The following is a 72,089-nucleotide window of genomic DNA, read 5'->3' as shown; positions in this document are numbered from 1 at the left end:
ATTATGATGGCAAAATATTTGAATATACCTCTAAAAGAAGATCATTCTACTCAAGAAAGCACTTCAAAAAGAGAATAAATTTCAACATACAACAATGGGGTTATATTCAATGGAAATAAAAAGTAATTGGCAAAATAATACAATAGTAAAATTAATATGTATGTATATTTGATGTTTCTCTATAAGGCTAGTATTTTCCACTGAGATATGATATTTCCCATAGCTTATAAGACACCTGGTAGTCTCATTGTTTAGTTAAATTTTGAAGTTATTTAACTGTATGCAACTAATAAACAAACATGTATTGGATATAATTCAAGGCACCTATGGATTTTTTCATCAAATTACTATTCTGTGACTCTCATAAGCTCCTGTTTACTGTAATTTCCATAATCACCCTCAAATAAGATGCTTTCTAATTCCACAGGAAAAATAAAGTATTTTATAGGATGACATTTATTGTATGTACCAAGGAATAAAATAATTTGACATTCCTTTCAGTGTTAACAGGTATAATTCAATGTTAAATCTATGAGTCAGGGATTTATAGGGCATAACTGTTTTCACTCTGTATTTTGTTAGTATTTCAACTATTTCATTTTCATTGTCAGGGAATTCTTCATTGCGCTCAATTTAAAACACTGCAGTGTGTGAACACTTATATGACAATTCCATATGCTATAATTTCACATGAACTTAAAACAGAACCACTTTCTTTTCTAGATTAAAATATGCTTCAAACAACTCCAAGACTTACTTGTCCATTCTGGAAATTTCTTGTCCAACGGTAACTTGACATTACTCTGGTGAATCCATAAGGATGAGCCAACATAAATCCAACAGCCATTTTATACATTCTGAAATATTCAATATAATATTAAAGCAGAAGTATATAGTGCATTACTGTCATTAAAAGTTACACAGCAAGAAAAAAATGATCTCCTACCTAGCATCCCAGAATGTCAGGATGGATGATCCCCCAGCACCATGTCCTCGCTGATTGTCATGATTGTCCACAAACACAAGGGCTCTGTCATTAGGCACGAATCCCCAACCTTCTCCCCAGTTCCTGCATTTGAAAAACAGCATATGATTCTTTCACAATGCTTAGCATAACATTGCATATAGCATCCTCGATTATTTAAATAAATGATAATTTCATAAGAAGACTTTCATAAGAGATGCATATATACATATATATATACATATATATATATAATTTTCTATGATAACATACATGAGAATTTTATCCACATTTAGCTCTTAGTATATATACATTTCTTCCGAAAATTTTCTCTTTAGCTCTTTTTTACTGTATTGTGGTATTATGGACTTGAAAATTAACACATCCATTTTATATAATATAGAATGAATGAATTTGTAACTGTGCTTTTAAATTATACACTTTTGAAATTTTCAAATAATTCTTTAATTTAGCGTAAGGAAATTCCATACTGTGACCACATTATGTCGATCATTTCTGAGTGTAACTATTCTTGGGATACTAATCTATCTAGAGTAGGCCATGAGCAAATACTCTTATTCTATTGGGCTTATCAGAAACAAACAAAAATCACTAAGTGATACTTTGGATTACCACTGCTATGAGGTAATTGATGTACCAAATGAAAAACGCAATTAATTAAGGGTTAGTGCAATAAGCCTAACTAATAATCAGCAAATTAATAGTTATATAAGTTTGGACATTTGAAGATATATTTTATTAATACCAAATGACTACAGATGTATGATAGAATAGGTGATGAAATGGTCTATATTTACTTTAAATAGGCCATCTTCTCGCCATCCCACTTGCGGATAACTGTGCCAAGTTTTGCACCATACTTGAATTCTGTCACGCGGCCATTTCCAAAGTACTCGCTTGCTGTAATTGCCTCACCACCCAGGTCAATGACCTGTGAGAGACATTGGGACAAGGGTCATTTTAAGTGTATTTTTAAATCATATTACTGAAAGATAATATGTAGAATTATTTAAAATAGTTCTGTTGTTTGAAATGTTACTAATGGCTTTCTGTATACCTACATTCTGATTTTATTCATAAACCATTATCATGAAGGAAGCCATTTGAAGGAAACCATATTATAATGCCAATTACAAAAGGCTCATTTTTATCCTCCAGTATGACTGCTAGAAAGGAACATTCGCTGGTTCACAATAAGGTAACTCTTGCTATTTTGTCTGCATTAGAAGCTCTTATAAACTTATGAACTCTTCTAAAGAAATGAGAAATACAAATGTGTCATCCTCAGTACACTTCCAGTGACATTACTGCTGAAGAAAAGGCTTCAACCATTTACCTTAAATACCAACAACACTAATAACATAAGACAAAACTCAAAATCAGAAAAATTGTCTTGAGACAATAAGCATTATGATATCTCTGTCTTGGAAATGTTATCTTTGAATATAAAAGATTGATTAATGAAGTTAGCACTGCCATGAAACACTATTGCTGATGCTAAGAAAGGCTTGCTGACAGGAGACTGGCAAAGCTATCCTCTAAGAGGCTCTGCCAGCACCTGACTCATACAGATGCAGACATTCACAGCCTCCAGTGCTCCCAGCACCTAAACCATCAAGGAAAGAGTATGCATGGATGGTTCGATGGCTCCAGCTACATGTGTAGCAGAGGACTGCCTTATTTGGCATCAGTGGGAGGGTAGATCTTTGGTTCTGTAAAGGCTTGATGTTCCAGTATAGGGGGATGGTAGAGGGGTGATGCTGGAGTGGGTGGGCAGGCAGGGGAGCACCCTCTTAAAGGCAAAGGAGAGGGAGGTGGGATGGGAGGTTTTTGGAGGGAAGACTGGGAAGGGGGACAACATTAGAAATGTAAGTAAATAAAATAACCAATTTTAAAAAAGAATTAAATGTAGTATTTCTGATTAACAACATTTATATTTTTAAGGACAGAATGATAAGTCTACATATGACTAAGTTATTAACCAATGTAATTAATTATATGCTTAGAGAAATCTAATATCTGATTTACATAATATATATCATTTACAAAATGAGATTTAAAGAAAATCCCTTGAGGCTTTGAATTGTATGTAAAGAACTATGCAAAACAGAGGAAAGCTGGATACAGGAAGTCTTCCTGAGGGAAGAACACAATTGGTTGTCTAGTATCAATAAGTCAACCTTTAAAACGTACATGTGCAGAACAATATCTGAACTGAATTGATTACATATGAAGCAGTATGAACTGTATCAGTGTTACATTTCTGAGTACACATACACACACACACACATATATACACATATATATTTGTACATACATACACATATACATTTAATAACATTAAGTAAAAAAACAGAGGCCATGAACTTGAAGGAAAGTATGAAGGCTAAATACACAGATGTATTTGGAGGTAGAAAAGAGAGGGAAGAAATATTGTAATTAAACTGTAATATCAAATTTTTTTAAAAAAAACTATATATTGTTCTACCTCTTGGAAAATGAAAGGTCTGCTTCCTTGGGAGAACCATTGTGTATTTAGATTATGTAGTTTGTCCAAAACTGCCTTTATGTCTCCAGGCCACATGTGCTTAGCAGCATCAAGTCTGAACCCTGCTACACCAATGTCAATGAGACGGTTCATGTAGTCAGCCACCATGGTACGGACATAATCTTTATCAAGTGCAAGATCCAGAAGGCCAGACAGACGGCAATTTCTGACCTGTTGGGGAAAAAAGGGATTGATTTATAAAAAGCCATTTCTGCCTGAGAATTCATTTCCTCATTCAGTCCTTTACACATTTATCAATAGCAAAATTTTACATGAATTTTAATTGGGTCATGGAATGTGTTGATGTTCTAATGTGGACCAAACTCTAAAATCCTCTGTTGTAAATATCAAGAATATCAGAAATTAAAATTAGTCTATTCTCATTCCTAATCCTCCTTTCTCTCTCTCTCTCTCTCTCTCTCTCTCTCTCTCTCTCTCTCTCTCTCTTGTTCTCTCTACACCTCCTTTTCCATTTCTCTTTTACTCTTTCCTCATTTCTCTTTATTTTACATAGGTCAAAAAATCAAAGAAATTGCTCATATTTAGTACACTACTACAAAATTGAGACTGTAACTCAGTTGTTGAAGATTGATTCTATATATGATTTGTATTTCTAATATTTTTCATTTATCATATTTATAAAACTGATTAAAACAGCTTTTAATTTTTTCAGACAAATTTTCGAGAGAGCACTCCTGCCTTTATCATTGACTTTTGTATATCCTTACAAAATAATATAAAAAATACAGGACATTTTTTCTTTTCTATTTTTTTAGCAAGCTGTATTAGTAACATTTTTCCATGTCCAATGGCATTTCATAAATTTCTGTGCATATATAGAAATAAGTATTATTATTTCCACCACTGTTTCTCCCATTACCTGATTAGCATCATTGTAGTTATAAATTTCTCCATCGCATTTATTATCATTAAAATCCCAAGCAGAGTATGGAACTCCTGAGAATTCCCTGTTATTAGGATTGAAATAACTTCCACAGGTACTGCTTGTTCCTGCAGCATTGCCTACACCACACATGTGATTAATGACAGCATCCACATAAATACGGACCTAACAAAGAAAAATGAATACTTCAGTAGGACTCAAGAATCTGAAGTTACATTACAATCTCACAGCAAAACTCCAAAACATTTCATCTGTTGCTTTGTAGATTCACTTTAGAAAAGTGAGTCAAGTGTTAAAGGAAACTATGGTAAAATAAGATCAACTATAGTCACATTGTCTGAAAAAGAATATGGGACTTTTAAGCAAACAGAAACAGACACTGCCAGAAAGATAAAATTTTGTTCAGCTTTTGAAGAAATAGGATATGTTATAAATTTGAGAGATGAATATGTTTGACATTTTATAGGGTTACAAGGAGGAAATACTTTACTTAATCTATATACTACATGGTCTTTAGCCATGTTTTATTTTTAATAGTTATTAATTTTAAAAGTCAACATTTTACTTCATGAGTACTATTCTTTCAACCTCAAATGGTATGTATTCAAGGATTTCAACAACCAGAAGCCCCAGAGCTCCCAAGGACTAAACCACCAACCAAAGACTACACATGGAGGGACCCATGGCTCCAGCTGCATATGTAACGCAAAATAGCCTTTCTGGGCATCAAGGGAGGAGAGGCCCTTTGTCCTGTGGAGGATTGATGTCCTAATGTAGGGGAATTCATGGGCAGGGACACAGGAGTGGGTAAGTGAATGGGAGAGCACTCTCATAGAAGCAGGGGGAGGGAGGATGGGATAGGGGGTTGCCAGGAAGGAGGAAACTGGGAAAGGAGATAGCTTTTGAAATGTAAATAAAGAAAATATCCAATAGAAAAAAGTTGATAGTTGGGCCTTGGTGGCACACTTCTTTAATCCCAGCACTTGAGAGACAGAGGCAGGCGGATTTCTGAGTTCAAGGCCAACCTGGTCTACAGAGTGAGATCCAGGACAGCCAGGGCTACACAGAGAAACCCTCTCTCAGAAAAAATAACAAAAAACAAAAAACAAAAAAACAAAACAAAAAATAAAACAGAAAGAAAAAAGAAAAAGAAAAAAGTTGACAATTTGACAATAAGAATTAACAGTAAAGTAGAAAGTAAAATTTTAGAAATTTAAAACTTGCTTAAACAAAAAGAAAGACACAAAAGAGAAATACTTTCATGTATGATAATTTTAAAGTAAACGTGTCTTCACTTACACCAACATTGTTGCACCTCGTCACCATGTCTCTGAATTCATCTTCATTTCCAGACCTTGTGCAAATTTTGTAGCTGATTGGTTGGTATCTTTCCCACCAAGGCCTTGATGGGTTGTAAATTATAATATTTTCATTGGGTGGAGACACCTACAAATAAAATAGTTATCATTAGTACCAGATTATGGCTTATGTTACAGACATAAATATTGTAGAAAGCTATCAATAATCTGATGTTACTTCTCAGCCTATAAGCATTCACTTCTGTTGATTAACTATCACCAGATATGGAAGGACATTGCAGAGGTCCCTTGATATTCTACAGTGAGTATAAAGGTGCAATGACTACCAAACTTTTTCATTTCTCAGCAAAGTTATGTGTGAAATGAAGTTGTGCTCTAAAGTCACTAGTCCTGATTAGAATATTATGTGAGCACAGTAAGTTCTGCATTTAATTTGTGAAGTAATCTTACCTGCACTCCCCCAAATCCCTTAGGAGCTAAGTATCGCTCACATTCCTTGGCAATATCAACCCAGCGCCACTCGAACAGGTGGACAATAGAGGTCCTCCCATTTGTAGTTTGCGGGTCATATTGAGCCCAGCAGAACCCAATGAGGGAAAGCAGCAGGACGAACTTCATTTTGCTTTGAAGTTGTCAGGGTTCTTTCTAGAGCCTATTTATATTTCTGCAAAAAGGATGTTTTCCAAAGTAAATGTTCATGAGCAAATATTAAAATACAGTCTATCATCGAATGAGATTAGCAGCAGTGATGTGCACAGCTGAAGATTCTTTAGAAACTCCCATGGAGAATAAGCTTAATTCTTTTAATTATCAATTATTAATTGACTGATGTTAGATCTTACTTTTTATGACCTCCACCAGCCAGTACAAGGAGAATTACAACTGAAATCAAATATATCTAGGACTTTTCATTTTTAAATCTCTGTACTGCACCATTCCAAATAACAACGGGATAATCAATTCATTTCTTTTTGTTTCTCCCACTTAAGTTTTTTTTTTTATTATTTCAGTATTTTCACGGAATTTTAAGATGCTGCAAAGTATTGTGGCATGCACCTACTATTTTATTAAAAAGAGTGAAAAAAATTAAAACATTGTGCAAGTTGCCAATTTATAAAAAGTACTCTAAATAAATAGAATTGTTTAAGGGGATAGCATTAAATTTAAATGCCTCTAGAATTGTGATATATGCATTTCCTTTTCACCAATCCTTAGACTGAAAGCTTAGTGCTCAAAGCAGTAGAGTTCATTGTATATTAATTTTTTCTCCTTAGTATTGTATCTTTTATTTGTGATATAATACTTCATAAAAAGTAAAAATTCATTGCCTTTCAAATCTATGGAAAGTCCTATGAAAGAAAATTATAGTATAGATAAAGAAGCAACATCCTCCTTTCTTTCAGTAAGTGATGACTTAGTGTTCTATTTTACCAAGGACTGACTATTAGGGATATAATGACAAAAAAAAAAAAAAATCCACAGTTGAAGTTAATGGAAAGAAACTTTCTCATGAATATAATTGAAGTATTAACAGGGTTAATAATACAATTTACAGGAATATAAAAATAAGTGAAATTTACAAATGATAGATAGTGAGTTGAGTTCTCCATAGGTGTCTTTCCAACTCATTGTTTAGTGAATACTACACTAAGGAATTGACCTTGCCACTGATTTGAATGATGAAAGGCAAAAGATGCTTTGAAGATCAGAAAAACCAAACCATGGCATAGTAAAGCCTATAGATGAACCAACCTTAGAATATTGGAGAGACATTAATAACAAAAAAATGTCAACAGAAATAGTGCATCTATAAAAAAAAAAGGAATATGAAATCAGGTGAGGTCATTGTGTAAGGCCAAGTTTCAGAACAGAAATCTGCCAAGAATCTATGAGGAATAGACTATAATACAATTACAATTATGTGTTATGTGATCAAAAATAGCTGGGATAAAGAAATACTAGGAGATACAGTTGTGAATTTTTAGCATAGCAATGATAAATGAGGAACTGTATAGAAAATATGTAGTCTTAATTTGTCAGTTGTCTGAACATAACAGACACCACCTTTAGCATTTGCTATGCACAGGCCAATGGACACTGACTGTCTTATCAAGCTTTCAGTGCCTGATCTTGACAGTTTACTGGGTACAAAAATGAAGTTCTAAAAGGTTCGCAATGGTCTTAACCAATTTTGATCTTTGTACACCACAATTAAGACCTGCTAGCCATGATGTATCTGTGTTTTTCTCTATGGCAAGCAATGTGACCTTGACATTGTAAACTTTAAAATGAGATGATTTTCTAGGTCACTGGCTATAATCTACTACCAATATAATTTGCTAAATGGAGATGTTAATGTCTTATAAATACACATATTTATACTCATAGACTGGAGAAATTCTCATTTTAGAGAAGCCTCATAAAGAAGTAGGTGACAATCAAGTCATCAAAATGCTAAGAATAAGGGAATAAGTGTTCATCCCTGAGTAGGATATCTATACATCTCACGCCAATGTCCTTTGGGACATAGTAGAAGAGCAATAATGATAATATGACAGCTAGCAGATGAGGAGAAGCAATATATAATGCTGCCTTCTATATGCCTTTGTAAACATAAAGAAACATCAGCTGAGACTCACATAGAAGCAGGTAAGGACACTAGAAATTAAAAGCTTGACTACTCGGAAATAATGGAGACAAGTATGAAAAGCAGGAAATTGAAGGGGAAGTATGGTACCCCTGGGGTATCAAATTTCTACAGGATTTAGCACATCCTTTCCAACTGAAAAAAGACAAGGCAGTCTTCAGCTACCTCTGTAGTCAGGGTCATGGACCAGTCCATGTATGTTCTTTGGCTGGTGTCTTAGCCTCTGGGAGCTCTGGTTAACTGATACTGTTGTTTTTCCCATAGTATTGTAATCCCCTTTAGCTCCTTCTAGCCTTCCCTTAATTCTTCCATAGGGATCCCAGACCTCAGCCCAAAGGTTGGCTGTAGTATGTGCATCTGTATGTGCATCATCAGCTACTGGTAGAGTCTCTCAGAGGACAGCCATGCTAGGATCCTGTCTCCAAGCACAACATGGTGTCAATAATAGTGTCAGGGTTTGGTGCTTGCTCATGGGATGGATCACAAGTTTGACCAGTCTCTGGGTAGCCTTTGAAAAAGCGGTCTTTTAAATAACTCACTATAATAGTCCATACCTTATGTACCAATAAAGGCAATGAGATTCTAGGCTATAAAGAGCCTATTGGCTGAATGATTTTAATTGCTCCCATACATGTTAACATGTTACATTTTTCCTATTTATTTTTAAACAAATTTATTCTTTTTTACTACTTTTAATTTCTTTACAGTCCAGTCATATTTTTACATTCATCATTAAATGATGAGTTCTTTAATTTTCTCAACTTCACTTTTCAATATCTTAAAGCTTTAGATAGCAATATTATGTAGAAGTTAGTCAAGTTAATAAGTGCTCTTACTTTAACACAAGTTTTCTCTAAATTAACATTAAATTCTGCACAATTGCTTCAAATCAATAAATGTTCACTTGCCAGCAAGTCATACCAAAAAAAAAAAAAAAAATGATACGAACTTAAGTTTTGCATAGTCTCATGAGAAGGTTAGAAACAAATAACAAAGATAAAGTTTTTCAAGTCTGCCAACAGGATCTCTGACAATATTGACACATTTTGAGCCAAGAGTCTATAGTGTTTCCAATGTAAATAGAAAATTCTGTGCTCCAAGGCATGCTATCATAATCTGTAAACAACTCCCAAAAAAGAAACAAAATAAAGGAAGTATGAAACCTTTAATGACTTAATGATACCATCTTGATACCACTTTATATCAGTACAAAAAGGAAGAAGAAGATATGTCTGAAACAAACAAACAAAATGTATTCTATGTTCTTAAACTAGAAGAAAAGTAGATCTTTATTTCCTTACATTATTACTAACCTGGTTTATTTATTTATTTTACATTTATTTAATTTCATTTCAAATGTTGTCCCCGTTCCAGGTTTCCCCTCAAAAACCCTCAACCCCCTTGCTTCTAAGATGGTGCTCTCCCACCCACATACACACTAACTCCTGCCTCACCTCACCCCCCTAACATCTCCCTTTGCTAGGGCAAAAAGTCTCTACAGGCTTCTTCCCTTTTTATTACTTAAAAAACTAATATATAAGCTCATAGGAAGAGATTAAGTGGGAAGAGGAGAGGAGGTGAATAGAACAGAGAAAAGTCTTTTCTTAATGTTCATTGTCAACAAGAAAATCTGAAATGAGACATTATGGACATAGCTGTGAGGGATTTTCTTAATTAGAGTAATTAAAATAAGAAAATCCACCCTAAATATAAGAAAGTCCAAGAAAAGTGTTTTGGGTTTGGCTGCTTGTTTGTTTTTTTGCTTTTCATTGTTTTTCTTTTTATTGTTTCTTGTCTTGCTATTGAGTTCTTTAACTTGTTGCAACTGGAAGTGCAGCTACAGCTGTTAATGTTGGTCAGTGCTGATTTCAAAAGTTAATTCAAAGGACATGATCCAAACACTTGGGAGTCAGAGGCACACATATCTCTATGTGTTCAAGTGCATCCAGAGCTACATAGTGAGAGACTGTCCCAAACAAACAAACCTAGATTCCTGAGCCTTCCAATAAGGAATGAAGACCAAAGACTCTCTAAAATCCCTCAATACATTTACTGTCCAATTGGAAGTAATGGCATTGTAAGACTCTGGACCAAGCAGCAAACACTTTCCAGATTTTCACAGTGAAGACAGGCACTGAGGCACTATTGAAGCTGCCTCAGATAAGTCAATCAAATAAATCTCCCTTTAGTAGCTATTGTCTATTAATTGTATTCTTGTAGCAAACCCTGACCAAATAGAAAGAGTGGGAAATAAGGAGAAAGGAACAAAGGGGAGGGGTGAGAAGGAAAAGGAAGACAAGGGAAGAGAAAGAGAAGTGAGAGAAGAAAGGAATGCAGAGGCAAGGAAAAGTGATAAAGATGTGATGGAGGCTGCCTACAGAATAGAGAGAGAGCTAATTAAATTCAAGGGAACAGTTCTAGAAAAAAATAAAGAACACTCTGTGACTTAAAGGTTTGATAAGTGGGATATCTCTTATCATATCTAGTGCTTATAGAAGAATTCTGGGTAAAGAAAACAGGACTATTACAGGATATCCTAAGTATGAAGTATCAAATTTAATTTAAATGAAAAATTAAAAAAATATTTAAAGTAGATATGAAGACTTAGGGATATAGCTCAGTAAAAAATGGAATTGTCAGCACAGTGTCTCTCTGTCTCTCTGTCTCTCTGTCTCTCTGTCTCTCTGTCTCTCTCTCTCTCTCTCTCTCTCTCACACACACACACACACACACACATACCTCCTAAACCCAGCATTTGTGGACAGATTATCAGGTCCTAGGAGATACTTTGTTTACCAGTATTTCCAAAATTGGTTTGGTGAAAGGCCCTAATGTGGACAAATTTTATAATGATCAATCAGAACATCAATTTTCTTCTCTGCTCTCCACGCATATACACAAGTGTGTCCACTGGGAACAGATGGATACATACATACAACACTCTCATCACATACCAAAAGCAAAGAAGGGATGAAGAAAGAATCAAATGGTGTTCATGTTTAAAAATAAAACAGTAATACATTTTAAATTCACAAAGCTTTTAGCTGGCAAACAGAAGTAGAGATTGAACAGAATAAACTCCACCTCCACCCTCCCCCAGGGCATTTTTGTGTACATACCAGGGGAAGTTGCTTTATTTTAGGATATGCAAGCTTGGATTTTGAGTGCTGAAGATGCACCAAAGCAAGTTTTGTGTTAATCTATGAGGTGAGAAAATCCCAGAAGTTATACCAATGGGGATAGAAGAATAAGAAAGAGACAGTAAAATGATGATTTAAGTATTGAGAAACCATTCATTAAAAGAGAACCAGTTAAGAGTAAGAAGAAAGAAGTATATTTAAATACAAGAGACTAACTGGAAGTCACAAAGTATTCAACTCAGAAGAGAAAAGGATAGCTAGATGGGGATAAGATTGGTGTTTTAGCTATAAAGTGTTGTATTCCTTAGCTGCCTGCAGCTATTACGAAGTGGGTTGCTGGAACAGAAGCTGAGGGATGGATAGGGAAGGGGCGAAAAGAAGAAGGGCCAAGACAACGTTTCACTGATCAAGGCCGGAAACTTTAATGGCGCCAGACCTTTTAACAGTTTGGGCAAACCCTTCCCCCCAGACTCTGGGCTGAGTTCCTGTGGAAGTTGTCTAGCTTCTCTTGGAAGTCCTTGTCTTGACTGCTCCAGCACCTGGGTGGATCACCTGCTTAATTCAGGAATTCCTAGACCTGGAGGAACAATGAACTTAACCTTCACTGAGCTTCTCCACCTTAGGATAAAAATTCCTGCTTTAACCTACTTCCCTATTATGTCCTAAAGGCAGATTCCTGCCCAAAGCCAGGGATTGTCCATGACCAATGTCAAACGCAAACCATGTGCATGACTGCCCCAATATGGCTCTGTACAATAAAGCACTTAGAGAATTCTAAACTCATCACTAGAACTTCACTATTGATTGAAGTATGCAAATGCTTAACATCATAGACTAACCTTTTTAACATTAAGCCAAGCTATACTTTCAAACTCTGTATTTCCTAAGCAAGATCTGGGAAATTTCTTGAAGAGTGACTTTTTTATGATAGAAAATAATTCCTGTGAAGTAACTTAAAAATTCTTTTATTTTTGAAATTATACTGTAATTGAATAATTTTGCTCTTCTTCCCTTCTTCCAAACCTACCCATATCCCCTCACTTGCTCCCTTTTCAAACTTGCAATCTCTTTTTGTTTACTAACTGCTAGATTTTTCAGTAAACATAGGTATATACAAATTAATTCCAAAGTACAACTTTCTCAGTCTATATAGTGTTAATTCTGTGTAGATTTTCAGAGCTGATTGTGTGATATTGTATGACCAGTTGATATGCTTCTCCCTAGGGGAAAAATGTTTCACCTTCCCTCAAAATGTTTTCTTGCCTATAGCTTTTTGTGTAGGCTTGAGGCCCTGTGGACTCTTCCCATTCTACTGTCTTGTGTATTGTTGGTATTCTTGTTCATCTCATGATCAGGAAGTCATGTTGCTGAGATTTTATGGATATGGCTTCTAAAATTACAAGAGACATAACTTCTTAGAAAACTCTTTGATCATCTTTGATCTTTCTATGCCCTTTTCTGCAATGTTCCATGATTCTTTTGTTTTATTAATCATTCCATTTGTTTACATATCAAATGATATCCCACTTTCTGCTTATTCCTCCACAAAGCCCCCATCCCACATCCACCCTCTCCTCCGCCTTTGCCTCCATGAGAGTGCTCATCCACCTTCTCCTATCCCACTGCTCCAGCATCAACCCTCCACAGGACCAAGGGCCTTCCCTCCCATTGCTGTCAGACAAGGCCATTCTCTGCTACATATGTATCTGGAGTCATGGATCTCTCCACCTAAGCTCCGTGGTTGGTGATCTAATCTCTGGGAGCACTGGGTGGTTTGGCCAGATGATGTTGTTCTTCCTATGGGGTTACAATCCCTTCGCCCACCCCCAACCCCACCCTTGATATTTCAGTCCTTACAACAGCTCCCCCACAGGGTCATCGGAGCTCAGTCTGATGGTTGGTTCCAAGCATCTACATCTGCATAGGTCTTTTGCTGGCCGGACCTCCCATGAATCAGCCACACTTTGTTTTTATCAGCAAGTGCAACTTGAGTGCTACAGACCAAAACTTAGCCACAGGATAAACAGGATTCTTTGGTACAGGAAGACACAGGTTCAGTGAAATGACACACAGATACTGAGGTGGGTTTTGGATCTGAGAATATTTTTTATTTTGAGGCATGAGCTTTTAAGCATGAGAGGTTGACATTTACATATCAAAAGATGTATCCAGTAAAGCCAGACAAAGGAACAATTAGCATAACCATGAGACACAAGAAAGTATAAAAACAACTAGGTAAACCGTTTTCGTGTGTAACAAATTTAGAAGCTGGAACACAGACAACAACAGTTTTCTTGATATAAACTTTTAAAGATACTTTCAAGGACATTTTGTCAAACTCCCTGAGTCTAAATGAGTCTTCATGAGTATTAAGTATGAACTGTATCCTGAATCACACCTGGATAAGCTAAGAATGTTGTTTTGGTCTAAGACTCCCTAGGTGGGGTCTGCAAAACAAAAGCAGTTCCTCACAAGCTTCCATTGAGGCAAATCACATCTAGATAAGTTAAGAATGTTGTTTGTTCGATATAATTTATTTACATTTCAAATGATTTCCCTTTTCTAGCCCCCCCACTCCCCGAAAGTCCCGTAAGCCCCCTTCTCTTCCCCTGTCCTCCCACCCACCCCTTCCCACTTCCCCGTTCTGGTTTTGCCGAATACTGTTTCACTGAGTCTTTCCAGAACCAGGGGCCACTCCTCCTTTCTTCTTGTACCTCATTTGATGTGTGGATCATGTTTTGGGTATTCCAGTTTTCTAGGTTAATATCCACTTATTAGTGAGTGCATACCATGATTCACCTTTTGAGTCTGGGTTACCTCACTTAGTATGATGTTCTCTAGCTCCATCCATTTGCCTAAGAATTTCATGAATTCATTGTTTCTAATGGCTGAATAGTACTCCATTGTGTAGATATACCACATTTTTTGCATCCACTCTTCTGTTGAGGGATAATTGTTCTTTCCAGCATCTGGCAATTATAAATAGGGCTGCTATGAACATAGTAGAACATGTATCCTTATTACAAGGTGGGGAGTCTTCTGGGTATATGCCCAGGAGTGGTATAGCAGGATCTTCTGGAAGTGAGGTGCCCAGTTTTCGGAGAAACCGCCAGACTGATTTCCAGAGTGGTTGTACCAATTTGCAACCCCACCAGCAGTGGAGGAGTGTTCCTCTTTCTCCACACCCTCTCCAACACCTGCTGTCTCCTGAATTTTTAATCTTAGCCATTCTGACTGGTGTAAGATGAAATCTCAGGGTTGTTTTGATTTGCATTTCCCTAATGACTAATGAAGTTGAGCATTTTTTTAAGATGCTTCTCCACCATCCGAAGTTCTTCAGGTGAGAATTCTTTGTTTAACTCTGTACCCCATTTTTTAATATGGTTGTTCAGTTTTCTGGAGTCTAACTTCTTGAGTTCTTTATATATATTGGATATTAGCCCTCTATCAGATGTAGGATTGGTGAAGATCTTTTCCCAATTTGTTGGTTGCCGATTTGTCCTCTTGATGGTGTCCTTTGCCTTACAGAAACTTTGTAATTTTATGAGGTCCCATTTGTCAATTCTTGCTCTTAGGGCATACGCTATTGCCTTCGACCATATATTTTTTAAAATTAACAGTCTGGTAAATGATAAAGGACCTAAACCTCACCTATTCCGTGTTCCCACACCCTTAACTCATTTGTTCCTATAGCCTGCATGCTCAAGTTGATGTTATGAGCCTGTCTGCCTAAACAAACTTATTTTCTGCCACTATGATTTAATTCATTGCTGCCAGCTTTCGTGTTCTGATCCTAGCATCTTTACTAGCCAAAATAATATACTTTCCTCTACCTATGCAACCTGTCAAAGCTATTTAAGATTCCCATTTCTATCCTCTCTTGACTATTGCTCTCCTATCTTGCGCTCAATCTTGTCAGAAGTTTGTTATTAAATTTAAGATAGACAGAATTCCCAAAGGCATGACAGCTTTTCCCAGAAGGTCTCAGAAGAAAGATATGGACACTGCCACAGGATGCTGCCTAAAAGAGTACAGTGGACAAAACCAGATACCTTGAGTCAAATGACTTAGCTAAACAAAGGTAAGCCACTTCTCATGTCATGGGTATTCATTCCACAGAGAAAAAGTCATGCATCTTCTGTGCTTGAAAGCCTGATTGACAGCCAAAGCCACCATGGAGACCAGAGACCACAAAGAATTGTTGGCTACTGGAATCTGTAATTCTTTAATAATATAACTGCTAAGTTATTGTTCATTCCTCAGGCTTCTGACTACATTGACAGATAGATAGTTATCTCCTTACCTAAACTCTGTTTCCATTAAATGCTTCATATTTCCTCTTCTTGTTCTGTTACTGTCCTAACATCCGCATTCCTATCTCTAATAATTCCTATCCACATGCCTAACTCTAATAATAAATATTCCACTGTACGATCCAACCTTCAATCCTGTTCATTCTGATCTACAAAAGGCTCATCTTAAAGACTATTTATGTGGTTAACTCATGTTGTTATCTCTTTAATAAACTTGTTAGCTACAGAAAACCTGCCCAGATCTACTGATTATGGACCAAATAGGTTCCGCCCAGATAAGTACATCTTCCCAAGTTCCCACTTTACTACCTTTCCAAAAGGTGGAATTCCTCTGGGTTTCAATTTCTGGGTTTCAATTGCACATCTTTAGAAAAATTTTCCTTCCTCCCAAATGTACTTAGTCTTATTCCCTACCTATTCTAATGTGTTCCAACATCTTGTTAAGTCCAGGCCCTTGACATATCCAGGACAGCTCCAGAGAAGCAACCTTCAGATGCTCCAATCTCCTCTCAGCTTCTCTAGACACAGACAACTTCTACTGGACCTGTTCTCCTGACCTATCCTCAAATGGCTCTACAAACCCTGGACAGCAAGGAAGCAGCCAGTCCTCCTGAGACTAGACAATCACCCCCCCATACCCCTTTCTCTAGGTTCCCCAGAGACACGTCACCCCAATGTCAGCATGAAACAGTCAGATCTCAATGGCAACCCTATTCCTGCTTTGCTGTCACCTTTCTAGTTTCCTTTTTTAATTAAGCAAATATTGGTGAATGTTGGTATTCTGTAAAAGATCTACCCCACACCTACCTGGCAATAGCCAGGTATGCCCCACCCCATAGATCTGGCCCACTATAAAAGGGGCTACTTGCCCCTCCTCTCTCTCTCTCTCTTTGCTCTCTTCCATCCTACTCTCACCTCTCTGCCCCTTGGGCTCTCCTCCCCTCCCCCCTCTTTCCAGTGGTCATGGTCAGCCTCCACTACTCTCTCTCTCTCTCCTCTCTCTCTGCCTTTCTCTACTTCCACTATACCACTAACTTCCAACCTCTACCCTGAATAAACTCTATTCTATACCATGCCTGTGTGTCTGTGGTCCCTCAGGGCAAAGAGGTGCCTGGACAAGGGCCTGCATAGACACTCCCTTCCCCCACACTGCCATGCCACATTTCTCTAAACCCCCAATCCTCTTTTTTTAAGCCCCTTCAGGTAGTCTCAACAGTGTCTATTTCCCCCTTCTCTGCACATTTCTGCTAAAGTCATCCCCATCAGGTCCTGGAACCTTCTCTTTTCCCTGGTGTCTGGGACCCTCCAGTGACTATCCTGTTCCTCATCTGCCCCTGTTACATATTTTTCTTTGATTTCCTGACCCTCTGTACCTCTCTCCCATACACTCCAGTACCTAATACTGCCCCGTTCTTTCCTCCCCCTTTTCTCTCCCTTCCAGGTCTCCCTCTCCCTCCTTCAGTTATCCTGTTCCCCCTCAAGGCAGGACTGAAACATATGCACCCTGGCCTTCCTTCCTCCTAAGCTCTATATGGTCTGTGGGTTGAATCATGGCCATTGTGAGTTTCCACTTAATAGTAAGTGTAAACATGTACTTTTTTGTGACTGGGTTACCTCAATCAGGATATTTTCTAGTTCCATCCATTTGCCTGCAAAACTCAGAGAGTCCTTGTTCTTGATAGCTGAGTATTATTCCATTGTGTAAATGAACCATATCGTCTGTATTCATTCTTCTGTCCTGAGAAATCTGGGTTGTTGTTTTTTTTTTTTTCCAGCTTCTGGCTTTCATAAATAAGGCCACTATGAACATAGTGGGACACGTGCCTCTGTGGCATTCTGGGGCATCTTTTGGGTATATTCCAAAGAGTGGTATAGCTGGATCTTCAGATAGATCCATTTCCAATTTTCTGAGGAATCTACAGATTGATTTCCAGAGTGGTTGTATCAGTTTGCATTCCCACCAGCAATGGAGGAGAGTTCCTCTTTCTCGCACATCCTCTCCCAACATGTGTTGTCACCTGTAGTTTTTATCTTAGCCATCCTAATTGGTGTAAGGTGGAATCTCAGGGTTGTTTTGTCTTGCATTTCTCTGATTGATAAGTGTAGGCCTACAGAACAGCCCGTGTACCTGTAGAGGAAGGCTACCTGGCTAGAGGTGATGGAGTCCTTGATCCAGTCTTGATCCTGTGAGGCAGAGGCCCAAGTACCTGTAGGGGAAGCTCAGCCTGCTTGGGGAGTCCTTGGTCCTTTATGTTGGCTGTGAGGTCTGTTCCATTGTTCCAATACAGCAAGTTTAGATAAGAAGAGACAGCCCATAATTTTCAAGCTTCATTATAAAAGAGTAAAGTGAGAGGGGGAAAGTAAAGAAATTAAAGCCTGCTATGACCACATGGAAAGAGGGAGAAGTGAATAGAGAAAGAGAAAGGAAGAGCAAGAGAGAAGAAACAGGGTAAAAGAGAAGGGCAAAAGAGAGGAGAGAGGAAAGAGGGGGTTCATGCAGCCCCTTTTAAGGTGGGTTGGCCTGCCTGGTTGTTGCCAAGTAACTGTGGGGCAGGGGAAATCTGGCTGTAGCCAGGTGACAACTGTGGGAGTGGAGACCAGCCAGAACACTAGAGGCCTGGGGGGTCTAGTTTATACTTAACTGATCACCACAGGGATATGTCCAACAACCAAGGACTTTGAACATTTTTTGGTTGCTTCTCAGCCATTTGATATTCCTCAGTTGTGAAATCTCAGTTTAGTTCTACACGCCATCTTTTGATTGTGTTGTTTGGTTTCTTGGTGATTATTTTTTTGAGTTCTTTATATATTTTGGATATTAGCCCTCTATCAGATGTGGGGTTAGTGAAGATTGTTTCACAATCTGTAGGTTGTTGATTTGTCTTACAGAAGCTTTCCAGTTTCATGAGGTCTCATTTAACAATTCTTGATCTTAGAGCATGAGCCATTGGAGTTCTGTTTAGGAAATTTCCCCCTGTGCCAATGAGTTCAAGGCTCTTTCCTACTTTCTCTTCTATTAGATTCAGTGTATCTTGTTTTTTGTTGAGGTCCTTGTTCCACTTGATTTGAGCTTTGTGCAAGGTGACAAATATGGGTCTATTTTCATTTTTCTACATATAGACAGCCAGTTAGACCAGCACTATTTATTGAAGATGCTTTTTTTCCCATTGTATATGTTTGGCTTCTTTGTCAAATATCAAATGTCCATAAGTATGTGGTTTTATTTCTGGGTCTTCAGTTCTATTCCATTGATCAATGTGTCTGTCTCTGTACCAATACCATGCGGTTTTTATCACTATAACTCTGTAATAAAGCTTGAGGTCAGGGATGCTAATTCCCCCTGAAGTTCTTTTATTGTTAAGAATTGTTTTCACTTTCCAGATGAATTTGAGAATTGGTCTTTCAGTTTCTTTGAAAACTTGTGTTGGAATTTTGATGGGGATTGCATTGAATCTATAGATTGCCTTTGGTTGGATGACCAGATTTACTACGTTAATTCTGCCAATCCATGAGCATGGAAGATCTTCCCATTTTCTGAGATCTTCTTTGATTTCTTTCTTGACATACTTGAAGTTATTGCCATATAGGTTATTCATTTGTTTGGTTAGAGTTACTCCAAGATATTTTGTATTATTTGTGGCTATTGTGAAGGGAGTTGTTTACCTAATTTCTTTCTCAGACTGTTTATCATTTGTATAAAGGAAGGCTAGTGATTTATTTGAGTTAATTTTATATCTGGCTACTTTAGTGAAGTTGTTTATCAGCTAGACCAGTTCTCTGGTAGAATTTTTGGGGTCAATCACGTATACTATCATATCATCTGCAAACAGTGATATATTTATTTATTTTTTGCCAATTTGGATCCCATTGATCTCTTTTTGCTTTCTTATTGTTCTAGCTAGCACTTCTGCATACTATATTGACTAGGTATGGGGAGAATAGATATCCTTGTCCCTGATTTTGGTGGGATTGCTTCAAGTATATCTCCATTTAATTTGATATTGGCTGTTATTTTGCAGTAAATTGCTTTTACTATATTTAGGCATGGGTCTTGAATTCCTGACCTCTCCAATACTTTTAACATGAAGGGGTGTTGTATTTTTTCATATTCTTTTTCTACATAAAAGGAGATGATCATGTGATTTTTTTCTTTGAGTTTGTTTATATAATGGATTATGTTCCCCTAACAAAACTAACTAAATGTCAGAGAAGTAGTATCCAAATTAATAAAATCAGAAATGAAAAGGGAGACATAACAGAAACAGAGGAAATTTAAAAAAATCATCAGATCCTACTATAAAAGTCTATATTCAACAAAACTGGAAACACTGAAAAGATACCACATACCAAAGTTAAATCAAGAGCTGGTAAGTTATCTAAGCAGGCCCATATCACATAAGAAAATAGAAGAAGTCATTAAAAACCTCCCAACCAAAAAGGCCCAGGTGGATTTAGTGCAGAATCCTACCAGACCTTCAAAGAAGACCTGATACAATTTTTCTCAAATTATTCCATAAAATAGAAAGAGAAGGAACACTATATAACTCATTCTATGAACTCACCATTACTCTGATACCTAAACATAACAAGGACCCAACCAAAAAAAGATAATTTTAGACTAATTTTGCTTATGAATATTGATGCAAGAATACTCAATAAAATTCTTGAAAACCAAATCCAAGAACACAGCAAACACATCATTCACCAGGATAAAGTAGGCTTCATCCCATGGATGCAAGATTGGTTTAATATCTGAAAATCCATTAACATAATCCACTATATAAACAAACTCAGCTTGCTTTTAGAACCCAAGACTACCAGCCCAGGGATCACACCACCCAAAAGGGGCCCTCCCCATTTGATCACTAATTGAGAAAATGCCTTCCAGCATTTCCTCGACTGATGCTCCTTTCTCTGTGATAACTCCAGCTTGTGTCGAGTTGACACTGAAAACCAACCAGTACAGCATCATAGCTAAGTAAACTGTTGTTTCCTTCCTTCAGAAGCTGGTATATCTCCTCTGGTCTGTGAATGATATTCCTAAAGGAAGGCCATTCAATTAAATACTTCTCAGGGGCCTCCAGATCCTGTTTCTAAGAGCATGGTGTCAGTGTCTTCAGCAATAAGCATATAACTGTGTGGCAGGAAGGAGCAATAGAAGTATCCTCTATATCTAAGAGTCTCATGAGTAATCCTAATCAACAACTCAAGAAAAGGATTCTCATGCCTGGTGTGGGACATTTTCTAGCTGTATTTGAATCTTAGAGGGAACATTATTACATAAACCAATACTATAATAATTTATAAATAAAAGCCATGTATTTGAAAGAAAGCAAAAAGAAATACATGGGAAGTTTTAGAATGAGGAAATGGAACAAAGAAAAAAGGACCAGAAAATACTGCTTCCAGAGCAATTTTTAACATTCATAGGTATTTTGCCTCTGTCATTATGATGTGTCATTATCATGAACACAAACAAAAATTTGTTTCCCAGAAAAAAATATTTTCACCAAGTCATGTAGAATATTATTAAAACATAGTATAACCTTCACTCATTATTTGGGGTATTATTGTGTTTAGTACACAGGATAAGTGAATATATAAAAAACAAGTAATAATATCCTTAGTGCCAGATATTGGCATATATGTCTTTTCCATTTTATTTTTATTCTGGCACTGAAAATCAATCTAAGAGTTGCTAACCTCACTGTCTCACAGCATAAACCTCAAGGGAGGAGAAATAATTATATCTCACAAGGAAAATCTCCAAAAATATCCTTTATTCCTTGACATCATGAATAAAATAAAAAAGAATGAACTGAAATAGATTTCTATTTATTTCCTAGAATAGCTTTCCAAAATTTTAGGAGCTATCCCAATTTTAATATGAATAATACCTTGTCCATTTTCTTCCATTGCTCTACAAGTAAGAAAATTTCTTCTTCGTAAAGGTGTATAGCTGTATAGGTGTATAGGTGTATAGGTGTGTAGGTGTGTAGGTGTATAGGTGTATAGGTGTATAGGTGTGTAGGTATAGTCCATGGCAGAAGAGGTGGACTAAGCAGCTGTACTATGGCCTTTCTTTTGTGGTGATGTATGTATGTGATATGTGTATGGTGTGTGCATGTACATTTGGGTATGCAAATATGGGCACATGTGTGCCACACTGTGAGTATGGCAATCAGAGAACAGCCTTGGATATTGTCCCTCCATTCTACCTTGTTTGAAATAGGGTTCATTTGTAGTTGTTACATCAAGTTAACTAACCCCCAAGCTTCCAGGGTTTCTTCTCTCTCTGCCTCTCTTCTCTATATAGGGGTGCTGGAATTACAAGTACTTGTGCTATACATTCAGGTTTTACATATTTTCCATGGATGAGAACTCAGGTTCTCATGCTTCTATAGAAAGTGTTTTTATCACCTGAGCCATCTCACCAGCCCCGTCTACCATGATTTTCAAATTATAATAAACACATTCTGAAACTATGAAACAAAAAACAAATAAACAAAAAAAACAATGAATTCATGAAATTATTAGGCAAATGGATGGAACTGGAAAGTGTCATCCTAGGGAATACCAGGACAGGGAAACAGGAAGGAGGTGATTGGGGAACAGGGGGAGAGAAGAGGGCTTATGGGATTTTCAGGGAGGGGGGATCCAGGAAAGGGGAGATCGTTTGAAATGTAAATAAAGAATATATCGAATTAAAAAAAAGTGTCATCCTGAGCTAGGTAAACAATTTTTTTTTTTTTTTAAAAAAGGTGTATAGGTACAATTATAGATGTAATTGTACCCATAGACTAACCCAGGTTTTCACTCTTTCACATTTATATTTCTCCATTGTGACACACTGTTTTGTCAACAAAATCAGAGAAAAGAAAGAACTTTCAAGAACAGCCTATGCTCAGATCACATTGAGATAACACAACATGAACAACAAGACACTATGTCTCCTTGAAAATCTACAAATATCAAAGGAAATGATCCCAGACAATATGACTTAATTGAAACTACAAACAAATAATCTGAAAGAAAATGATATCTATGTTCAAATAAATAAATAAATTATTGAACAAATTCCAAAAGATTACAGAGCAATAAGTTTAATAAGTTATGTGTATCACTGAAGAATAGCAAAACAAAATTCAATATGAAAATAGAAATACTGAAGAATATACAAATTGAAATGATACTGCAAAGAAAAGTTTTAATAAGTTAAATATACAACTCATTGAATTTTTCCAATAATAGAAAAAATATTAACATGAGAGAAAATCCTACAGACAAGGTATATAGAAGAGCATATTCAGCTATGAACAAAAATGAACTTAACAAACTAATGAACGTATCATGTAAGACCTCTGGCACAACTTGAAAAGACCAACCTTATAAACTAATGATGAAGGAAGACAAGAATGTTGTACAAAAACCAACAAAACAAGAACAACAAAAATAAGAAAATGTTTTTAATATGATCATAGGAAAATCTCCCAAAATCTAGGAGGACTATCCAACTTAAGAGACATATGATATATAAAATAGGTAAGATCGGAGAATTTCCCTACATTGCCTTAAAATTAAAATACTAAGTAAACAGTGTAAATGAGTATTAAAAGTGGCCAGAGAGAAAAATCCAGTTATAAACAAGGCAAACCACTTATAATAAACAACCTCTAAACAGAAACTGACTCTTTGATCATAGTGATTCTGACGTGTGTAAAATGGAATCTCAGAGTCATTTTGATTTGCATTTTCCTGATGACTCAGGACTTTGAACATGTCTTTAAATATTTCTTGGCTTTTAAAGAGTCTTCTACTGAGAATTCTCTATTCTGCTCTGAACCCATTTTTTATTGAGTTATTTGGTTTGTTGGTGTATGATTTCTTTTTTTTTGAGTTTTTAATATATTTTGGATATTAGTCCTCTGTAATATGTAGGGTTGGAGAAGATCTGTTTCCATTCTGTAGGCTTTTTTTTTTTTGACATATTGATGCTATCTTTAGCCTAGCAAAAGCTTTTGAGTTTCATGAGGTCCCGTTTACTAATTGTTAATCTTAATGGCTGAGCTATTGGTGTTCTGTTTAGGAATTTGTCTCCTAAACAGTTTAATATGTTCAATTGTCAATATGTTCAAGGCTGTTCCCCACTTTCTCATCTATTAGATTTAGTATTTCTGATTATATGTTATGGTCTTTAGCCCATTTGGACTTGAGTTTTGCTCAGCATGACAGATATGGATCTATTCGCATTCTTCTACTCACAGATATCAAGTTAGTGCCAATTATTGAAAATGCTTTCAGTTTTCCATTATATGGTTTTGAACTTTTGGAAAAACTGAAGTGGCCATAGGTGTTTGGGTTTATTTCTTGGTTTGATTCTATTTCATTGATAAACTGTCTGATGTTAAGCCAATATTATGCAGTTTTTATTACTATTGATCTGTAGAACACCTTAAAGTCAGGGATGGTCCTATCTCCGGAAGTTCTTTTTATTATACAGGATTGTTTTAGCTGTTTTGGTTTTTTTGCTTTTCCTTATGAAGTTTAGAATTGCTCTTTCATGGTCTGCAAATAATTGTATTGGAATTTTGTTCAGAATTTTATTGAATCTATAGATTACTTTTGGGAAGATGACCATTTTTCTTATGTTAATTCTACCAATCCATGAGCATAGGAGATCTTTCCATCTCCTGAGGTCTTCTTCAGTGTCTTTCCTCAGGGACTTGAATTTCTTGTCATACAGGTTTTTCACTAGCTTTATTAGAATTACAGCAAGATGTTTTATATTATTTGTGACTATTGAAAACTGTGTGGTTTCCTTAATTTTTTTCTAAGTCCATTTCATTATAAAGGAGGGATATTGAAATTTTTAAGTTAATTTTGTATCCATCCAAATTGCTGGAGGTGTTTAAAAGTTCTCTTGTAGAATTTTGGAGACTGCTCATATATTCTTTCATATTATCTGCAAATAGTGGGACTTTTACTTCTTCCCTTCAAATTTGTATTCCCTTGACCTGCTTTAGTTGTATTATTATTCTACCTAGAACTTCATGTAGTATGTTCAATAGATAGAGAGAGACTGACAATTCTTGTCTTCTCCCTGATTTTAGTGGAATTGCTATGACTCTCTCTCCATTTAATTCACTGTTGGCTGTTGGCTTGCAGTATTTGCTTTTATTACATTAGGTATGACACTTGTATCCCTCATCTCTACATAAATTTTAACAATGAAGGATTTTTTATTTTGTCAAAGGCTTTTTTAGCATCTAATTGGCTGATCATGTGGGTTTTTTTTTTTTTTTTAGTTTCAGTTTGTTTATATAGTAGATTACATTGATGAATTTTTGTTTATTTGAACCATCTCTGCATCTCTGGGATGAAGCTTACTTGATCATGGTGGATGGTGTTCTAGATGCATGCTTGAATTCAGTTTGCAAATATTTTATTGTGTATTTTTTCATAAATATTTGTAGTGGTCTTGTCTAGTGTTGCTATGTATTCAAATATTAAATTCTGTACTCCAATATCTGATTGCTCCAAGACGAGGAGTATACCAGCTATTGTTGTGTAAACCATACTCTCCAAGTTATACCTAATTGGTTAATATATATGGAGAGCTTTTTGGGGCTGCTTGCTTCTAGACTCTTGGCAGGAAATTGACATGGGGCCAGGACAAAAGAAGTAAGGTCAAGGCTGGAAATCTGACTTTGGGCCAGGACTCCGGAAATAGGCCAAGATTAACAAACATTTACATTTGAGTTAATGCAAAACTCAGATTTGGCTCAGTTTGTGTGGCATTCCTTTTATCTTAATCTTCTGACTCTTCCCTAGTAAAGTGTTTACCAGATTTTGTTTATTGCCTTGCTTGTTCCTTGACCCAGGACTGATCTTTTCATTTTACATGTACTTAAAGTGATATAAAAGCAGACTGGAAAAAAATAACCTTGCTTCAACCTCAGAACTGGCTGGGGTTAATATGTTTATAAAAAGATAAAGAGGTATAACAATAGGTTTTATGGGGATGTGGTCAGGTATGGGGGAGAGAAGGTGTCTCAGAAGGCCCATGCTGAGGCATCCCTTCCCCCTGAGGGACCATAATATAGAACAGAGTTTATTCAGGGCATGGGGAGGAGGGTTAAGAGGGTAGTAGAGGCACTGAAAAGCAAAAAGAAGGAAAGAGTAGAGAAGTAGAAGCCAGCCATGACCACTTGGAGATAGGGGAGAAGGGAATGGGAAAAGAGGGGGAGCAAGAGTGAGCAAGAGGCAAAAGAGAGAGACAAGAGAGAGGGGAGGAGGAAAGCAGCCCCTTTTATAGTGGGCCAGGCTTACCTAGCTGTTACTAGGTAATTGTGGGGAGGACCATACCTGGCTGTTGCCAGGTAATTGTGGGGTAGAGCTTAGACAGAATGCTAACAGGGTTCATGCTACAACCTTGTATTATTGTCCTTTTTCTTTTTTATCCTTGCTTTTGCCCTGGAGAACCGGTTGACTGACTGAGCTGGCTTGGTCAAATATAGACGCCTACAACCAGGGATGGGCAGAAGAGAGGCAGCAAAGTTCCTTGGCTTGGGATCTCAGGCAGGGACCAGGAAGAGAGAAGAAAGGACACAGGGAAGAAGAAAGCCACCATGAGGTAGATGGATCATGAGCCCATGGCCATGAGGGACAGACAGTGGGAGTAGAAGCAGCCAAGGCAGAATATGGCAAGTGATGTCTCGGCAGTTATTGACAGGGAATAGTCAAAATAGCATAGAGGGATTATATTTGCCCAGCTCTAGTGCTTTAAGGCTTATTGCAAATATAAAGCTTTTACATATTTTATTAGGGAACTAAATGATCTAAGGTGGAGTAGAAATCTGTAAATAATATTTACCACAGCAGATGTTCATAGGGAAATTAGTCAAATAGTCTTTCTTGGTTGAGTCTTTGTGTGGTTTAGGTATCAGCGTTACTGTGGCCTCATAGATTGAGTTTGGCAGTGGTCCTTCTGTTTCTATTTGTGGAGTAGTCTAAGGAGTATTGGTATTATCTCTTCTGATAAAATTATGCTCTGTCCTCTCAGAGGCTCCACCCAGCAGCTGACGCAGACAGATATAGACACCCACAGAAAAACAGTTGCTCAAGTTTGGAGATTCTTATGGAAGAATAGGAGGAAGGATTGTGGGACCGGAAGGGGATAGGAACTTCACCGAAAGACCAACAGAGACAACCAACATGGACCCTTGGGGCTCACAGAGTCTAAATCACCAATCAAAAAACATACAGGGGCTAGTCCTAGGCTCTCCTGCTTGTATGTAGCAGGCCTGCAGTTTGACCTTCATGTGGGTTCCAAACAACTGCAGTGGGGACTATCCAAAATCCTGTTGCCTGTGTGGGGGATATATTCTTCTAACTGGGCTGCCTTGTCTGCCCTCAGTGGGAGAGGATGAGCCTAGCCTTGCAGAGATTTGAAGTACCAGGATTGGAGAAATACCCACGGGAGGCCCCACCTGCCCAGAGGTGAAGAGGAGGGGGGAATAGGAAAAGACTGTAGAAAGGGCTGTCTAGGAGGGGGCAGTGAACTAGATGCGAAGTAAGTAAAACAAATAAAAATAAATTAAATTAAATTTAAAAAAAATCCGGTCTTGAACTTCAAGTTGGTTAGGAGACTTTTAGTGACTGCTTCTATTTCCTTATGGTTAGAGCACTATTTTAGTTTACCTGATTTTGATTTAACTCTGATAAGTGGTATATAACAATCCAATCCATTTAGATTTTCAAATTTTGTAGACAGCAGTCTTTTGAAGTAAGACCTAATGATTCTTGAATTTCCTCTGAGTTTGCTGTTATTTCTCCTGTTTCATTTCTGATTTTGTTAATTTGGATACTGTTTCTCTGCCTTTTAATTAGTTTGGTGAAGGGTTTTTTTATCTTGTTGATTTTCTCAAAGAGCCAGTTCTTGGTTTCACTGATTCTTTGGATGGTTCTCTCTGCTTCTAATTTATTGATTTCAGTCCTAAGTTTGATTATTTGTGTAAATATTTACACACATATACAAACACATACACAATAGGAGGAAGAATAATAAAAAAAAAAAAAAGAAAATTACACCTCGGGGCAAACCACTGACATGAAAGCCACTTACTTCTAAGTAGTTTGGATAAAAGCTTCAAAACTGCAAGTAATTCTCTAGTATGAACTTCTAATACTGTACATTAGAACCGAGAAGAAGTGCTTACTGAAAGAAGCCTGTGATGGTTGTCTCCGGAGGGGCACTGCCAGAGCCTTACACATACAGAGTCAGATGCTAGCAGACAACAATTGGATTGGGCATGGGGTCCCCAGTGGAGGAGTTGGAGGGCAGAGTGGAGGAGCTGAAGGGGTTTACAGCCCCATGGGAAGAATAATGATGTCTGCCACCCTGATGCCTCAGGACTCCCAGGGACTAAGCCATCAACCAAGGGATATGCATGGTTCCAGCCAAAAATGTGGCAGAGAAATGCCTTGTCAGGCATCAGTGAGAAGAGAGGTCCTTGGTCCTGCAAAGACTCAATAGATGCCCCAACAAAGGAAAATCAAGGAAGGGAGGTAGGAGTGGGTCATGTGGAGGGGCGTAATAATTGGAGGCAGGGGGTGGGAGGAGGGGTTGGGGGTTTTCCTGTAGGAGGTAAACCAGGAAAGGTTTTAGCATTTGAAATGTAAATGAAAATTGTTTTCAATTAAAAAAAAGAAAAGAAAGTGCTAAACTGTTTCAAACAAACAAGAAACTTTAGCCTTTCAAAATTCAAACTACAAAAATCTGTGTCCACAAAATATGTGCAACAGTGCAAGCCATTTTCTCAAGTGGGAACTATTTCATTCTTAAGGAAAAAAGGAAAGTTTTCCTATATTAACCATTTGACAAAAACACTAATAGTTTAATAACTAGCAAATAGTCACAAACTTCAGAACCAATTTGCTCCCATGTCAAGTGTGTATTTGTTTAAACTAAGGTAGAATGGAGAAATCTTTCATGTTACCAAGTAGCTTTAAGTGGTTACACTTGTTTACTCTATGTCTTGTTTGAAACACCAGAAAGCTATTTTATACTGATTGTTCCAACCCTAAAGCCAGATAACCTTTGCCATTCTTACGGGTCACTGGAACCTGCTAGAAAGACAGAAAATAATCCAGCAGCTAGAAACTTTGCTCACAGAATATTTGAAATATTCGTGTAAAAATAAAAAGATGTCCCCCCAGACTTAAATTCAGGAACCACTGGGTGCCAAAATCAGTTCAATCATTGTGCAAATGTCCCCTGCCATTAAGAGCTGCCATTCTTCCCTCTGAAAACTGCAGTATCCTCACTCAGTTTCATTTGCCATTTTTGGGAATCTGACTGGTTATAAAATGTGACAAAATGTCCAGCAAGTTCTATGACTTTTCCAAGAACTTAGTGATTATGTTTTTATAGTGCACACTGGCGCTAAAAGAAAATCAGTTAGAGACTCAACTGGCTTCTCTCTTCAAACACACATGACTCCCTCCCGCATAGAACACAGGAAATGTTAACGAAGAACAAGATAAATAATAAGCATCCATTTGACTGATTTTAAAGAATTTTTTACATCAATGATTTTCTTCAACGTTTTGCAGCTGTGTGACTTTGCATCACAGAAATTCATAAACCATACTGTAAAGAATCACCAGCTAGACTGGAATGATATTATAGAAGGTACCATTATACTTATTACATTACCAAAGAATGAAATAAACTCTGACAAAATGGAATTACTAAACTTGACCATACATAGTTTTTGAAGTTCTCATATATGTTAATTCGTTTATAACTAAGTGACTTCCTTCTGGAATATTTGCAGTCTTCTTAAGGTTTGTGTGTACACACTGGCCACAGCAAGCAGATAGATTGCCCTCATCACTTCACAAATTATTCTCTAATGGAAAAGAATAACAAATGTTTTTCCCTATTGGCAGAGTTTTGGCAGTGGTACCTAACTCGTGCTTGCATTCTTTTTTTTTTTTTCTTTTTCTTTTTTTTTTTTTTTTTTGGATTTGGATTTTTCGAGACAGGGTTTCTCTGTATAGCCCTGGCTATCCTGGAACTCACTCTGTAGACCAGGCTGGCCTCGAACTCAGAAATCCGCCTGCCTCTGCCTCCCAAGTGCTGGGATTACAGGAGTGCGCTGCCACCACCGCCCAGCTCGTGCTTGCATTCTTAAGTCCCCCCACCTTTGGAATGTGACACCACCTTTTGATTATTTCTTTGATATGAAATGCATCTTTTGGTTATCAGTTAAATTGAAGTGGACATTATAACCCCAATTTCACAACAGGATTCAGACTGTTAATTTATAAAGCTAGACTTGGAGAATTCAGGACTGAAAAATGGCCAAATCTTAAACTGCTTACAACAAAAGTGAACTTTAATAAAAGGGTGTGACTACTGAGTTCAGGTCATTTGAATTAAAAAAAAAAATCTTCTGCTGCACTTTTTGTTTAAGTGTTAACTGTTTCTGCTGTTACTGTTGGAAACACAAATAGTACAATTTGTGCAATTGGAAAATACTGCCTTTTATTCTTGGCTCCCCTCTTCAACACAAACAAACAGAAACTTGTTATGTATTCATCAGACCACAGTATTAGGTACTCTCACGTCAAGAACATTGAAATCTGAATCAGGAGACAACAGGAAAAAATGTTTCCTGTATTTCTTTAAGGGATTTATTCATGTACTCTTTAAATGGCTATATCATCTTTACAAGATTAGATTTAAGTTACTTTTCTTGTGCTTAAGTTGCATTAAGATTTCTAATGTTTGCTATAGTAGGATAGCTGTACTCTGAAGGTGCCATATTGCCCTGGTTCTTTTTGATTGTGTTCTAATATTGGCCTTTAACATTTGGTTGTACCTGTAGCAGCAATCAGGAAGAGATCCCAGCCTGGATGTTCCTGGTGCAGTAAGCCTCTCATGGGTAGACTTGGACAGGACAATGGAACTTAGAGAACAGCACATGTCTCAGAAGGGCTAGACAGGGCACATGGCTGGCAAGCAATTGGTGTTAGGAGGAAAGATCTAACCTGATATTCCCAGTGTAGCAGACCTGATAAAAGTGTGTAGAGTAGTGGCTGTAGTATGGAGCTTGAGGGCAGGGGGTGAGGGTGACCGCATTTTCTCAGGGTACCTGGGCAATGCTCCAGAGGACTTTGTAGGCTGGGGAATGGAAGAGGAAGGAATCTTACTTAAATGTTCCTGGTGCAGAAGGCTTGGTGGAGGCCTATATGTTAGACTGACAGCTAACATGTTAATGGGTCAAAACCTTGAAATATTTCATCTAAGATCAAGAGTAAGACAAAGTAAAACTTTTTTCATATTCAGTAATAAGTTGTAAGTCTTAGAGTAATAAGACCTGAAAAATGTAAAAAGATTACAAATAGAAGATAATTTAAAATATTATTTATAAAAATATGAATCTAATACATAAGAGACCCTAAACCTACCAGTAGAAAATTCTTGGAGCTGATAAGCTTTGTTCAGCAAAATGGCATGATAGAGGATTGACAGGTTGAAACCAGTAGTTCCTATATACCAATGAAACACTTACTGAGAAAGAAAATGAAAATAATCTCATTCACAGTAACCTTACAGATATTGTTAAATAAACTTAAATATGGAAGTGAATTATCATTACAATTCAAACTTTCAACCTTTGAAAATGAAATTTCTGAACATATATGAAGTTACTAATAATTCTACTGCACATAAACTAAAAAATGAATACTGTGCAAATGGTTGCACTATCAAAAGCTATCTATAAATTCAGTATAGATTCACAATTTTAGCACCATGATTCACAGAATCTGCCCTAACCAGGGACACAGGAGACGTACCCTAAACAGAGGCATAAGAGCCCCTCCAACCAGAGACAGCACTTCCTCCTTCCAGGAGGCCAGCTCCAACCCAGATTGCAGAGCTCTGTAGATTGCTGTCTGTAAGCAGGTGATGGCAGGTGAAAGATAAGGCTAGAACTTGTGGAAAAAGAAGGTTGGTGGAGAATTTTAGAGACAAGGACAAAGAGACAGAGGAGTGGGATGGAGAGGAAAAGACAAAAATAGGAAGAGGAGCCATAGCCACACAGTCCTGGGAGCCATAAATATTGGAGGTTTCTTACATAGATAATTAAATAATAAGCAGGATGTGTTTGCCCCATCTAGCTGTGTAGATTGTGTTTATATCAATTGAGTTTTGAGTTCAATGTGTGAGCATTTTGTGGGTTGAAAATGTACTTATATAAATATGACTAATGAATTACCAGTCTCTAGAGTTTTGATTTTACCAGTTACAGATATTTGTGACAGCTAACCACAGGGAGCACATGGCTGGGAATATGATCAGGATGTACCACAAGAGACCAGAGTGTTGAGGACAATCGAGACCCTAGTGGCAGGAATACTGTGATACTAGAACACAGCCGGAGCTAGCATGGGAGTCTTGTCTTTTTTTTTTTTTTTTTAATATTTCCTGCCTCAAAGCTCTACTTGACTTGAAGGACACATGCTCTAGACAAAGACACCCAGGCTGGTTAGCACAGGACATAAAAAAGTAGTCAGAGGCAAGCATGAGAGCAGAAGCAACAGAAGCTAATGCATTTTGGCACAATCAGTCCAGTTCTCCTACCACAGCAAGCCCTGGATGCCCTAAAACACCTACAAGAGCATGATGTTGACCTAAATTCCCATCTCATGTAGATGATAGAGGCCTTTAAGGAGGATATAAATAACTTACTTAAAGAAATACAGGAAAGCACAGGCTAACAGACAGAAGTCCTCAAAGAGGAAACAAATAAATCCCTTAAAGAAATACAAGAAAACAATCAAACTGGTGACAAAATTGAGCAAAGCAAGCCAAGACCTAAAAATGGAATCAGAAGCAGTAAAGAAATCACAAATGGAGGCAACCCTAGAGATGAAAAACCTAGGAAAGATATGAGGAATTACAGATCCAAGCAACCTCAACAGAATACAAGAGATAGAAGAGAGACTCTCACTCGTAGAAGACACCACAGAAGATATTGATACAACAGTCAAAGATAATACAAAGTACAACAATCTTCTAACCCAAAACATTCAGGAAATTCGGGACACAATGAAAAGACCAAAGCTAAGGATAGTAGGAAAAGAAGAGAGCAAAGATTTCTAGCTCAAAGGGCCAGAAAACATCTTCAGTAAAATCATGGAAGAAAACTTCCTTAATCTAAAGAAAGAAAAGTGATTTAAAATGAATTAAATTTGAAATTGAAAAATTTTCAGGGAGCGGGGAAACCGGGAAAGGTTTTAGCATTTGAAATGTAAATGAAGATTATATTCAATAAAAAGGATATTTTTATATATGTGAAAAAACTTCTGCATTCAAATTGTGAAAAAATATTACTTGCACCTTCCTCCTCCGAATTCTTTGAGAGTTAAGTATTACTTATATTCTTTGGCAATACCAACCCAGTGCCTCTGAAACATGGACAAGAGCAGGCTGTTTTGAGACTCTGTTGAATCTATCCCTGTGTAATATTGAACCCAGCAGAACCCACTGACTGAATACAACACAAAAAATTTTATTTTGCTCTGAAGTTGTCAACATCTGTTCTAGCAATGAATCATATATTGAACATACGTAATACAAATGAATAAATATTTAGAGTACAAACTGATCATTCATAGTGTGAGACAGATTGCCAATAATGATGTTAACAGGTGAAATACACTCAGAAAAATCTCACAGGAAAATAAACAAAATGCCCATTGAGAACATGTATTACTTGAACGGTATTAGGTCTTATTTCAGATGCTATCTCCTAAGACGAAGAAATTAAAATTAAATCCTATTAGAACTATAAGTATAGATTTGAAAGTATATGGAATATTCCAATTCAAAGTAGAAACAGAATACGAAGTTTTTCTATTACTGGAACATTTTCATTAATGTATTTGCAATATCAAGCATAAAATCCTGGCCTTAATCAGTATCTCTGACAATAGGATGGTATTGATAATTTCCCTCTTACCAAAATATTTTTTAGACCAAAAAAATTAAAATTCTCTGTCTTCTTTACTGTTAGTGAAATACTATGAGAGATAATGACAGTACAGGTGAGAAAACAACCTTCACCATCTGCACAGCTAGTGTTCAGAGAACGACCTCTTGCTGCCAGCACTGAGGATAATAGGGATATAATCATGAACAAGACAGATTTTCAACCTAGAAGTTTTTTTGAGATAAAAAAGAAGAAAATATGATATTAAACATAACTATAACTATCAAATGTTGGTAAACATAATCCAGATTAAATAGTGAAAGTGAAAAAGTTTTGAGTTCAAGATTGGGGTCTTTCATACTTATGGGTCAGGGTGCACCTCTCTGATGAAGTAACCTTGGCTCTGACTTAAAGGTCTTCTCAAGACCAGTGATGAGCAAAGTGAACTAAGGTATAGGACTGAAGTGAGCTTAGAATAAATGGTCAAAAGTAAAGAAAGTGCTTAAGAGACACAGTAAGTGTAAGGCGCTAGTAATGCCAAGTAGGAAAGATGCACTGGATAAGCTCAGTCAAGAAAGAGAAAGCACATTTTTCTGTGAAACCTAAAAATATGTCTCTTATAGTTGGAATAATATTATTTTGAATTGTGTTAAATGAATTAAAATGCAGGGAGAACTGAGAACAAGTACAAAATTTGTGCATCAGTAAACCAACTTAGTACTTTCATGGTACTCCTGATTGTTTGAACCAGTGGGTCTTTGATTCTTGTTCCTTCTTGGGGTTTTATTTTATCTTATTATATTTTATTTTGTTAAAAAACATTATTGAGGCAAAAATCATCTTAATATCTTTAATTCTAAGAACAGATAATATTTACTGTTGACAGAAAATTGAAGCAAAAGCCAAAAAGTCAAGGAATTTGTGGGAATCACTAATTCATGAGAAAAGCAATGGCAGATAGTCATTTACAAGGAGGAAATAAGCAGATAAAATTTTACAACCATTCATGTTAGCATGATAACTTATTTTTATTTTCCTTTCCAGTATTTTTATGTTGAATAATCCTCTATTCATGTAGAAGGAAGGAAGGAAGGAAGGAAGGAAGGAAGGAAGGAAGGAAGGAAGGAAGGAAGGAAGGAAGGAAGGAAGGAAGGAAGGAAGGAAGGAAGGAAAGAAAGAAAAGAAAGAAAAGAAAGAAAAGAAAGAAAAGAAAGGAAAGAAAGAAAAGAAAGGAAAAGAAAGAAATTGCCCAAGTACCTGCCTGCCAATTCTTCTGAGATAAATCCCAACAGCAGTAAATGTATCTTATACCCAGTTCCCCATTTCCCTCACCACAACTCTGCCTGCTTTTATGGAGGCTTGTCAAACCCAGGTACATGACCATGTAAGCCTCTTCCAACCCAAGACCCTGCTGTCAACACCCTTGAAAGCACCCTCAGCACAGGTAACCTGCACCCCATGTCCTGTGCCACATTTCCTACTGCACAATTCTTGGTGCCTTCACAGAGGCCTGACAGAACCAGTGACATCACTGATAAGCCCCTCTTGCCTTCAAGCCTCTGCCCTAAAGGCAGGCCCAAGTGAGGTAGACTGCACTCCATACTCTGTTCTCCATTTTTGACTCCACAACTCTGTCTCCTTTCCTGGAGGCCTATGATACCCAGTGACACCCTATCAAGCCCCTGTCCATCATGCCCCATGAAAGCATCACCAACATTTAGGGGCTGTTTCTGACTCTATTGTCTGCCTTTAGAATCAATTCTCCCTACTGGACTGCCTCATTTGGACCCAGTAGAAGATGCACCTAGTCTTACTGCAATTTGATATGCCAATGTTGTTAGATATCCATAGGAGGCCCCTTTATTCTAAAGAGAAGGGAAAGAAGAGTCAAAGTGGTAATAGGCTGTGGAGGAGGGAGAACTGATAGAAGAGGGAAGGGAAACTGCAATCAGGACCTAAAGTAAATAAATTAACTATTTTCAAAAAGTGTTCCATATACTTAGTCATCAAGACAATACAAATTAAAACTAATTTGGACATTTTGGATTGCCCCATTCAGAAAGTCTAACATGAAGGAATCAAATTATAACAGCTTGCAAAGACTGGGAAAAGGAGGAAACTATTCACTTCTGGGGAGAATTTAAGCTGGTATGGCCAATATAGATATTAGTAAGGAGAATTTTTTTGTTTTTTAATATGACAAAATAATTTAATAAACCATCTCAAGATAATAAGAGTCACGTATAAAACATGCCCAGGTGATTTTTCTACTTAATTGTGAAAACTGAAAGCTTTTTCATGACATTGTTAGAAGGCTACAATGCTCATTTCTAACAAAAGAAAAAAATTTAAAAAAGTAAAATTTGAAGGGAAAAAGTGAAATTACCCCTTTGTTATAACACATGACCTGTATATATAAAATAACAAAGTTAACAAAAAGCAAGAAATATCTAGTAGAGTAGTAAATAATGTTACCAAAATAGAAACATGCACTTAACACAGAAAAACACTATTAAATTTTATACAATAAAAATGAAATAAATTGAAAACAAAACATGTAAGCAATTACATTTATAATACCATCAAACCATCAAACCTTAATGAATTAACTAAGTTGATAAATGATATAGAAAATAGATCCGGAGGCTAGCCAAAGGGAGGCAGCTTGCTCTGGTGAGTCTGTCTCACCAGAGCAATGGTGCTGGTTCAACTGGAGGTCAGCATGCAGGAGAATACACATTGATCCATTCTTATATCCTTGTACTAAGCTCAACTCCAAGTGGATCAAGGACCTCCACATAAAACCAGACACACTGAAACTAATAGAAAAGAAACTGGGAAAAACCCTTGAGGACATGGGCACAGGGGAAAAGTTCCTGAAAAGTTCTCCAATAGCTTATGCTCTAAGATCAAGAATTGACAAATGGGATCACATAAAATTACAAAGTTTCTGTAAGGCAAAGGACACTGTCAAAAGGACAAAACAGCAACCAACAAATTGGGAAAAGATCTTCACCAATCATACATCCAGTAGAGTGCTAATATCTAATATATACAAAGAACTCAAGAAGTTAGACCCCAGGGAACCAAATAACCCTATTAAAAAATGGGGTACATATCTAAACATGGAATTTTCACCTGAAGAAATTCGGATGGCCGAGAAGCACCTTAAGAAATGCTCAACATCATTAGTTATTAGGGAAATGCAAATCAAAACAACCCTGAGATTTCACCTCACACCAGTCAGAATGGCTAAGGTTAAAAACTCAGGAGACAGCAGGTGTTGGCAAGGATGTGGAGAAAGAGGAACACTCCTTCACTGCTGGTGGGATTTTAAGATGGTACAACCACTATGGAAATCAGTCTGGCGGTTCCTAAGAAAACTGGACATGACACTTCTGGAGGACCCTGCTATACCTCTCCTGGGCATATACCCAGAGAATTCCCCAGCATGCAATAAGGACACATACTCCACTATGTTAATAGCAGCCTTATTTATAATAGCCAGAAGCTGGAAAGAACCCAGATATCCCTCAATGGAGGAATGGATACAGAAAATGTGGTATATATACACAATGGAGTAATATTCAGCAATTAAAAATAATGAATTCATGAATTTTTTAGGCAAATTGTTGGAACTGGAAAATATCATCCTAAGTGAGGTAACACAATCACAAAAGAATACACACGCAATGCAATCATTGGTAAGTGGAATTAATTAGCCCTGAAACTCTGAGTACTGAAGATACAATTAGCATATCAAACAATTCCCATGAAGAAGGAAGAAGAGGGCCCTAATCCTGGAAAGGCTTGATCCAGCATTGTATGGGAGTACCAGGACAGAGAAAAGGGAGGGGGAAAGATAGGAGAATGGATGGAGAGAAGAGGACTTATGGAACATATGGGGAGGGGAGAACTGGGAAAGGGGAAAGCTTTGGGATTGTAAACAAAGAATATAGAAAATAAAAATTTAAAAACTGGATTTTCAAGGTTAAAAAAGAAAAGAAAATACAAGTGATTGATGAAGAAAATGGAGTAAAGTACAGATAAATAGAAGTATTTCTCATTTTATTAAATGGTAAGTGTAATATTCTTACGATGTCAATACTACCAAAAGGATCTGTGATTTCAATGTGATCCCTATCAAAATTCCCATGACCTATTGGTAAGATAGAAAGATTGTTATGAAATTCAAGTCTGATTTCAAAGCAATGTTAATAACCATGGAAGTGGGATGAAAACAAGTTGGAAGAGTCGTTGGTTTTATTTTGTAATGTTCTTATAAAGACATAAGAACCACAGTAGTGTGGTGACTCTTACATATACAGACCAATAGGCTGGACACAGTTGAGGAGTAACCCATCCGTGTGGGGGCAGATGATTTTTTTTATTTTTATAATTTTTTATTTTCAATCTTCTTTGTTTACATTCAAAATGATTTTCCCTTTCCCAGTTCCCCCTCCCTATACGTTCCCTAAGCCCTCTTGCCTCCACCCATTCTATCACCTCCCTCCTACTTCTCTGTCCTGGTATTCCCCTACAATGCTGGAACAAGCATTTTCAGGACCAGGGAGCTCGCTTTCCTCCTTCTTGGTAGTCATTTGATATGTGAATTGTGTCTTGGGTATTCAGAGTTTCTGAGCTAATATCCACTTATCAGTGACTGTAAACCATGTGTGTTCTTTTGTGATTGGGTTACCTCACTTAGGCTGATATTTTCCAGATCCAACCGTTTGCCTAAGAATTTCATGAATTCATTGTTTTTAATTGCTGAGTAGTATTCCATTGTGTGAATATACCACATTTTCTGTATCCATTCCTCCATTGAGGGACATCTGAGTTCTTTCCAGCTTCTGGCTATTATAAATAGGGCTGCTATGAACATAGTGGAGCGTGTGTCCCTATTGCATGCCAGGGGAATCCTCTGGGTATATGCCCAGAAGTGGTATTGCAGGGTCCTCCAGAAGTGTTATGCCCAGTTTTCTGAGGAACAGCCAGACTGATTTTCAGAGTGGTTACCAACTTGCATTCCCACAAGCAGTGGAGGAGTGTTCCTTGTTCTCCACATCCTTGCCAACACTTACTGTCTCCTGAGTTTGTAATCTTAGCCATTCTGAAAGGTGTAAGGTGAAAACTTAGGATTGTTTTGATTTGCATTTCCCTAATGACTAATGATCTTGAACATTTTTTGTTGTATTCTGTAGCTGCCTACAGCTACTACGACCTGGGTTGCTGGAACAGAAGCTGAGGAATAGATGGGGAAGGGGCAAAAAGAACGAGGCCCAGGACGATATTTTACTGATCAAGGCCCCAACTTTAATGGTGGTCAGACCTTTTTTTTTGGGGGGGGGGGGTTATTTAATATATTTTTTATTTACATTTCAAATGATTGTCCCCTTTTCTGGCCCTCCACTTCCCAAAAGTCCCATAAGCGCTCTTCCCTCCCCCTGTTCTCCCGTGGTCAGACCTTTCAACAGTTTGGGTAAGTCCCTCCCCCCAGACTCTGGGCTGAGTTCCGGGAAAGTCTTCTGGCTGGCTGTCCTTGCCTCCTCTGCTCAGACAGCTGTGTGTGTCACCTGCTAAGAGGAGGAACAATGAGCTTAACATTCACTCTGAGCTTCTCCACCCTAGGTGGAGCAGGATCCTGACTAGCTTGGGATTCCGTGCTCAACATAGGCTGGGAGAAGTTCACCTTGACCAATGTTAAGTACACTCTTAGCACTCCACCCTAGGATAAAAATTCCTGCTGTACCCTACTTCCCTTTTATGCCCTTACATCAGATTCTTGCCCGAAGCCAGTGATTGCCCTTGGTCAATGTCAACTTCCTACCATGTGTCATGATGCCCCATTATGGCTCTATACAATTTTTGTAAGGTGCTTCTCAGCCATTCGAAGTTCTTCAGGTGAAAATTCTTTGTTTAGATCTGTACCCCATTTTTTAATAGGGTTATTTGGCTCTCTGGAGTCTAACTTCTTGAGTTCTGTGTATATATTGTATATTAGCCCTCTGTCAGACTTAAGGTTGGTGAAGATCCTTTCCCAATGTGTTGGTTGCTGTTTTGTCTACTTGATGGTGTCCTTTGCCTTACAAAAACTTTGTAATTTTATGAGGTCCCATTTGTTGATTCTTGATCTTACAGCATAAGCTATTGGTTTTCTATTCAGGAACTTTTCCTCTGTGCCCATGTCCTCAAGGGTCTTCCCCAGTTTCATTTCTATTAGTTTCAGTGTGTCTGGTTTTATGTGGAGGTCCTTGATCCACTGGAGTTGAGTTTAGTAAAAGGAGATAAAAATGGATCAATTTGTATTCTTCTGCAAGCTGACCTCCAGTTGAGCCAGCACCATTTGTTGAAATGGCTATCTTTTTTCCACTGGATGTTTTCTGTTCCTTTGTCAAAGATCAAGTGACCGTGGGTGTGGGGGTTTATTTCTGGGTCTTCAATTCTATTCCATTGGTCCACTTGCCTGTCACTGTGCCAATATCATGCAGTTTTTAACACTACTGCTCTGTAGTACTGCTTGAGGTCCAGGATACTGATTTCTCCAGAAGTTCTTTTACTGTTGGGAATAGTTTTAGCTATCCTGAGTTTTTTGTTACTCCAGATAAATTTGAGAATTGTTCTTTCTAACTCTATGAAGAACTGAGTTGGGATTTTGATGGGGATTGCATTGAATCTGTAGGTTTCTTTTGGTAAGAAGGCCATTTTTACAATATTAATCCTTCCAATCCATGAGCATGCAAGATTTTTCCATTTTTGAGGTCTTCTTCGATTTCCTTCTTCAGAGAACTGAAGTTCTTCTCATACAGATCTTTCACTTGTTTGGTTAGAGTAAAAAAAACAAAGTTTCCATGTGACCCAGATATACTACTCATGACATTGCCAATGGACCCTATATTTTTCTGCAGAGATACTCAGATGCTTGTGTTCAATATTGTTCTGTTTATAATAGCTAGAGTATAGAACGAAACTAGATGTCCATAAACTGAGGAATAGATGATGAAACTTTGGTAAATACATAATCACTGAATTTAGGAAATTTGTAAAAAGATGATATGACCTAGAAAATATTATAGTTAGCCAACCTATTCCCAGAAAGACAAATGTTGCATATGATCTCTCATAGATGCTAGAAACTAGAAGGATCCTAGTTTCAAATATTTAAATTTGTTTCTTTAACACAAAATCATTGTGGCAGCTTGAGAGCTATTAATGGGCCATCACATAACACTAGAGAGGAGGACATAAAAGAGTAATAGAATTGTTGCCCCTCTCCCCTCATGAAATCTCTAACCCATTCTCCTCCCTTCTCCTCTGAGAGGGTAAAGACCTCCTGGGGTTCCTCCACACACAGACCCTGGCACATAGAGTCTCTGCAGGGCTAGGCATATCCTCTCCCACTGAGGCCAGAGAAGGCAGCCCAGTTAGGGGAATAGAATCCACAGATAGGCAACCTTAAGGACAGCTCCCACTCCAGTTGTTGAGGGACCCACATGTAGACTGAGCTGCACATTGGCTACATATGTGCAAGGAGTCTAGGCATAAGCTGTGTATGTTCTTTGGTTGGTGGTTCAATATCTGAGAGTGACCCAGGGTCCAGATTAGTCGACTCCATTGGTCTTCCTATGAAGTTCCTATCTATCCCATCCATGGATCTTAGTCTTTCCCTCAACTTTTCCATACGACTTCCCAGCTCCATCCAATGTTTGCATCTGTGGGCTTCGGCATCTGTTTGAGTCAGCTGCTTGGTAGAGCCTGTCAGAAGACAATTATGCAAAGCTCCTCCTGTCTACATGCAAAAACAGGATCATTAATAATGTCAGAGATTGGTGCTTGCTCTTGGGATGGGTCTCAACTTGGGCTAGTTATAGATTAGCTATTCCCTCAGTCTCTGTTCTACCTTTGTCCCTGCATTTCGTAGGCAGGACAAATTTTGGGTGATAAATTTTGTGGTTGGGTTGATATCCTTATCCTGCCACCAAGTTTCCCCACTGCTAAAAGTATCAGCTAAAATCACTCCCAGAGACTTCTGAGAACCTCCTCTATTCTAGATCTCTGGCACATCCTAGAGATGACCCCAATGCCTCCCCCATTCTCCCACCCTATCAAGCTACCTATTTCCATTCATTCTCCTGACCCTCTGGCTCTCTGATCTCTCCTGACTCCTGATCTTGATCCTGAACCCTCCCACTCCTGTCCCCATCCCATCTCCCACCAAGTTTGCTCCCTCCATCTGTCTCTTATGAATTTTACACCCTAAGTAAAATTCAAGCATCCTTGCTTGGGCCTTTTTATTTAGTTTTTTTTTTTGGGGGGGGGGGTGTATCTGTGGAGTACTCTGTACTTTTTGGTTACTCTGCACTGTATGTATTTTGGGCCTGTGTTACCCCTTACACAAGATGATAGTTTCCACTTCCATCGATTTTCCTGAGAAATTCTTGATGCCCTTGTCTTTAATACCTGAGTAGCATTCCATTGTGTGAATAAACCACATTTTATGTATCTATTCTTCAGTTGAGGAGCATCTGGGTTAGTCTAGCTTCTGGATATTACCAATAAAGCTCATATGAACATAGTAGAGCATGTGTTTTAGCAGAGAAATCTCAAATGGCCTAGATGCACTTAAAGAAATAGTCAACATCTATTTACTATCAGGGAAATAGAAATCAAAACAACCCAGATATTCCATATTTACACCAATCAGAATGGTTAAAATAAAAAATTAATGTGACAGCACATGCTGGTAAGGATCTGGAGCAAAGTGAACACTCCTCCATTGCTGGTGGTATCAAAAACTTGTACAACTACTCTGAAAATCCATCTGACAGTTTCTCAGAAAATTGGGAATAATTTGACCTGAAGACCGAGCCTGTGAAGATGCCACTCCTGGACATAATTTTTTTTAAAATGCCCCCATATCACAAGAACACAAAATGGAAAGCTTTTAAAAGTGATGTGGTGGAGAAATGGGAGAAATTAAGAATTTTAAGGGGGATTTACCATCATTAAAAATATAGCCAGCATGGTAACCCATGCATGTAACCCCAGTAATCCCAGTACTAGGGAGGTAGAGACAGGTGGGTCTCTATGAGTTTGTAACCAGCCTGGTCTCTATAGTAAGTTTTAGAATAGACAATGGACTTGGATAGACGATTACTACCCAAGTAGTAGATTCTTTTATTGAATAGACATCATGGTATCCATTTATTTTCTACATGGTTATGCTTACCTACCAATTTGCATTGCTGTCACCCTTTGCCAGTGAGGTTTTATTTCATGTAGGTGCCAACAAAGCAGAGATTCATGACTTGTCAAAGTGTTAAAATTGAAGTGACTATTGAGTCTTCATCTGAAAAGAAGACAACTATAAATCTCATTCAGACATCAGGTAGTATCATGGAAAAGTTGGTGGAAAGAATGTAAAATCAGAGAATGGAAAAGAATGTTGTTAGATGCTATGTTTGGTACATGAAATAGTGTTGCATCGATGAACTCACATAACCATGGTCAAGTGCTCAAGTTCTACTTGAAATTTGGCACATTAAGGTTCCACCAGCTATTGGGGAAGATTCCAGAAGGCTCAATCCCTTCTTATGGAATTTTGAGTAATTTATGGGTGCTAGAGTGGGGGAAATTATATTCCTTAGCGTTTTTTCCACTGGTAAGCTGCCTTTGTTCAAGTAGTAGCTTTCCAGTCATGGTCATGTAGGCATCCCTACTTAAGAGCAACAGTGGGTCCCAAAAGACAGAAAGACAGACAGATGGATAGACAGACAGACAGATGGACAGATCGATGGATGGATGGATGGGTAGATTAATGGATGGATTAGATATTTTGTAGCTTCATTTTCAACAGCACAAAAGGTCAATGTGAAAAGAAAATCAAAAATAGTCAATATTTCATTGAGGATTTATAGAACTAGTAAGCAGGAAACTAGAAACTATCATCACAAAAATCAAAGCAAAAATTACATGAAAATGTGTGATGGAGGGGTTTGTTGGGGTGAAGAGGTGATATATTGAAAATATAAGGACATAATAGAAGATAAGGGAGTAAATATGATCAAACTAATGAGAAATTAGGATACCATGAAAGAAAGGGTATAAATGATAAAACAATATATTTGTCAGGATGGTTTAATAAATCTGAGAATTTCATTTGACAAATAATTTAAAGATAATCTTGTAAATTATATCAAAATCTTGAATGTAATTTTTCTCATAATTATGTATGATTTTAATGAGCTTATTTTTAACCCTTTTCAGGTTTATTGCCTATAGATTTTAGTAAATGTTATTAAAACATGAAAATTAATTACATAAAAGACAGATATACAAATGATTGATGCTCTGGACTTGAGTTTATTTTAAATTTTATATTTTGACTCTGCATGGATTGCAATAAATAGGTCTTCGGCAGAGCTACTAATAAAAAAATTGAGCATTGCCATCACTGTCAACATAGACTTTTGTTCCACTGCAACTGCCATTGACTTTATCTCCAGAAATGATATCACAGTATGTGCCAGCAGGAATACCAGTCTGTAAAATTGTTGACAAGTCCCTGAAAAGTAAAAAGTTAATTCTGAAATCAAATTCAACAAAGGCAAATGTAAAAAAGCAAACTATCTCCAAAGTAAGTACTTGTCTAAAATTGTGCTGTATAAATAGGAATTATGATTTAATGGACAAAGACCTAATAAATGATTATATATATATATTTTATATCTACCATGTTATATTATAGATAGATAGATAGATAGATAGATAGATAGATAGATAGATAGATAGATGAAGAGTACATGGTAATTTTAAAACTTGTTTTCTAAGTGGTGGCACCGTTTGGGGAAGTGGGTGATGTGGACTATTGGAGGAATTTCATCACTGAAGGCAGCTTTGAGAATAATATTTTTTCTAATCAGATCTTTCTGTATTGTGCTTCTGGTTCAAAATGTGAGCCATCACCTTCCATTTTCTGCCCTCATACCTTTCCTTCATGGAGTCAAACCTCTGTAACTGTAAGCACAAATAAATTCTTTCCTCTATAAATTGCCTTGGTCATAATGTTTGATCACAGCATCAAAAAAGAAACTAATACAATCATCTAAACATGTAAAAGATAATTTGAGCAAAAGATAACTCACCAAGATATTCACAAAGTGTAGTTGTATGTAGGAGGAAATTGTTAACCGAGAAGAAAAAGAAGCATGTATTTCAAATGGAAAGGCAGTAATTGGAGACTGTAGAACCAATCCACATCTGTCTCCTGAGAAAACCCATCAGCCATGGCCAAGTATACAAATGTGTTGAAAAGATTAATCACAAAGAAAAGGAGAATTATTACACAGAAGCAGACATTTTAAAATTGTATACCAAAGAAACAGAAAAATAATTAGTTGAGATACAGAGTTAGAGTGTGATAATTTGAAACTAATACTAGTCACCCTTTCACTGAATTCTAAGATTTTAAATTGAATGTTTATGTCTTTTATACAGGTGTCACATGAGTATATTGAAAATATATACACATGACCGTGTAAAAATGCATCAAGAACAACAGCAATATCAAAAACTCTACCTAAAACAAAATCTACAAAATTGAAAAACACATTAAGAGTGAGCTTTTTTGTATGGTTTTTAGATTACTATATATTTCTTCAATCCATTAATAAAATGATTTTAAGCTATAGGTGAACAGAAAGTAAATAGAGGGTTCTAAGAGTATAATAGAATGTAATCTTACTTCAAGTGATATCTACTTAGCAGTCATCATTGTTAAAGACAATGAATCCTTTGTTTCCACTGCCAAAAGCTACTTGGTTGCTGCCATTATCCCATCAGTTTACAAAAGGCTGAGTACTGATGACATTCCTGAAGGCAACCATGTTCCTACAAGCACAGGATCATGAGAAATGCTGGTACCCTTTAATTCAACAGTTTAAAATAAAAGGTTCAACAACTTCCTTACTAGACAAAATCTGAATGGCACATCCCACTTGGTTTGACACCATCTATGTTCACAGATCCAGCCATTGCCACAAGTGTTGAGTTAATGTTCACTTCTTTGGTTGCTCCATTGTCATTTGATGGTCCAAACCGATTATTGATATCCTTAAATAAAGGGAAAAGCCTCAGGTTTTTTAGCATGCATGTTGCATTTCCACTGCACTAAACTCAAAGTGCTCTGTTACTTGAGTTTCTATAGTATCTACTTAATATTTAACTCCTTCAGTATTTATACAGACCACTACTGAGTATTTACTATTTCAGTGTATATACCATAGTTATCTTAGGTCATATTTTACAGAATTATACATTTTATTTACTCATTGTCATCCATGCAGCAGTTTCTTAATAGCTCTCTTCTTTAATATCACTAAAATGACAAGAGCTTTAGCATCAGAAAGACCAGAATTAAAGATCAGGCTCAGCAGTGCTGACAGGCAGAAACAGGCAGAGGTCTGCATGTGTCATGGCCCACCCACAGTGGGAGCTACCATGATGTGCAAGTATGCGGTTGAGAGATGTAAGAGAAATGGCCTGGTTTGAGCTCTATGAAGAGACAGAATTGGAGACATGAGGGTAGAGAAGAATAGCTTTATGTGAGTAGCTTGTCCTGTCACCTGAGGCTAAGGTGACATATCGGCCCATACTGCTGTCTGGGTCCATAGCCATGTAGCAGCAGGGTCCGTTGCCCATGGCTCATATTACCACTGAAGGCCATTAGGGCACGCCTGGTATGAACTGGGACCTGAAACCATGTAGATCTCCGCAGGCTACAAAAAGAAGGCCCTGCCCCTCACCGGCTGTCCTACCTTGGAGATGCTATCCCCTTTCCCAATTACGCCCCCACCCCCGAAACACTCTATCCCTTCCCTCCTCCTCCTGCTTCTATGAGGGTGTGCCACCACCCACCTACCCATTCCTGACTCCCTGTCCTCAAATTCCCCTACAGAGGGGCATCAATCCTTCACAGAACTAAGGGCCTCTCCTCCCTTTGATGCCCAACAAGGCCATCCTCTGCTACATTTGATACTTGAGTAATCTGCTGTCTCCACCTGCTGGGCACTTGTACTACAAGCCAACAAGTCAGCTCAGCATTGCAAGGTCCCAGGGACTTGAACTCCCATTTCTCCTATAAGAGTTTTACTTTCTAAATCATCACCCCATAACCTTAGCTGCCTTTTGAAGTTGTTCAGATTAAGGTATTGCAAAATATTTTGTATCGTTTACTATTCTTGAATAAGTCATCAAACATACGTGCTTAATTTAACATAATTTGTTTCGTGTATTTTTTTTAAGTAACCTCAGTTAAACTGAAAAGTTTCTTTATATTCCATAAAAAAATCCAAAAGTATTTAACAAATATTTGTCTTGGTTAAATAAACAAAAGCTGATATCCTCTTTCAGATGTTAGTATACATGATCCCCACATCAAATGGGCAAGGAAAGAACTACTAGACTCCTACGTTTTTCTTTCTGTTCTTGTTTTCTAACTTTTAAGTTATTGTTTCAAAGTGATAAAGCAGTACATAGTTCTATAATATACTTACAATGGTAAAACTGTTTTAAATAATTTTTATGGCATGTCTTTTTATGACAGCCTGCTATAGCTGTCTTCTGAGAGGCTCTGCCAGAGTCTGACAAATATAAAGGTGGATGCTTACAGTCAACCTTTGGACTGAGCACAGGGTCACAAATAGAAAGTTAGAGAAAGGACTGAAGGAACTGAAGGGATTTTCAAGCCCATAGGAAGAACAACAATGTCAACCAAACAGACATCCCAGAGTGCCCAGAGTGGAAACTACCAATCAAGAGCACACATGGAGGGACCCATGGCTCCAGCTACATATATAGCAGAGGATGTCATCAATGGGAGAGGAGGATTTCCTCTGAAGGCTCAATGCCCCAATGTAGGGGAAGTTGAGGCCTGGGAGGCTGAGTGGGTGTATGGGTAGGTAGGGTACCACCCTCATAGAAGCAGAGGGATGGGGGATGGGATAGGGGGATACAGGGGGGAAACAAGGTAAGGGTATAACATTTGAATTGTAAATAAAGAAAATATTCAATTAAAAAAAGAAAAAAGAAGAAAATGTGGTTCGCATATATAAAATGGAAAAAAAAAAACAGGATTGTTTTCTCTTTCTTCAAAAGTATATTTAAACTTACACTTCCATCCTGGAAATATCTTGGCCAGTAGTAACTTGACATTACCCGGGTGAAACCATAGGGATGAACTAACATAAATCCAACAGCCATTTTATACATTCTGAAATGTTCAATATAATATTAAAGCAGAAGTATATAGTACATTACTGTCATTAAAGGTTACACAGCAAGAAAGAATGCTCTCCTACCTAGCATCCCAGACTGTCAGGATGGATGATCCCCCAGCACCATGTCCTCGCTGATTGTCATGGTTATCCACAAACACGAGGGCTCTGTCAGAAGGCATGAATCCCCAACCTTCTCCCCAGTTCCTAGTTTTTAAAAAAATATGCATACATTATTCCTTGAAAAAAAAAACATTTAGAGTATCCTAAATCTGTACCTCATTCTATAGTCTATTTTAATCTAACTAATGATTCTCTAAGCAGATGATTATTCCACAGAAAAATGTTCTTCTAGGTAATTTTATATATAAGATTTATTTACATTTCATCCACATTGCTCATGTAAGATTGCAATGTAGATTGACTCAGAAAGCATAAATATCCATATCACAGTATATACAATGAAAAACAAACAAAAAGGTTGGATATTTCACTCTGTGTTATGAGCAAACATTTCAAGTTAATTTATTACAGTGCATATATGTGCAACAGTAGAACCACATTGCAGCTTTAGTTATGAGTAGTAGAACTTTTCAAGTAATATCTTGACCTTAGCAGATTGTAATTATGAAAATCTCATAGACTCATATCAAAGACAAAAAAAATCTGTAGGTGATGTTTTGTGTTATTAGAAAACCTCCTTGTTACTGATATTTAAAATGAAATTTATTAATTCCAGATGTTTTCTTATTGTTGACAGAGCAGTCAACATTTTTAATAGCTAATATCTTAATAAATATTTAATAAATTAGAATGTATAAGATGATTATGTATTGGGATAATATGACAACAGATCTGTGACAGACAAAATGACAAAGTGTGATGTATTTACTTTAAGTAGGCCATCTTTTCTCCATCCAACTTGCGCATAACATTGCTCAGTTTTGATCCATATTTGAATTCTGTCACACGGCCATTTCCAAAATGCTCACTACTTGACACTGCCTCACCACCCAGATCAACAACCTAGTAAAGAAATAGGGGAAAACTGTCATTGAATAAAATATTAAAATATTTAATGTAAAATAATATGCTATAAATTTTGTATATATTGTTCAGGTTCAAAGTGGTTTTCTTCACTCTTTTCTAAGTATATACATAAGTACTGAAAGAAATTTAATGACAATATCATTTCTTGTCCAGTAAAAATGGCTGACATATTTCACTTAACATATCATTGAAAATTGAGATATTCATACTATCAAAGTACTTACTGTTGGGGTTTTGTGTAAGCTCCACCCCACACCTACCTGGCAATAGCCAGGTATGCCCCGCCCCAGAGATCTGGCCCACTATAAGAGGGGCTACTTGCTCCTCCTCTCCCTCTTTGCTCACTACTCTCCCACATACTCTCACCTCTCTGCCCCTGGGGCTCTTCCCGCCCCCTCCACGTGGTCATGGCCGGCCTCCACTCTCTCTCTCTCTCTCTCTCTCTCTCTCTCTCCCACTAACTCCCATCCCCTATTCTGAATAAACTCTATTCTATACCATGTCCGTGTTCACTGACTCCTTCACTGAATCATCCTGCTTACTCCTTCATTGGTGCTGTTGGCCCGGATACGAGAAACACCTGGGATATTAAGCCTCTTCCATCAATGGGTAAGTCTGGCACTTCCCGCATTTGCCCGCAAGATGCTGGTGTTCTGTTCCCTCCCTCTTTCCCGCTGGAACTCAGCAGTGTGGGGCCTCAATGCCCTGCGCAGCGAGTGCCACCACGCTCTGCTAATTAATTCACTCCTGCATCTTATTACTGGTTCCTTGTTTTCCCGCACGCTGGCTTGGCGGCCCTCGGGACTCATGGCGCGCTGGCCACAGTAGTGGTTGCTCCCGGGGCCGCCGCCGCTGTCGCTACCCCACCACCACCTTCCCCGCCGGGCCTTCCCAGCCGTCCCGGAGCCGGTCGCAGCGCACTGCAGCGGTAGAAGTGCGCCCGGCAAGTGCGCCCGGCGGCGGCAGCCGTCCCGGAGTCGTGGCGCACCGCCGCGGTGGAAGTGCGCCCGGCGGCGGCCGTTCGCTGGCCTGGGGCGGTCCCCCGCCGGCCCCACACCACCACCCCCACCGCGAGCCCCGCAGCCCGCGGCCCATGCAGCCCATGCCAGAGCCCCCTCCCGCTCCAGAACTGCTGCCTAAGCCACCACCGCAGCTTCTACAACAGCTCCGCCCCTCCCGCATCGTTGCTAGGATACAAAACAAGCTATTTCCAGCCACTGTGCTATCTAACTTTCTACTTCCGCTGCTGACAGGAAGTTCCGCCCTGCGCATGCATGATCACTGGTGCCTCCTTGGCTCTCAGAGACCGCAGCAGCAAGCCCGAACTAACTTTCCCTGCTACAGTTTTCTCGCTGACGGTCTACCATCAGAGCCAAACCAGGTTCTGGTAACGCAACTGTTACACATGGCGCAGTCTCCAGGCTCTCAGAATCGGCTACACTCCATCCCTGCCGAGCGATGCTGCCTCCTCGCCGCAGCAAGCCTACACCCTTTCCAGTGGCTGCGCTCCACCCCCCACCACCATACTGTCCCACTCTGCTGGCTACAGTGCAGATTTCTAGGGCCTTTACCTACAAAAGTCTAGCCACAGCCCACGTCCCCATCAATTCTATTACCCGATTCTTTCACAACTCTACAGCTTCTTCCTACCACCCTGTCTTCCCTCTTCTACACTGCGTGGTCTCCCACAGCAGTCCATGACTGCTCTTGCAGCCACGCACAGGCAGGTGAAGCAAGGTTGGGGGACCGGGTCCCACAGCCAAGCAGTCCACACTGACTTCCACGTTCCCGGATATCGGATTGCACTTCCTTAGCAAACACCATCTGCCTAAGAAGGTAAGGTCTTTCGGTTGGCTGGACGGTTTCTTAAGTTCAGAAGGGATGTGGCCAGTCCTTGCTTGGTGCCGCTTGGCTAACACTCGTTTTACGACGCTCATAACCCCAGTTGTCTTCCACTCCAGAAGTAATCCTGAGTCTCCCCTCATTGGCTTCCAGCCGTTCTCTGAAAATCCTGGGCCCCAGGCAGGTTACTTTTTCTGGCTTTTTGCCCCAGCTCCCAGGAGCAATAGCGTCTTCGCCGATACCTCCAGGCACCCTACTGTGATGCCTCCTGGAAAATCTCAAGTCTCTAAACTAATAAACCTCTACAATAAGGTCTGGACTCAATATAAACTAGATAATAATTCAAAATGGCCATCTAATGGCACCCTAGATCTAATGGTTTTAAGGGATCTTAATACATACTATAAGCAATCCGGTAAATGGGACCGAATCCTATACATTCAAGCTTTTATCTATCTCTGGTCTAAGCCTTCTCTTTGCCCTGCCTGCTCCCCATCTGTGTTCCCACACCCTTAGCTCATTTGCTCCTATAGGCTGTGTGCTCAAGTTGATGTTAACAAGCCTAAATCTGCCTAGACATCACAATTTTATCCATTGCTGCCAGCTTTCTTTCTGTGATCCTAGCATCTTTACTAACCATGGCAATATACTTTCCTCTACCTATACAACCTGTCAAAGCTACTTAAGATTTCCATTCCTAGTCTCTCTTTAACTATTGCTCTCCTATCTTGCGCTCAATCTTGTCAGAAGTTTGTTATTAGATTTAAGACAGACAGAATTCCCAAAGGCCTGACAGCTTCTCCCAAGAGGTCTCAGAAGAAAGATGGACACTGCCACAGGATGTCTCAGAAGAAAGATGGACACCGCCACAGGATGCTGCCTAAAAGTACAGTGGACAAAACTAGATACCTTGAGTCAAATGACTTAGCTAAACAAAGGTAAGCCATTTCTCATGTCATGGGTATCCATTCTACAGAGAAAAGCCGTGCATCTTCTGTGCTTAAAAACCAGACTGACAGCCAAAGCTGCCATAGAGACCAGAGACCACAAAGAACTGCTGGCTACTAGAATCTGTCATTCTTTAATAATATAACTGCTAAGTTATTGTTTATTCCTCAGACTTCTGACTACATTGACAGCTAGACAGTTATCTCCTTACCTAAACTCTGTTTCCATTAAATGCTTCATATTTCCTCTTCTTGCTCTGTCACTTTCCCAACCTTCAATTCTATTCCTTCTGATCCACAAAGGCTCATCTTAAAGACTGTTCATGTGGTTAACTCATGTTATCTCTTTAATAAACTTGTTAGCTACAGGAAACCTACCCAAATCTACTGCTCATGGACCAAGTAGGCTCCATCCAGATAAGTACATCTGCCCAAGTTCCCACTTTACTACCTTTCCAAAGGGTGGGATTCCTCTGGGTTTCAATTGTACATCTTAAGAAAATTTTCCTTTCTCCCAAATGTACTTAGTCTTATTCCCTAACTATACTAATGTGTTCCAACATCTTGTTAAGTCCAAGCCCTTGCCATATCCAGGACAGCTCCAGAGAAGCAACCTTCAGATGTTCCAATCTCCTCTCAGCTTCTCCAGACGCAGACAGCTTCTACTGGACCTGTTCTCCTGACCTATCTTCAAATGGCTCTACAAATCCTGGACAGCAAGGAAGCAGCCAGTCCTCCTGAGACTGGACAATCACCCCCCATACCCCTTTCTCTAGGTTCCCCAGAGACACGCCGCCCCAATGTCAGCATGAAGCAGCCAGATCACAACAACGACCCTATTCCTGCTTCGCCGTATGCGCCGTCACTTCTTTTCTTTTTTCTTTTTTCTTTTTCTTTTATTAATAAACCAAACATTGGGGACTGTTGGGGTTTTGTGTAAGCTCCACCCCACACCTACCTGGCAATAGCCAGGTATGCCCCGCCCCAGAGATCTGGCCCACTATAAGAGGGGCTACTTGCTCCTCCTCTCCCTCTTTGCTCACTACTCTCCCACATACTCTCACCTCTCTGCCCCTGGGGCTCTTCCCCCCCCCTCCACATGGTCATGGCCGGCCTCCACTCTCTCTCTCTCTCTCTCTCTCTCTCTCTCTCTCTCTCTCTCTCTCTCTCCCACTCCCACTAACTCCCATCCCCTATTCTGAATAAACTCTATTCTATACCATGTCCGTGTTCACTGACTCCTTCACTGAATCATCCTGCTTACTCCTTCACTTACTGTCAGATAAACAATTTCAGCACTTACAAATTCATTAGATTCTCCAAAGAAAATTATTACAAACATTATTAACCTTCTTCACATGAAAAATGCCCACAGAAATATTAATCAATGTATCAAAAATTTAGGCATCTAATAATACTTAATACAAGATTTAAGCCTAGAAATACTGACTTGAGTCAGCAACTAAGATTTTGCATAATAGTCCCTGAGTATTGTAAGTGGTACAATAATGTCACAAGCTAAATAAATTCTTTACATTCCCTTAGACCTTTATTCTGCTAAAAAAAAATGAGTCTATTATATCTACATAAAAGGGAGTTAAAGAAGTTGCACATTTTATAAAGCATTCAGACATTAACCTATTAAATTATGTTTAATACAAACTTCCATCTATCTTTTGTTTAACAAAACAATGCCACTTTATATTTACATATATGTATTGAACCAATTGAAAAATGAAAGGTCTGCTTCCTTCTTCAAACCATTGTGTATTTAGATTATTCTGCTTGTCCAAAATTGCCTTTATGTCTTCAGGCCATATGTGCTTAGAAGCATCAAGTCTGAACCCTGCTACACCAATGTCAATGAGACGGTTCAGGTAGTCAGCCACCATGGTACGAACATAAACTGTATCAAGTGCAAGATCCAGAAGGCCAGACAGATGGCAATTTCTGACCTGTTAAGACAAACAGAACAGAACAGAACTATGTTCAATATTTAAATTTTACCTGTTACCCGAGATTTCCTTCAACTAAACAAGTATTCACCAATTGGTCAGGAGAATCTCTAGTGAACATATCCATTGGTTAGGGATGGTCCCCGTTGAGGGGTGGGGCTACCCACACATCTCAAAAATATTAATCCAAAATTGTTCCTGTCTAAAGGAAATGCAGGGACAAAGAGTGAAGAAGAGACTGAAGGAAAAGTGATCCAGACACTGCCCCACCTAGGGAACTATCCCATCTACAAACACCAAACCCAGACACTATTGCTGATACCAAGAAGCACTTGCTGGCAAGAGCCTGTTCTAGCTGTCCCCTGAGAGGCTCTGCTAGGGCCTGACCAATACAGATGTGGATGCTCACAGCCAACAATCAAACAGCACAGGAACCACAATGGAGGACTAAGTGGAAGGACTGAAGGAGCTGAAGGGATTCGTCTCCCCATAAGAAGAACAACAATATCAACTAACCAGTCCCTCCAGAGCTCCCAGGGAATAATCCACCAACCAACCAAAGAATACATATTGAGAGACCCATGGCTCCAGCTACATATGTAGCAGAGGATGGCCTTGTCAGGCATCAATGAGAAGAGAGGCCCTTGGTCCTGTGGAGGCTCTATGTTCCAGGGTAAGGGAATGCGAGGGCAGTGAGGCAGGAGTGGAGGGGTGGGTGGCAAGAGTTCCCTCATAGAACTCTCTCTCTCTCTCTCTCTCTCTCTCTCTCTCTCTCTCTCTCTCTGTGTGTGTGTGTGTGTGTGTGTGTGTGTGTGTGTGTGTGTGTGTGTGTGTCAGAGGGGAGAATGTAATAGGGAGTTTGTGAAGGGAAAACCAGGAAGGGGAATAACATTTTAAATGTAAATAAATATAATAACCAACACAAAAAGCTTCATAAAGCCTTTTCAGGGAAAAACTGAGAACATTCACATCCTACTGTGGATATACCCTTCGAACATTTTCCACTATAGTGTCTGCATGAGGCAGAAATAAAATAGATAATATTATTAGTTAGTTCAGGAAACCCTTTGCTTCCTTCCTTTTTCCTTTTTTCTTCTCTTATGTGGTACAGGAGTAAAACACAAATCTTAATATTTAGCACCTTTCTTGAGCCATCAAGAGACTAGAAGGTTTTTGAAGATTGACTCGCGTTTCTAACTCCTAGTACTATATGTCATAAGGAGTCTAATATATAACCTAGAAAACTGGAATACCCCAAACATAATCCATACATCAAATGAGGTACAAGAAGAAAGGAGGAGTGGCCCCTTGTTCTAGAAAGACTCAGTGAAGAAGTATAGGGCAAAACCAGAACGGGCAAGTGGGAAGGGGTGGGTGGGAGGACAGGGGGAGAAAAGGGGGCTTATGGGACTTTCGGGGAGTGGGGGGCTAGAAAAGGGGAAATCATTTGAAATGTAAATAAAAATTATATCGAATAAAAAAAATTGAAAAAAAAATTGGAGTGGGAGAAGTCAAAGTATCATTATTTGTAACTGATAGCTTGTTATATATAAGTGAACCAAAAAATTCTACTAAGGAACTTCTATAGCTGATTTTTAAAAAAATCTCAGCAAAGTTGTCCAGATGCAAGATCAACACAAAAAATAGTAGTAGATATATAACTGAGAAATGGACTGAGGAAGCAATCAGAACAGGGACACTTTTCACAGAAGTCTTAAAAAAATATAAAATATATTGACATAACTCTAGCCAAGCAAGTGAAAGACTTGTATGAAATACTTCAAGAAAAACCAATAACCACCAAAAAACAATCTACAGATTCGGTGCAATTTCTATCAAAATTACAACACAATGCTTAAAAGCCATTGAACAGAGAATTCACAACTTCATATAATAGCCAAAACAATCCTGAACAATAAAAGAACTTCTAGATATCCCACCACTCCAATTTCAGGTTGTATTACAGAGCTGTAGTAATAAGAACCACATGACATTGACATGAAAACAGACAGGTGGATCAGAGTACTCAAAGACTGAAACATAAATGAACACACATGTGAAAAACGATTTCTAATAAAGAAGCCAAAAATATACAATGAAAAAATCATACCATTCTTAAAAACTAGTGTTCATTAAACTGGATGTCTCCATTAGAAGAATGGAAATAGATCCATATTCATCATCTTGCATAAAATTCCACTCCCTGAAGAGCAAAGAATTCAGGTGAGGAATAGACTTAAACTCATTTGCACAAGAGATGCCTTTATTCACTGAAAACTATTAGCACAGATATTTATATCAATATTTAATATATGAGACCTTATGAAATTGAAAAGCTTATGAAAATTGGACAAAGTAGCTGCCTACAGAATGGGATTTTTTTTTTTACCCAATTCCATATCTGATAGAGGACGAATAGCCAAAATACATAAAGAAGTCAGAATAATGGATACTAACATCAGAAATTGTATAGCAGGAAGGTCTAAATGGAAGCTATCCATCAAATCTCTCCCCTCAGAGCTCAGGGAATCCCACAATCAGGAGTCAGAAAGTTTGCAAGAGGAAGGGGACAGACTGAAGATGCTCGATGGATAAGGTCCTCTGAATAAACTAATCATAATGTGTATGTTCGTACAGAGACAGAAACTGCAAAGAGCCTCTATTGGGTCTGTTCCAGGGCTTGGGCATACATATTACAGCTATTTGCTTCGTTTTTTAGGAGATTCCTGAGTGTGAGAATCAGTGGCTCTCGGACACTTGGTCCTACTCTTGGGACTCTACCTCTTCTCGACATTTCCAACTTCAACAAAGTGATTCGGGCTTCATCTTATTATGCTTTTTTTCATGGTTGGGTGTTATGTCTTAGAAGTCTACTCTTTTCCAATGAGAAACAAAAATATTGTGATTCATGAGGGGAGAAAAGGTGGAAAGTAACTGAGAGGAGTAGGGGAATGGGAAACGATAATCAGGATATACTATATAAGAGAAGAATCTATTTTCTTTTTTTTTAAATGTCTTCATTTTTTTATTCGATATATTTTTTTATTTACATTTCAAATGATTTCCCCTTTCCTAGCCCCCCCACTCCCAGAAAGTGCCGTAAGCCCACTTCTCTCCCCCTGTCCTCCCACCCACCCCTTCCCACTTCCCCATTCTGGTTTTGCTGAATACTGCTTCATTGAGTATTTCCAGAACATGGGGCCACTCTTCCTTTCTTCTTGTACCTCATTTGATGTGTAGATTATGTTTTGGATATTCCAGGTTTCTAGGTTAATATCCACTTATTAGTGAGTGCATACCATGATTCACCTTTTGAGTCTGGGTTACCTCACTTAGTATGATGTTCTCTAGCTCCATCAATTTGCCTAAGAATTTCATGAATTCATTGTTTCTAATGGCTGAATAGTACTCCATTGTGTAGATATACCACATTTTTTGCAACCACTCTTCTGTTGAGGGATACCTGGGTTCTTTCCAGCTTCTAGCAATTATAAATAGGGCTGCTATGAACATAGTAGAGCATGTATCCTTATTACATGGTGGGGAATCCTCTGGGTATATGCCCAGGAGTGGTATAGCAGGATCTTCTGGAAGTGAGGTGCCCAGTTTTCGGAGGAACTGCCAGACTGATTTCCAGAGTGGTTATACCAAATTGCAACCCCACCAGCAGTGGAGGAGTGTTCCTCTTTCTCCACACCCTCTCCAACACCTGCTGTCTCCTGAATTTTTAATCTTAGCCATTCTGACTGGTGTAAGGTGAAATCTCAGGGTTGTTTTGATTTGCATTTCCCTAATGACTAATGAAGTTAAGCATTTTTTAAGATGCTTCTCCACCATCTGAAGTTCTTCAGGTGAGAATTCTTTGTTTAACTCTGTACCCCATTTTTTAACAGGGTTGTTTGGTTTTCTGGAGTCTAACTTCTTGAGTTCTTTATATATATTGGATATTAGCCCTCTATCTGATGTAGGAATGGTGAAGATCTTTTCCCAATTTGTTGGTTGCCGATTTGTCCTCTTGATGGTGTCCTTTGCCTTACAGAAACTTTGTAATTTTATGAGATCCCATTTGTCAATTCTTGCTCTTAGAGCATACGCTATTGGTGTTCTGTTCAGAAACTTTCTCCCTGTACCGATGTCCTCAAGGGTCTTCCCCAGTTTCTTTTCTATTAACTTCAGAGTGTCTGACTTTATGTGGAGGTTCTTGATCCATTTGGATTTGAGCTTAGTACAAGGAGACAAGGATGGATCAATTCTCATTCTTCTGCATGCTGACCTCCAGTTGAACCAGCACCATTTGTTGAAAAGGCTATCTTTTTTCCATTGGATGTTTTCAGCCTCTTTGTCAAGAATCAAGTGGCCATAGGTGTGTGGGTTCATTTCTGGATCTTCAATCCTGTTCCATTGATCCTCCTGCCTGTAACTGTACCAATACCATGCAGTTTTTAACACTATTGCTCTGTAGTATTGCTTGAGGTCAGGGATACTGATTCCCCCAGACTTTCTTTTGTTGCTGAGAATAGTTTTAGCTATCCTGGGTTTTTTGTTATTCCAGATGAATTTGATAATTGCTCTTTCTAACTCTGTGAAGAATTGAGTTGGGATTTTGATGGGTATTGCATTGAATCTGTAGATTACTTTTGGCAAAATGGCCATTTTAACTATATTGATTCTACCGATCCATGAGCATGGGAGGTTTTCCCATTTTTTGAGGTCTTCTTCCATTTCCTTCTTCAGAGTCTTGAAGTTCTTGTCATACAGATCTTTCACATGTTTGGTAAGAGTTACCCCAAGATACTTTATACTGTTTGTGGCTATTGTGAAGGGGGTCACTTCCCTAATTTCTTTCTCAGCCTGCTTATCCTTTGAGTATAGGAAGGCCACTGATTTGCTTGAGTTGATTTTATAACCTGCCACTTTGCTGAAGTTGTTTATCAGCTGTAGGAGCTCTCTAGTGGAGTTTTTTGGGTCACTTAGGTAGACTATCATGTCATCTGCAAATAATGATGGTTTGACTTCTTCCTTTCCAATTTGTATCCCTTGGACCTCTTTATGTTGTCGAATTGCCCGAGCTAGTACCTCAAGTACAATATTGAAAAGATAAGGAGAAAGGGGGCAGCCCTGTCTAGTCCCTGATTTTAGAGAGATTGCTTCAAGTTTCTCTCCATTTAGTTTGACACTGGCTACCGGTTTGCTGTATATTGCTTTTACTATGTTTAGGTATGGGCCTTGAATTCCTGTTCTTTCCAAGACTTTAAGCATGAAATGATGCTGAATTTTGTCAAATGCTTTTTCAGCATCCAATGAAATGACCATGTGGTTTTGTTCTTTGAGTTTGTTTATGTAGTGGATTGCATTGATGGATTTCCGTATATTGAAACAACCCTGCATTCCCGGGATAAAGCCTACTTGATCATGGTGGATGATCCTTTTGATGTGTTCTTGGATTCGGTTGGCAAGAATTTTATTGAGTATTTTTGCATCGATGTTCATAAGGGAAATTGGTCTGAAGTTCTCTTTCTTTGTTAGATCTTTGTGTGGTTTTGGTATCAGCGTAATTGTGGCTTCATAGAATGAATTGTGTAGTGTTCCTTCTGTTTCTATTTTGTGGAATAATTTGAAGAGTATTGGTGTTAACTCTTCTTTGAAGGTCTGATAGAATTCTGCACTGAAACCATCTGGTCCTGTGCTTTTTTTAGTTGGAAGACTTTCTATGACTCCTTCAATTTCTTTAGGCATTATGGGACTGTTTAGATGATCTCTTTGGTCCTGATTTAATTTTGGTATTTGGTATCTGTCAAGGAAATTGTCCATTTCCTCCAGATTCTCCAGTTGTGTTGAGTACAGGCTCTTGTAGTAGGATCTGATGATGTTTTGGATTTCCTCAGTTTCCGTTGTTTTATCTCCCTTTTCAGTTCTAAGTTTGTTAATTTGGATACTTTCTCTGTGCCCTTTGGTCAGTCTGGCTAAGGGTTTATCTATCTTGTTGATTTTCTCAAAGAACCAGCTCCTGGTTTTGTTGATTCTTTGTATGGTTCTCTTTGTTTCTACTTGATTGATTTCAGCCCTGAGTTTGGTGGTTTCCTCCCTTCTACGCCTCCCGGGTGAAATAGCTTCTTTTCGTTCCAGGGCTTTCAGGTGTGTCATTAAGCTGGTAATGTATGCTCTCTCCATTTTCTTTTTGGAGGCACTCAGGGCTATGAGTTTTCCTCTTAGCACTGCTTTCATTGTGTCCCATAGATTTGGGTATATTGTGTCTTCATTTTCATTGCGTTCTAAAAAGTCTTTAATTTCTTTCTTTATTTCTTCCTTGACCAAGGTATCATTGAGTAGAATATTGTTCAATTTCCACATGTATGAGGGTTTTCTGTTGTTTTTGTTGCTATTGAAGACCACTTTTACTCCATAGTAATCTGATAGGAGGCATGGGATTAGTTCGATCTTCTTATATTTGTTGAGGTCTGTCTTGTGACCAATTATATGGTCGATTTTGGAGAAGGTACCATGAGGTGCTGAGAAAAAGGTATATTCTTTTGCTTTAGGATAGAATGTTCTATATATATCTGTTAAATCTAATTGGTCCAAAGCTTCATTATGTCCCCGTTTAGTTTCTGTTTTCCTGATCGGTCCATTGAGGAAAGTGCAGTGTTGAGGTCACCCACAATTATTGTGTTAGATGCAATGTGTGCTTTGAGCTTTAATAAAGTTTCTTTTACGAAAGAGGGTGCCCTTGCATTTGGAGCATAGATGTTCAGGATTGAGAGTTCTTCTTGTTGTATTTTTCCTTTGACCAGCAAGAAGTGTCCCTCAGAGTCTCTTTTGATGACTTTGGGTTGAAAGTCAATTTTATCTGATATTAAAATGGCTACTCCAGCTTGTTTCCTGAGACCATTTGCTTGTAAAATTGTCTTCCAACCTTTTACTCTAAGGTAGTGTTTGTCTTTGACCCTTAGGTGTGTTTCCTGTAAGCAGCAAAATGTAGGGTCCTGTTTACATATCCAGTCAGTTAGTCTATGTCTTTTTATTGTGGCATTGAGTCCATTGATGTTAAGAGATATTAAGGAATAGTGATTGTTACTTCCTTTCATTTTTGATGTTATTTTTTAAATTTGATTGGTTAACTTCTTTTGGGTTTGATGAAAGGTTACTATCTTGCTTTTTCCAGGGTGAAGTTTCCCTCCTTGTATTGGTGTTTTCCTCCTATTATCCTTTGTAGGGCTGGGTTTGTGGATAGATATTGGGTAAACTTGGTTTTGTCATGGAATATCTTAGTTTCTCCATCTACGGTGATTGAGAGTTTTGCTGGATATAGTAGTTTTGGCTGGCATTTGTGTTCTCTTAGAGTCTGCATGAGATCAGCCCAGGATCTTCTAGCCTTCATAGTCTCAGGTGAAAAGTCTGCTGTGATTCTGATAGGTTTTCCTTTATATGTTACTTGGCCTTTTTCTCTTACTGCCTTTAATATTCTTTCTTTGTTTAGTACATTTGGTGTTTTGATTATTATGTGATGGGAGGTATTTCTGTTCTGGTCCAGTCTGTTTGGAGTTCTGTAGGCTTCTTGTATATTCATATGCATCTCTCTCTTTAGGTTAGGGAAGTTTTCTTCCATAATTTTATTGAAGATATTTGCTGGCCCTTTAAGCTGCAAATCTTCACTCTCATCTATGCCTATAATCCTTAGGTTTGGTCTTCTCATTGTGTCCTGGATTTCCTGGATATTTTGGGTTACAAGCTTTTTGCTTTTTGCATTTTCTTTAACTGTTGAGTCCATGGTTTCTATGGTATCTTCAGCATCTGAGATTCTTTCTTCTATCTCTTGTATTCTGTTGTTGATATTTGCATCTATGTCCACTGATTTCTTCCCAAGGCTTTCTATCTCCAAAGTTGTCTCCCTTTAAATTTTCTTAGTTGTTTCTACTTCTGATTTTAGATCCTGGATTGTTTTGCTTAGCTCCTTCACTTGCTTGTTTGTACTTTCCTGTAATTCTTTAAGAGATTTTTGTGTTTCCTCTTTCATGACCTCAGCCTGTTGACCAAAGTTCTCCTATATTTCTTTAAGTGTTTTTTGTGTTTCCTCATTATTGGCTTTTGTATTCTCCTGGATTTCTTTCAATGATTTTTGTGTTTCCCTTGCAAGGGCTTCTAACTTTTGATCCATTTTCTCCTGAATTTCTTTAAGTATGTCCTTCATGTGTTCCTGTACCAGCATCATGACCAGTGATTTTAAATCCAAATCTTGTTTTACTGGTGTGATGGGGTATCCAGGACATGCTGGTAAAGGAGAATTGGGTTCAGATGTTGCCATATTGCCTTGATTTCTGTTAGTGACGTTCCGGTGTCTGCCTTTTGCCATCTAGTTCTCACTGGTGTTAGTTGGTGTTGTCAATGCTGGACTCACCAGTGCAAGCTGCCCCTTCCCAGGTGGCCTCTGGTGCACAGCTTACCTCCTGCACTGCCTGGAGACAGGGTGTTGTTGTCCAGGCTGTTCAGACCCCAAAGCAGACACCTGAAGGCTCCTGCTGGGGCCTGCTTGATTCACTGGAGCACACCGACTTCTCCCAGCTGGCCGCCCGGCAGCCCCACTTGCCTCTTTCAGGACCTGGAGATGTGGTGTTGTCGCTCAGGCTGATCTGGATCCGGAAGGGGAGAGGTCTGAGGGCTACTGCCAGAGGCCTCAGGACTGAAGCCTAAGCTCTGTGCCACAGGGATGAGCTGTGCTGTGAGCTCCCAGACTGCCTCTGGGTGCACACCAGGTCTCCTGCACTTCTTGGAGACTGAGTGCCCAGGCTGTTCAGATCCCAAAGCAGGCGCCTGAAGGCTCCTGCTGGGGCCCGCTGGATTCACTGGAGCACACCGACTTCCCGAATCTATTTTCAATAAAAGAAAAAAAGGGGAGAATGAGGCTGAATGCATCATTAACATAATGGAATACTCAGATAGAATTGTGTTAATAACATAGATGGACCAATTGTGATAAACTAATATTTCCAAGTAACTAATTTTTTCTAGGTAAGATCCATGAATTTATTCTTAAAAATTACCTGTTGTTTTATTAAGGTGGTGGTAGTCTGTACAGACAAAAGCTTTCCCCAGAAATTAAAGATTTTAAAAGCAAAAATACCAGTGCCCAGGGGGAGGTGAATGCACTGTGAGTGTTTGGCCTGGGAACCTGTAAGACAATATGTTTATTGCTCTTGCCAATGATCTTTGTCACCCACCAAAAGAAAATGGCAAGAGCTTATTGCTCACATTAGCATTTCTTTGGATACAGAACACATAAATTGTACTGGGCTGGGAGCTTCTTCCACACTGAATATATTTAGTAGAATAGAAAAGTGATTAAGAGAGAAAATTCATCAATAATCTAATACAGTCTTGAACCCTGTGCTATAATACTGATCTTCCAACCAAGATGTATTAATGATATAATAGTTCCAAGGATTTCTGATTAGATCCTGGGACTAACATACAGGCAGGATGCATACCTTCTGCTGGTCTATCATTTATGATCAGAAAGATCATGAGTCTAATGGTAGAATATACTACCAATGTTTTATTAAATCAGCATGCAGTTGAATTGTTTTCTAAATAGTCACATTTACAACAACAGATTGTTATAACTATCTGCTTAATCAAGAACTCTTTTAGTAGTGTAGACAGTCAAAGCAATGACTAATAATTCTTCAAAGAGCTGTGAATAAGGGAACTCAGAGTGTTCAACCCTAAACAGGACATCTTTATTACCCAAAAAGTGCACCAAACATCATGGGAAAGGATCTGAAAGAATCTTAAGAGCTTGACCCTGCAAAGAGAGCTATGCAATTACTAGTATCTCCTGGTCTTCTAAAGGATCTGAGTTTCCAGTAACCATATAGAAAATCACAAACATCAGGAATTCCAGTTCCTGAGGATACACCTTCCTCTTATAGCCTCTGATGGTATTGCATGTGCAAGTGCACAGATTTACAAACAAACAAAGCAATTAAACATGTATTTTAAGAGCATAAGATCTGGAGAATGGAGTTAAGTAATAGTTCCCTTCTGGATTATACATGGTTTGTGGTAGCATCAATACATATCAAATATAATCATATGCACAAAACATGAACAGAAAAATAAAAAGAAATAAAAGAAGAAATTGGGAAGACATCAAAAGTGTGTGAATAGAACTAAGAGAAGATCATAATATCTTGTACCTAAGTAAGTAAGAAATTGTAAATAATAATAATGTCAAACAGAGTTAAGGAAGCACTTTAGTCACTAAACCTGTTACATTTATGTAACTTTGATATATGTATATACATATATGTGGTTATATATTATTATTTAAATACATATTATATTACTATACAATAGGAATATATAACTTGGTTAATATATTAAAACTTTTGAAAGCATGCTAACAAAACAGTTCCTCTCATGAAATACAAACTTCAACTTTCAATATTCAATATTTATGACTACTTTGTAGTAATACAACACTCATACAATGCATACATATGAAAACCAATTTTTGTTTGTTATAATATGTGTGTGTAAGTGTGCATGTCTGTATGTGTATGTGTGTGCATATTATATGTTCTGTGGTTCTCATGATAACTTCTTTTGTATGCTTGCATGTCTTTTCCTGTAGTGACTCAGAAGATATTTGATATGCTATTGTGAACTATATTTACCTATATATTATGGATAAAAATTACAAGATTATCAAAACCTCTATATTGAAATGCTGACAACTCTAATATGATTAGTGTTGTAGTACTATTGAATTTCCATATAATATTCAATAAGTATGCATAATGTAAATTAATATTTGAAAGAAGAAAAACTAAAACTCCTATCTATTATTAAGAAATAAAACTCAAAATTATAAATAATATTAACAAAAGCAGTTTTCTTAGCAATGTTGTAAAATAGGTATCCTATACTTCAGTGTTACTATTGCAGAGAGAAGACTCTAATATAAATTCAGGGTTCCTCTTTATGTACCAGCTCCCATAATTCAGGCATTTAGTTGAAACTCTTCTTAAGGATATCAAAGTCAGATAACTCAAAAATGCTATTAAAATGTTAAGAAAAATGCAGTTAATTCTAAATTTATCTAATCTTCTTTGCATATAAAAAAATTATTATTTACAAAATTAATTTCCTTATTATATTCTGCCTGAAATTTATGGAAAACTAAGGCATTATAAAATACAAATGAATTAACATTTCATTAAAATGTTAATTTAATGACAGCTTACATATTCTTGCCATTTGTAGTGAGTAGCCCAGAGGACTCAAAGTCAAGTACCTTTATAGTGGAAAATGTAATGGCATTAATATATTAGAATTTCTTTAATAACACACATTTGCATGCAGTTTTATCATCTGTATTAACATTATCACATATTAACATCTCTAGAATTAGAGATAATGTTTTATTTTTAGTTTTTTAAATTCTAAGTCATTAGGAAGATATTTTACATAAAGGTAATCAAGTTGTGGTTGTTTTACTTAAAATAATTCATAATTAACCTGAGTTTTACCTTGCAGTCTCTCTCAAAACAGTAGTCATTTACCCACCAATACCACCCACAAGAAAAAAAAAACCAAGTTAAGCTTAGCATAAGTTGCATATAATGGCTAGAGAAAGACAGAGTTTAGCAAGCCTGCCTACCACATCTCTAAAATTAAAGATAAGTTTGGAGCCAAGGCTCAGTAGTGTTTCCAAAACAAATAGTACAGGCTGTGCTGCTGGGCAGGCAAGCATGATGTGTCAACAAACCAAAAGATGACCCTGAAACACTGAAACCCCAAATGACAGAGATCAAACCATAAAAATAAAAATAAACATCTAATTAAGTACAAAACGGGAGGGAAAAACATATATTTTAAGAGTAACTTGCTATATCAACTTGTATAAATCCGCAACCATCCAAATCTAGAGTTTAGTATTTGTCAAATTCAAAGCAAAGATAGAAATCTCACTATTTTGATATCTATTTCTCTTCAGTTCAAACAAAAGGCCAGACTAAGATTTTATAAATTTGTATCATTTCACTGTCCTCTCTTTCAAACCTTATGTAATTCTCCAAATATGTAATTCTGTCAGCACTGTGATCTGAGCTCCACAGTGACCTATCATGGACTGGGCACCAACACTCTGGTGTCCGTTGTAAACCACTGCCTTTCCTAGCTGCTGCTTTATCACCACCCCTATTACAATATAATTCATCACTTTGCTTTCTCAGTATATAACATCCTTTTCTACTTTCAACTTTTCCTCTGTATCACTTATATATAATATAGAGGTAAAAGTCCTATAAAAATAAGTTTAAAGATCACTTTAGTTTATCATTGAGCTAAATGCGATCAATAAAATAAATGAGAGCATAACGGGAACAAATACACTTAATCAAAGGTCTATTGTTAGGTCTGAGTTCATCATCTACTACTCCAGGGTAATTACTTGTTTTTGTTACATAACTTTCAGGCGTGCTCTTAAGTTGCTAGTATGAGAATTCATGTAGGAACTTAGTGATATGAACCACTAACTTACCACCACTTTCATTGTGTTCCATAAACTTGGGTAGGCTATGTATTCATTTACATTGAATTCTTAAAAGTACTCCATTTCTTTCTTTATTTTAGTCTTGACCCAGTTTCCACTCAGTAGAGACATACTCAGTTTTCATGAGTTTGTAAGATTTCTGTTGGTTCTGTTGTTTCAATATGTGGTTGTCAGATAGGATATAGGGAGTTATTTCAAAACTCTTATATCTACTGAAGCTTGTTTTATGCCCAACAATAGGGTCAATTTTGGAGAAATTTCTATAAGTTGCAGAGTAGAAGGCATTTCAAATGTAGAATATTTCAAATGTTCTATAAATATCTGTAAGGTCCTTTGGTTTATAATATCTCTTAGCTCCAGTATTTCTCTGCTTAGTTTTTGTCCGGATGACTTGTTCATTGATGAGAATGTGGCATTAAAGCCTTCCACTCTCCATATTAGATGGCAGGCTTGCACACTTGGACAAAGGTGGGTAAGCATGCTACACATTCAAACCCAGCATGAGGGAGGCTGGCGGGGAGTTGGCATGTGCAGAATTCTATCAGACCTTTAAAGAAGACCTAACACCAATACTCTTCAAACTATTCCACAAAATAGAAACAGAAAGAACACTACCCAACTTGTTCTATGAAACCACAATTACGCTGATACCAAAACTACACAAAGATCCAAGAAAAAGGAGAACTTTAGGCTAATTTTCCTTATACATATCGCTGCAAAAATACTAAATAAAATTCTTGCCAACTGAATCCAAGAACACATCAAAATGATCATCCACCATGATCAAGTAGGCTTCATCCCTGGGATGCAGGGATGGTTGAATATAAGGAAATCCATCAATGCAATCCACTACATAAACAAACTCAAAGAAAATAAAACCAAATGATCATTTCATTAGACGCTGAGAAAGCATTTGACAAAATTCAGCATCCTTTCATGGTAAAAGTATTGGAAAGAACAGGAATTCAAGGTCCATACCTAAACATAGTTAAAGCAATATACAGTAAACCAGTAGTCAACATCAAACTACATGGAGAGAAACTTGAAGCAATCCCACTAAAATCAGGACTAGACAAGGCTGCCCTCTCTCGCCGTATCTTTTCAATATAGTACTTGAAGTTCTAGCTAGAGCAATTAGAAAACATAAGGAGGTCAAAGAGATACAAATTGGAAAGGAAGAAGTCAAATTATCTCTATTTGCAGATGATATGATAGTATACTTAAGTGACCCAAAAAATTCCACCAGAGAACTCCTACAGCTGATAAACAACTTCAGCAAAGTGATTGGTTATAAAATCAACTCGAGCAAATCAGTTGCCTTCATACACTCAAAGGATAAGCAGGCTGAGAAAGGAGTTAGGGAAATGACACCCTTCACAATAGCCACAAACAATATAAAGTATCTTGGTGTGACTCTAACCGAACAAGTGATAGATCTATATAACAAGAACTTCAGGGCTCTGAAGAAGTAAATCGAAGAGGACCTCAGAAAATGGAAAAATCGGCCATGCTCATGAATTGGCAGGATTAATATAGTTAAAATGGCCATCTTGCCAAAAGCAATATACAGATTCAATGCAATACCCATCAAAATCCCAACTCAGTTCTTCACAGAGTTAGAAAAAGCAATTCTCAAATTCATCTGGAATAACAAAAAATCCAGGATAGTTAAAACTATTCTCAACAGTAAAAGAAATTCTGGAGGAATCAGTATTCCCAGACCTCAAGCAATACTATAGAGCAATAGTGTTAAAAACTGCATGGTATTGGCAAAGTGAGAGGCAAGTGGACCAATGGAATAGAATTGAAGACCCAGAAATGAATCCACACACCTATGGTCACTTGATCTTCGACAAAGGAACCAAAAACATCCAGTGGAAAAAAGATAGCCTTTTCAACAAATGGTGCTGGTTCAACTGAAGGACAGCATGCAGAAGAATGCAAATTGATCCATTCTTATCTCCTTGTACTAAGCTCAACTCCATGTGGATCAAGGACCTTCACATAAAACCAGTCATGCAAAAACTAATAGAAAATAAACTGGGGAAAACCCTTGAGGACATTGGCACAGGGGGAAAGTTCCTGAACATCACACCAATAGCTTATGCTCTAAGACCAAGAATTGACAAATGGGACCTCATAAAATTACAAAGTTTCTGTAGGGCAAAGGACACTGTCAAAAGGACAAATCGGCGACCAACAAATTGGAAAAAGAGCTTCACCAACACTACATCTGATAGAGGGCTAATATCCAATATATACAAAGAACTCAAGAAGTTAGACCCCAGGGAACCAAATAACCCTATTAAAAATGGGGTACAAATCTAAACATGGAATTTTCACCTGAAGGAATTCGGATGGCCGAGAAGCACCTTAAGATATGTTCAACATCATTAGTTATTAGGGAACTGCAAATCAAAACAACCCTGAGATTTCACCTCACACCAGTCAGAATGGCTAAGGTTATAAACTCAGGAGACAGCAGGTGTTGGCAAGGATGTGGAGAAAGAGGAACACTCCTCCACTGCTGGTGGAGTTGCAAATTGGTACAACCACTCTGGATATCAGTCTGGCGGTTCCTCCGAAAACTGGGCACCTCACTTCCAGAAGATCCTGCTATATCACTCCTGGGCATATATCCAGAAGATTCCCCAGCATGTAATAAGGATACATGTTCCACTATGTTCATAGCAGCCCTATTTATAATTGCCAGAAGCTGGAAAGAACCCAGATATCCCTCAACAGAAGAGTGGATGCAAAAAATGTGGTATATATACACAATGGAGTACTATTCAGCCATTAGAAGCAATGAATTCATGAAATTCTTAGGCAAATGGATGGAGCTGGAGAATATCATACTAAGTGAGGTAACCCAGACTCAAAAGATGAATCATGGTATGCACTCACTAATAAGTGGGTGTTAACCTAGAAAACTGGAATACCCAAAACATAATCCACACACCAAATGAGGTACAAGAAGAACGGAGGAGTGGCCCCTTGTTCTGCAAAGACTCGGTGAAGCAATATAGGGCAAAACCAGAAAAGGGAAGTGGGAAGGGTTGGGTGGGAAAACAGGGGGAGGGAAGGGGGCTGATGGGACTTTCGGGGAGTGGGGGTCCAGAAAATGGGAAATCATTTGAAATGTAAATAAAAATATATCAATAAAAAAAAGAAAAAAGAAAAAAAAGAACACCCCCCCCCCCAAAAAAAAGGACAAAACATCAACCATCAAATTGGGAAAGGATATTCACCAACCCTACATCTGATAGAGGGCTAATATCCAATATATACAAAGAACTCAACAAGTTAGACCCCAGGGAACCAAATAACCCTATTAAAAATGGGGTACAGGTCTAAACAAAAACTTTTCACCTGAAGAAATTCGGATGGCCGGAAGCACCTTAAGAAGCTGGAAAGAACCCAGATGCCCCTCAAAGGAGGAATGGATACAGAAAATGTGGTATATTTCCACAATGGAATACTACTCAGCAATTAGAAACGATGAATTCACAAAATTCTTAGGCAAATGGTTTGATCTGGAAAATATCATCCTAAGTGAGGTAACCCAGTCACAAAAGAATACACATGGAATGCAATCTCTGATAAGTGGATATTAATTAGCCCAGAAGCTCTGAATACCCAAGGCACAAATCGCATAACAAATGACTCCCATGAAGAAGTGTGGAGAGCGTCCTGATCCTGGAAAGGATTGATCTAGCATTGGAGAGGAATATAAGGACAGAGGAAAAAAAAGGAGGGAGGTGATTGGAGAATGGATGGAGAGAAGAAGGTTTATGGGACATATGGAGAGGGGGGATCCGGGAAAGGGGAAATCATTTGGAATGTAAACAAAGAATATAGAAAATAAAAATATTAAAAAAAGAATAGCTTTTATTCAATACCTGGTAATACAGTTTATGAAAAATATTCATTCATTACTTCTTCCTGAAAACTGATAGAGTTTGTAGAATGTTATTCATTAAATAAGGAATAGAATAAATATAATGGCCACTATTTGAAATACATATATATATTAAAGTATTTTAAATTATAAATATATATATATGTATATGGGGAGTGTGTGTGCATGTACATTTTACTTACACATATGTTAATTTTATTTACACTGCAGGGCAAGATTATCCTACTTATAGTAACACCTGTTATAAGAGGTAGCACGCCGCTGACATGAAGGTCAACAGATGGAACTTAGGAGATCCTGGGAAGCTCACACTCTCTTTCCTGACTATACAGTGGAGGAGGAGCAGGAGGAGCAGGAGGAGGAGGAGGAGGAGGAGGAGGGAGAGAGAAAAAGAAAGGGAGGCAATAAAAATGCAGAAAGGAAGGAGAAAGAAATGAACAGAAAGAAAGAAAGAAAGAAAGAAAGAAAGAAAGAAAGAAAGAAAGAAAGAAAGAAAGAAAGAAAGAAAGAAAGAAAGAAAGAAAGAAAGAAAGAAAGAAAGAAAGAAAGGAAGGAAGGAAGGAAGGAAGGAAGGAAGAAAGAAAGGAAGGAAGGAAGAAAGAAAGGAAGAAAGGAAGGAAGGAAGAAAGGCAGGAAGAAAAGCAGGAAGAAAGGCAGGAAGAAAGGCAGGAAGGAAGGGAGTAGAAGGGGAGGAAGGGAAGAAGGGAGGAGAGAAGAAGGAAGAAAAGAAGAAACAAATGAAGGAACAAAGGCAGAAATAAAGGAAGGAAGGAAAAAAGAAGGAAACAAACACACAAATAAATTCATCTTGAAATATTAGTAAAACTGCCTGCCTTGAGAGTATCTCTGGCATTGACCAGAACATACCCATTGCAAACAACTATGAAAAGGTGTAGAGTTATTGGAAATGCACTGATTTTAAAGAAGATATTTCCAGAGTGTCTGGCTCAAACTATACATTTGCACAATTAGCTATCATGGTTCTCATTGGCTACTGTGGGAATTATTGAAGAGGGCACAGATACTGCTGGAATCATTACTAGACGCCCATGCCATCCATACAATAAAGGTAGTTTCTCAGGTGTAAAGATGGAGGTTTGTAGAGTCATGCAAGCTTCTGCCATACTTTTACAAGATGCGGGAAGCAAATTGGACCAAAATTTATTCAGAGAGTTCTACAAAGTATAATTCATGAAGCAGTGAAAATGAAGCTAATGCTAAGATATTATACAAGAGTTATATAAATATAATAGATGTGGACTATCTATTGAGGAGAGACACAGGTCATTAACAGAGCCAGGATAAGAAATGTATCTGCTGCAGCTGTCAAGGAGATCAAAAAGGGACTTTCCAGAACTTAAAAGTTTACCACACAATGTGATGTGGTCAGGGTGCTAAGTATGGACAGACAGAATTTGATATTTTCTTAAGGGGTTCTGTTCTTTCACTGTTCTTTTTTTGTTTTAATTAATTTATTTATTTTACACTCCAGATTGTATCCCCCCTCCCGTCCTCCCTCTGCCTGTTCCACATCCCATACTTCCTCTCCACACACCCCTGTCTCCACATGGATGTGCCCACCCAGCACCCCACCTGACTTTTAAACTCCCCGGGGCCTCCAGTCTCTTGAGAGTTAGGCACATCATCTCTGAATGAACATAGACCTGGCAGTCATTTACTGTATGT

At 38.1% G+C, this 72,089-nt stretch overlaps 1 protein-coding gene and 1 pseudogene across 1 annotated transcript in view; both read right to left on the bottom strand.

The window, feature by feature from the left end:
• LOC127682778 (pancreatic alpha-amylase-like) overlaps positions 1-6,399 on the bottom strand; it is a 9,402-nt gene extending 3,003 nt beyond the window's left edge. The window contains exons 1-7 of the mRNA XM_052179405.1: positions 6,207-6,399; positions 5,737-5,883; positions 4,414-4,602; positions 3,474-3,704; positions 1,783-1,916; positions 947-1,069; positions 758-857 (exon numbers count right to left, since the gene is read on the bottom strand). Coding sequence (XP_052035365.1) covers positions 758-857; positions 947-1,069; positions 1,783-1,916; positions 3,474-3,704; positions 4,414-4,602; positions 5,737-5,883; positions 6,207-6,374 — 1,092 coding nt within the window. The 5' untranslated portion in view covers positions 6,375-6,399. The remainder of the gene's footprint in view (positions 1-757; positions 858-946; positions 1,070-1,782; positions 1,917-3,473; positions 3,705-4,413; positions 4,603-5,736; positions 5,884-6,206) is intronic.
• A 37,866-nt stretch (positions 6,400-44,265) lies between these two features.
• On the bottom strand, positions 44,266-66,481 carry LOC127683566 (alpha-amylase 1-like; annotated as a pseudogene).
• Between the last annotated feature and the right edge of the window lie 5,608 nt (positions 66,482-72,089).

The sequence above is a fragment of the Apodemus sylvaticus genome, chromosome 4 (assembly GCF_947179515.1).
Source record: "Apodemus sylvaticus chromosome 4, mApoSyl1.1, whole genome shotgun sequence".
NCBI lineage: Eukaryota > Metazoa > Chordata > Mammalia > Rodentia > Muridae > Apodemus > Apodemus sylvaticus.
This window is presented reverse-complemented; position numbering and strand designations above follow the sequence as displayed.